The sequence below is a fragment of the Myotis yumanensis genome, unplaced genomic scaffold, assembly GCF_028538775.1.
Source record: "Myotis yumanensis isolate MYYU_CA2020_CCGP unplaced genomic scaffold, mMyoYum1.0.hap1 SCAF_10, whole genome shotgun sequence".
Taxonomy (NCBI): Eukaryota; Metazoa; Chordata; class Mammalia; order Chiroptera; family Vespertilionidae; genus Myotis; species Myotis yumanensis.
In genome coordinates, this window is record NW_027223761.1 from 10,888,273 (window position 1) to 10,960,361 (window position 72,089).

Consider the following 72,089-nt stretch of genomic DNA (forward strand, 5'->3'; position numbering starts at 1 on the left):
TGGCATAATGTTAGAAATAAACTACAATAAAACCAACCCAAAATACTCAAACACTTGGAAGCTGAATAGCATGTTATTAAATATTGATTGGGTTACCGATGACATCAAAGAAGAAATTAAAAACATCCTGGACACTAATGACAATGAAAACACAACAATCCAAAACCTCTGGGACACAATGAAAGCAGTCCTGAGAGGAAAGTTTATAGCTCTACAGGCCTATCTCAAAAAACAAGAAAAAATGGTAGTCAATCATCTAACTCTACAACTCAAAGAATTAGAAAGAGAGCAACAAGAAAACCCCAGAGTGAGCAGAAGGAAGGAGATAATAAAGATTAGAGCAGAAATCAATGAAATAGAGACCAAAAAAACAATACAGAAAATCAATGAAACCAAGAGCTGGTTCTTTGAAAGGATAAACAAGATTGACAAACCCCTAGCCAGGCTCACCAAGAAGCAAAGAGAGAGGTCCCAAATAAACCAAATCAGAAATGATAGAGGCGAAATAACAACAGACCCCACAGAAATACAAATGATTGTTAAACAATACTACGAGCAACTCTACTCCAACAAACTGGACAACCTGGAGGAAATGGACAAATTCCTAGAAAAATACAACATTCCAAAACTCAATCAGGAAGAATCTAAAAACCTCAATAGGCCAATAACTATGGAAGAAATTGAAGCAGTCATCAGAAAGCTTCCAGCAAACAAAAGCCCAGGGCCAGACGGCTTCACAGGGGAGTTCTACCAAACATTCAAGGAAGAACTAAAACCTACCCTCCTCAGACTACTACAAAAAATTCAAGAGGAAGGAACGCTTCCAAGCTCATTCTATGAAGCCAGCATCACCCTAATACCAAAACCAGGTAAAGACATCACAATGAAAGAGAATTACAGGCCAATATCCCTCATGAACATAGATGCCAAAATCCTCAACAAAATCTTAGCAAATCGGATCCAGCAGTACATCAGAAGGATCATACACCATGACCAAGTAGGATTCATCCCAGAGATGCAAGGATGGTACAACATCCGTAAATCAATAAATGTGATACATCACATAAACAAATTGAAAGAAAAAAACCACATGGTCATATCAATTGATGCAGAAAAAGCATTCGACAAAATCCAACACCCATTTTTGATAAAAACTCTCAGAAAGGTGGGAATAGAAGGATCATACCTCAACATAATAAAAGCCATATATGACAGGCCCACAGCCAACATCATACTCAATGGACAAAAACTAACACCATTTCCCCTAAGAACAGGAACAAGACAGGGATGCCCACTCTCACCACTCCTGTTCAACATAGTACTGGAAGTATTAGCCATTGCAATTCGGCAAGAAGAAGGAATAAAAGGCATCCAAATTGGAAAAGAGGAAGTAAAACTGTCCTTATTTGCAGATGACATGATATTATACATACAAAACCCTAGAGACTCCATCAAAAAGCTACTAGACTTAATACATGAATTTGGCAATGTAGCAGGATACAAAATTAACCCCAAGAAATCTGAGGCATTTCTATACACCAATAGTGAACTTTCAGAAAGGGAGATCAGAAAAACAATCCCATTTACCATCGCACCAAAAAAATTAAGATACCTAGGAATAAACTTAACTAAAGAGGTTAAAAACCTCTACTCAGAAAACTACAGGACGTTGAAAAAAGAGATAGAGGAAGACATAAACAGATGGAAGAACATACCATGTTCTTGGATTGGTAGAATCAACATCAGTAAAATGTCCATACTACCCAAAGCAATCTATACATTCAACGCACTTCCCATTAAAATACCAATGGCCTTCTTCACAGATCTAGAACGAACTCTCCAAAAATTCATCTGGAATAAAAAAAGACCCAGAATAGCTGCAACGATCCTGAGAAAGAACAAAGTAGGTGGGATCTCAATGCCAGATATCAAGCTGTATTACAAAGCCACTGTTCTCAAAACTGCCTGGTACTGGCACAAGAACAGGCATATAGATCAGTGGAATAGAATAGAGAGTCCAGAAATTAGCCCGAACCAATATGCTCAATTAATTTTTGACAAAGGAGGCATGAACATACAATGGAGCCAAGATAGTCTCTTCAATAAATGGTGTTGGGAAAATTGGACAGACATATGCAAGAAAATGAAACTAGACCACCAACTTACACCATACACAAGAATAAACTCAAAATGGATAAAGGACTTAAATGTACGACAGGAAACCATAAAAATTCTAGAAGAATACAAAGGCAGCAAAATCTCAGACATATGCCAAAACAATTTCTTCACTGATACAGCTCCTAGGGCAGTTGAAACTAAAGAGAAACTGAACAAATGGGACTACATCAAAATAAAAAGCTTCTGCACAGCAAAAGAAACCATCAACAAAACAACAAGAAAACCCACCTCGTGGGAAAACATATTTGCCAAGGTCATATCTGATAAGGGCTTAATCTCCAAAATTTATAGGGAACTCATACAACTTAACAAAAAGAAGATAAACAATCCAATCAAAAAATGGGCAAAGGATCTAAATAGACACCTTTCAAAAGAGGACATTCAGAAAGCCAAGAGACATATGAAAACATGCTCACAGTCACTAATCATCCGAGAGATGCAAATCAAAACAACAATGAGGTACCATCTCACACCTGTCAGAATGGCCATCATCAACAAATCAACAAACGACAAGTGCTGGAGAGGATGTGGAGAAAAAGGAACACTTGTGCACTGCTGGTGGGAATGCAGACTGGTGCAGCCACTATGGAAGGCAGTATGGAGGTTCCTCAAAAAATTGGAAATGGAACTCCCATTTGACCCTGTGATCCCACTCCTAGGAATATATCCCAAGAAACCAGAAACACCAATCAGAAAGGATATATGCACCCAGATGTTCATAGCAGCACAATTCACCATAGCTAAGATCTGGAAACAGCCTAAGTGCCCATCAGTAGATGAATGGATTAGAAAGCTGTGGTACATCTACACGATGGAATACTATGCTGCTGTTAAAAAGAAGGAACTCCTACCATTTGCAACGGCATGGATGGAACTGGAGAGCATTATGCTAAGTGAAACAAGCCAGTCAATGAAGGAAAAATACCACATGATCTCACTCATTCATGGATAATAAAGACCATTACAAACTTTTGAACAATAATAGATACAGAGGCAGAGCTGCCTCAAACTGATTGTCAAACTGCAGTGGGAAGGCCAGAGAGAGTTGGGGGACAGGAGGGAGGGGAGTAAGAGATCAACCGAAGGACTTGTATGCATGCATATAAGCATAACTAATGGACATAAGACACTGGGGGGTAAGGGAGGGTAGGGGTTTGTCAAGGGGGGGGGGGAAAGGATACTTATGTAATACCCTTTGTAATACTTTAAGAGAAAAATTAAAAAAAAAAAAATTAATTTGAAACAGGCTGTAGTGAAGCTGATTTGTACTATAGGGTGATAAATCGTGTTGCAAGCAAAACATCTCTCTGATCAGAACGAGCTGTGGTGCGTCTTGGTTTTATTTTTGTTTGAGCGATGGACTCAGAGCTCTGCTTTCTTAAAGGGACAAACTGAAGAGTCTGTGCCTCTTTTGGAAATCAGGCTGTTGGCTGCATGATAATTTCTGAGAGCATTTTGCCAATTTCTCCTATTTTCTTTCTTAAAAAAACACACACGACAAAACCATTACCAAGATCTTAAACGGAGACAATGGCAACTACAAAGCTTAGAACCCTGAGAACTTGGAATGACAGAGCTGGATAGAACAATTCCATCAAAATATTTAATGGCTACTCTTTCTTGACAGTAGTATCTCGCTTAATTTTAATTCACTCTTAGTTAAGGAAACGTTGCAGAGAGATTAAATAACCTGACCTAGTTTGAATTGTTGGATAATGGTGAAGCCTGGATTTAAAGCCAGATCTGTTGATCCAGAACTGTGCTCTTCATTGTGCTTAGGATCTTAGGACTTTGGGAAATTCTTGTGTGGTTGGTGGTAAATACCAAATTGCTAACATTAATCTCAGTTTAACAAAATATACCTTCTAAGGTCTATATGATGTTTAGTCTAATCGTGAGTTGTAATGTAGGGATTTAAAGAAGAGATGGCCTCCTGTTTCTTTTGCTCATGGTTATCTTAGCATGACCGTTTGAATTTAGGGTTGATAAAAATTTTAATGCAATGAAAAGTATTATTGATCTCTGTTATGAGGCCATTATTCATTGCTATGGCATTCTTCAAATGTAAGTAAAAGTAAGTATAGAAAATATTTGTTTTTAGGATTTAAAGTACATTGTTTATTTTTAAAAATAAACCCAACACACCCAATCAGCAAATCTCTGAGTATTTTGCTGATAGAAATAAATTAGATAATGTGAATGAGGTAGAGTGCTGTCTTTATACCAATGTCAAATAGACCCATGTATTTATTTTTGTATTTCTCACTTCTTGAAAATCACAGAAAAAGGCATGAATGTGTGTGTATGTGTGTGTGTGCGCGCGCGCTTTCTTATCAGAGAGCCATAGATTGAAAAGAAGTTTCAGTTTCATTTGAAGAAAGCTTTATAGGTGGCCTATAGGTGGCCGGAGGGCATGGAGATACAGGTGTGTGATTAAGTCAGATATTTACTCTATTTTGGAATATATTGAAAAGATGTTTGAACATCTTTTAAAACCTGTGATTGATTTATACATGAGTTACATAATCCTCATTTTTCAGATGGAGAAGCCAAGGCCTATAAGAGTTGATCAATTGTGTTATATATTATCCAGAATATTCCAGAACTATTCCTCTGTCCTAATACTTAATTCATATATGTGTTTAAAAATCCCAGACAACTAAACAGCATTCAGATAGATTTAATTATTATGTTAATTTCATGGCATAACATCACAGATGTAAAATTTATTTAATATAGAAAACTTGGAGCAAACAAAAACCACATAGGAAAACCAAAACACCCGGCCAACCCAGAAATCCTCTCCCTGAGGTAGAAGAGAAAGGAAATAGTGCCTATTATTGAATAGGCATGAAACCAGAATGAGACATGTATCCCAGGCAACCCACTAACACATTACAAAGACAGAGAAGAAACCTCCCACTTTCATATAGCCAAGCAGATATAACCCATTATATAAGCATTCTCAAGGTCACCATTCATAACTGCTCCCCAACTCAGAGGACTCGACAGAACTATTTGCCATACAGTTCTTCCTAAATTCACCTGGTGACGGGGATGACTTTCTGCATTTGCTGAAGTGCCTTTATCCAAAAAAAAAGTAAATGTCTCATGTCTCTAGGACAGGAGGTAGGTTGGCGGTAAGGACCCAGCACACTGATAGGTGGGAGCCCTATCTTTCTGGGTTTCAAAGAGATGGCTCCCTGGTCCCTGTGGAAACATTTCTGGATTATAAAATTGGCAAGAGCCTTATGTTAAACAAAACATTTTAGCTTCCATGGCTGAAAGCCTGTTTTTGTGTGTGTGTGTTTTTTTTTTGTTTGTTTGTTTGTTGGTTAATCCTCACCTGAGGATATTGGAAGGAAGAGAGAGAGAGAGACAGAGAAACATCGATGTGAGAGAGACACAGTGATTGGTTGCCTCCTGCACCCCAACAGGGTTGGGAACCTGCAACCTTGCCCTTGACCAGAATGGAACCTGGGACCCTTCAGTCCACAGGTCGATGCTCTATCCACTGAGCCAAACCGGCTAAGGCTTGAGAGCCTTTTTAAAAGAAAGGATCTATTTGCTAGCAAAGAAGGAAGGCCGGTCTTGGGGCATGAAACCTAAGCCACTAGCAACATGGCTAGGTAGAAGAGATAAGCACGTTCATCCTGCCAGAGTTTTGTGAGTGTTTTTATATATGGAGCAGAGGGGAGAAAGATATAAGCCCTGAACGAATGTACATTAACTCGAGGCAAAGGGGACAGGAGGTGGCGGGAGGCTAGTTCTGGGACAGGTGCAGACTCCAAGGAAGAGGTGTGTGCTCACTTCCATGACTGTGGACAAGTCTGGGAAGTTCATGAGTGAGTAAGAATGGAGGCTCTGAGATTCCAAGGCGCCTGGCTATTCCATTCTCTCGTTAGAATAACAGTGGAAATACCACCTGGAAATGAACCTGAAGTCCCCACGTACACTGAGGCGTGTGAGCAATCCTTTGTCAGAGCTGTTTGCATCTATGAATAGGTCGCCCGCCGTTGTAATTTTAATTTAGAACATCTCAGACTTATTTTCTTGTCACTTTGCTTTTAAAAAGGCTTACATCCTTTTCAAAGAGACAACGAGCTTGTAAGTGACTAATGTTTTTCTAAGGTAAATGCTCAAAGGAAAAAGGGAGTGGCAGGGGTCTCTTTTTATTTATTTTTTTCACCTTAGGGAGAATTATATTTCCCCCTCACCTCTACATTTGTGTTTACCGCCACACCCACAGCGTCGATATCACCTAGGAACCGCAGGGACTTAAATTCTCAGACCCCAGCCCAGACCTACTCAACTAGAAACGCTGGGGATGGGGCCCAGGTCCAGACCAGTTTCCCAGGTGAGGCTGATGATCCCTAAAGCTGGACAGTCTTGTGGGCTGTTGACGGCAGGCCCTGTGCAAGGATCTGGGGAGGAGAAGGATTTCGTGTCACTTGAAGGGTTATTTGCATCTTGCATCAGAGAGGCAGTCACCTGCTCTGCCCGCACACGGTACCCTCAGTTATGCGGCAAGAAATTAAGGTATCTGACGTAAAGATGTTAGATGAACTTTAGTTTAGCCAAGCCGGTCAAATCGGAAAGACTTGCATAATAGGGAGGAACAAAAACAGAAGAATCAGATATACAGGGATGGGCAAAAGCATCAGATGCACAGGGATGGGCAAAAGTAGGTTGATAGTTGTGAGTCATGCTGTGGCATTGAGTTAGTAAAGCTATTGTAACAATCATAACCCGTATGTCTTTTTCCATAGGAGCAACTGTCTAGAAACCACCCCGCTCCCAACATCTATGTTCACTGTTTTAGAGTGCATTCTCTAGTTTACTAGTAATATACAAAGCGTTGCCTGATTTTATAGCAAATCACCAAATACCCAAACTTAAGGAAAGCCATAAAGGAGGCAAGGGGATTGAGACTATTGTACAGTCTTCTCACATGCACGCTTCCCTTTCTTAAGTTCACCTGGCTCTGTCCTGGGACCAGGTCTCTTGTTTATCAGTGCTTCTAAATTTTGGATGAAAATAGGAATCACCTGCAGAAATTTTTAAAGCCAAAATAGCAGGGGAGGCTCTGGTAACAGTGGTCGAGGTGAGAGTGGGAGCTTTTGGGGCCACGAGTTCAGGTGAGCAGCCTGGGAAGTGAGCTCCCCCTTCTCTGCAGGACCCTGGCTGGCCATACACCCCAAACAGCAGAGTTTCAGAGATCTCCTTGGAGTTCTAGGCATGGGGACGGAGGTGGGTTATCTGGAGCCGTTTGGAGCTTTCTCACTTAAGGAGACTGCCCTGCGAAAACAGCTTTTGTGCCTCAGCTTTGACCCATCCCTGAAAGGCAGCCCTACCAGGTCCATCCCTGTGGCCACAGAGACGTGGTGCCACCAGGCTCCCTCTGGAACTCCACTCAGAGCAAAGCTGGTAGACTTGGATTTCTTTTTGACTTTAAAACGTCCACAACTTCCATCATGTATAAGACTGTATTCCAGTGGTCTTCAACCTGTGGGTCGCAAACAACGAAAATACATCCTGCATATCAGATACTTACATGACGATTCATAACAGTGGCAAAATTACAGTTATGAAGTAGCAATGAAAATAATTTTATGGTTGGGGGTCACCACAACATGAACTGTATTAAAGGGTGGCGGCATGAGGAAGGTTGAGAACCACTGCGTGTATTCCCAGAACAATACTTAGGGGATGCGAGAAGCTTCCATTGAAGGAAAGTGCATCACAGCATGGAGCGCCTACTGTTCCCGTGGCCTTCTGTCCCCGTGTGACCTGAAGCCAGGGCCCACCTCTGCCTGTAGGACCTGCTGCAGCTCAAGTCCTGCAAAGAACTTGGAATAGAAAAGCAAGTATGTGCAGCCCCAGGTGGAATGGTCATGGGCAGGTCTCACCTCTTGATACGATCACATCGCAGGGTGGGTTTCAACTGATGCGTGTTGAGGGGGCACAAAAATTCAGTCTATGGTAGGATTCCTTTGCTGGAGAAGGTCACGGAGCAGAAGACTGAAGACAGCCAGGAGAATCTGTGATGATCTGATTTCAGTGGACGTCACTGAGGGCCGACCTCTCCCTCCCGTTGTCTGTCCATCTGGCCATGTGACCCCGTCTGTAAGCAGGTCTCCTGTACTTCCCTCGCTCACTGTTTTTTCTTTATGTAGACATCTAAGCAATCTTTTTTTAAAAAAACCACCAGAACCTATAGAAATTAAGTATAAGATGCGTTGACTCTGACTGTTATACTTTTTCATGCTCTGTTTGGCTTAAAATTAAATGTTGTTGCTAATCTTTAAAACTGCACAAAATGAAAAAGACAGATATACACAAACACATGATCCAGAGGAACTATAGGCAATCTTGAGTTCTGTAATTTTAAGTCTTCTCTCTATGAAAGTTGACTTAAAAAAAATGAACATCTATTCTCCGAAGAGGGCTTCCTGAAGTGAAAGCAGACAGGTAAGCATCACTCGATGTAGGATTTATTTTTCAGTGGACTACATTTCACATATAAGAAGACTGCGCGGGAACAAAACATTTTGCATAATATTTAATTAGTGGCTGGCTGCTTGGTAAAGCGGTAGGTGACCCGTGAAGTAATCAAAATAATGATGGGCACAAATTGCATATGCAAAACTGAGACCCGGTGGGTGTCCTCCACCCTGGGCTTATCCCCAGGGAGCTGCTGGTTCCTGACAATAGGGTTGTCAAGTGTGCAGGTTGCTTGCTTTCTCTCTGCCTCAGTGCTTTTCTTTCCAGCAGCAGAGAGGTTTTAAAAAAATAAAGAACCTCACAATAGCCGAGGAGGTGGGGAAGCCAGGGGTCGGAGAGTGCCTTTTGAACTGCCAACTGGAGCACTTACTGCCTTCACCACACCTGTGTGCAAGTCAGGGCGTACCTGGTATGGCTATTCAACAGTCTCTTACCATTAGATTAAAGATTCCTTAAGGTCGAGACTGTGTCTCACCTCTCTTCTGCTCTTCCTGGAGTACTTTCTCTAACGTAGAGGATGGAGCAGGGACTCAGCAAGGGCTGGAGAATGTAATGGAAGAGCTGTGGTAGTAGCGTGGGGTGATACTTGGAATTATGTTTGTTTTGCATTTCTCTGCATACCTGGTAGGATGGTGAAAAGAGGGAGGCCGAGAGAAAGAATTATTATCCCTGGGCTGATATTTAAATCAGTATTTTTTGATTCTGCAGTGAGATCTTTGTCGAGAGAGGAAAAGCTATCACAAACTCCTTTTATTGTCCCCCATCCCATTGTCAAGGGGAGGCCTCCGTGAATTATGGCCTGAAGATTTTCCAATTATAGAGGCGCTCCCTCCTCTGCCTGGGGCAGGTAGGGCAAGACTTGATGTCCAGAGAATGATAATATGTAGAGGAAATGGAAAATCACGAAATCCATGATCTACTCTTTCTGGCATGGATGTGTGAGGGGGCATTGGGAGAAGAGAAGGAGAAGAAAAGTGAGGAAGGGATGAGACAGTTTTTTTTTTCTTTATTGATTTCAGAGAGAAAGGGAGAGGGAGAGGGAGAGAGACAGAAACATCCATGATGAGAGAGAATCATTGATCAGTTGCCTCCTGCACGCCCCCACCTGGGATCGAGCCCTCAACCCAGGCATATGCCCCTGACTGGAATCGAACCTGGGACCCTTCAGTGCACAGGCCAATGCTCTATCCACTGAGCCAAACCAGCTAGGGTGAGACACAGGTTTTGATCTTTCTTTTGGGCTGAGTCCTGGAGATGGGAAGAGTGTGTGTGTGTGTGTGTGTGTGTGTGTGTGTGTGTAAGTGTGTGTAATGCCAGCAGCAGCAGGTTTGGGATTCTGGATGTAGATTTGCTTCACAGACTGCCTTTGCAGCAATCTGTGGGCAGCTTCATCAAAGGTCACTGGTCAGCACAGCCCGGTTAGGCCGAGAAGGGCCTGGCTTTTCTGAACCTGCCTTAATCCTCAGGTGACTGAAAGGGACCTGGAGGTGCCTCATGCCCCCAGGACTGACCACTGAGTTGTGCAGAGCCTGACTGAGGATCTTGGCAGAAAGGGGTTGCTTCTGTGGGCAGAGGAGTCAGTGTTGCCGAGGACGGCAGGGCAGGGATCGCTGGCCAGGCCTCAGGGGTATGTCCATCTGTACCAGCAGGAACTGAGTCACGCCAGCCACAGATTTTGCAGGCACCAGAAGAATGTCCAGGGCACATGCTCATGCCTCAGAGGTCTCCAGTCCGGAGGTCAGCCCAGCTGGGTCCTCCGTACCAGGTGCCTGTTGACATCTCAGGATTCCAGCCATCTCCTCTCTGCCCTCATGAGGGCATCTTTCCTCGAAGGTGCCATATTAGGAGGAGCAGGGCCAGAGGGACCAGCCTCAGAAACACGGAGCAGTGGGATGTGACACCGAGAAAAACTCAATTACTAGGCTGGACAAACCTTTCATTCCTTTTCTCCAGCTATCACCTGGGTGAAGACCTGTGAGGGAAACTGGATCAATTACAGAGGAATAAAAAGGCTGTTTGTTTTTTTGTACATCTGAGCATAGCGTAAGTGAATATTGATCCTGCTACAGCGTGTGTATGTCTTATGCTTCTTAAAAGTCTTCAGGACTGCACATTTCCCGGATCCTCTGTGCTCTCCAAAGGGAGACCTCTGTTTGTAAAGGCACCGGCAGGAGGCAGTGCCTCCCGAGGTGGAGGGGATGTGGGAGAGAACCTTCCCGGTTGTTTCAGCTGAGCAGAGAGGAGCATGGGAGACGAGCATGACGGGTTGGCCAAAGCTGCTAGCAAGCAGATTCAAGCAAAGAAATGTGCTTATTCTTTTAGAAAACCCCCCTTCTTTGCCTTCACATGGTCAGCCCAACCATCTCATTTTACATTCAGTGCCAACTCATCTGCAGAGATGAGTGGAAAAGCCAGATTGAGTTTAACTTTTTAGACTAGCAACACCAAGGTTGATAGCCATACTATGGGAGTGAAAGAGATTCTCTATCCCCCATGCAAATGAGCTTTCCCAGATAGTAAGTGTGTGTGTGTGTGTGTGTGTGTGTGTGTGTATGGTTTGAAAGCAGCAACTAAGAAAATGCAAAGTTTTGAGAATTAGAAATTTTGAGAATTAGAAATAGCATGGATGGAGGACCTAGCCAAGCCCTGGCATGCAGAGAGTGTCATTCATAATATGGGGGCAACCGTAAAAATATGGGTTAACCAGGTTTTTCTTGGGTGGATGATAAATCTAGCCTTCACTCTTTAACACCAATGACAAGGCAAAGTTGGGTGAGCAGAGCGACCAAGTGACTTTGTCATCAGAGTATTCTGGTTAAAAGCGTGGTGGGCTATCATTTATTATTCTGTGCCGAGACCTTGACATATTTCCATGCAATATCACATCTAGTCCTCTTACCATCCTCATGAAGTCGAGATTCATGTATTGATTCTGTTGATAAGAAAACTGAGGCTCCCAGTGTCCTGTCCAGGTTTCCAGTTGATGGGTGAGAAGCTTTGAATTCAAAGCTGGATCTGATTTAAGACCCATGCTCTTCCTGCAACACCACACTGCCTCCTCTTGGAAGAGGTGAGAAAGTCTCCCGTAAGGATTCAACCATTGCACTTTGGAGAACAGATCTCATCTATAAATTTATAAAATATCTGCTCTCCCTCCAGCATGGTGAGCAACAAGAGAGCTGGGACCGCATGTTTTGTTTATTATCGTCTCAATAACACATGACACATGCATGGCACATAGTACACACCCGTGTTTTTTTACTGGCTTGTGGGAAGCAACTATATGATAGTAGAACCCTGAAGGTACACAAATGCAAGTGTTAGGGATTGTTCTTTGCAGATGAATAAGCTTACTGATATGCCTTTGATTCATTTAGAAAATGAATTATATTTTTTTCTAAAATTACAGATGGTTTGTAAGAGTCTATGATATTCATACCAACTAAAAACTCATACATGATTCATTAGCAGCGGTTCTCAACCTGTGGGTCGCAACCCCTTTGGCGGTCGAATGACCCTTTACAGGGGTCGCCTAAGACCATCCTGCATATCAGATATTTACATTACGATTCATAACAGTAGCAACATTACACTTATGAAGTAGCAACGAAAATAATTTTATGGTTGGGTCACAACATGAGGAACTGTATTTAAAGGGCCAGAAGGTTGAGAACCACTGCATTAAGGGGTCAGACATGTCAAAGAATGGGCAGGCCAATTGATGGAGTGATCACTGTTAGGGTTTTCTGAATCCCCATCCTCCTCCCCTTATTTTTTTTTTTCTATACAGACCTGGGTAAGATTTGGTTTCTAAATGTTGGATGTGGGCTTTGTGAAATTTGGAGGGTCAGGACAGGAATGGGACTATGATTTCAGCTTGGAGGCACCTATACAGCCAGCAGCTGAGATTCAGGAATGGCATGGAAATGGACTGGCTGCAGTCATATACGGGCTACAGTATGAACAAGAAAGGAACAGGATGGGGAGAGAACGAACTATAGTGAATGAGAGGTGAAAATGGAGTCCCTAAGGGTAACCTGATACCCCAGTGGCTGCTGCACTGCGCTGTGTGGAAACAGGCTTCCTTCCAGCTGACTTCGAAGCTGAAAACGCGAAGGTTAAACATGTGGAGAGGCCTGGGAGGTAGTGCATCTATTTTAATGGGGGTGGATGTTGTCTCTGTCTCAGACATTTCCCTCTGGGAACCACACGGGGGCAATGTTGCATCACTCCTTGCGAAACCTCAACCCACAGCTGGTCTCCCGGTAAATTCAACTGCTAAGCAATAAATTGGGAGATGCAGGATGGTGCTGGTTTAACCAGCGAACCTTATCCTTGTATTTGGTACCACTGATTATATTTTCCATGATAAAATATAGCATACTCCAGGAAAAGTAATACACGTTCCCCCCTTGTTAGCACACTTGTGTAATTCAAGGAAATAACCACGGGAAGAGTCTGAATTTGTGTTTTAGGGTCACTTTCCCCCAAGATCAGACTAATTCATTTTTTATTAACTTTATTCCATCCAGCCAACACCTGCATGAGAAGAACATTTAGTGTAAGAAAGCAACCCTTCTGCAAAAGATGCTACACGCAGCTTGGGTGGGGTTATAAGTTGGATGGGGCGGGGTCTTAGGTAATCACCAGGGCGGAGCAAACAGAAATGGCTGCCAGTCAGCCCTGCGACTGGGAGGCCCCAGCATAGGAGCAATGAACCCTGCCAGCACCTCCGTCTGGGAGAAAGCCACCTCCTGAGTTCCTGCTCCGATGCCAGATAATCCAGTTCCTCTTCGTATGTGTCTGTGTTCCCCAGAGCCTCGCCCTGGTGCTGGAGTTCAGAGGAAGCAGGACCTTGTAAGTTCAGTTCGTTGTATCTGCCTCTTAAGAGGAGCAGCTGGGTCTCCAGCAGCCTCTGTGTCACTGAGCCCCAATCCGCACTGGTTTTTACAGCCCATAGCTCTCACTGCCTGTAGGGACTTCTTGACCCTGGGATGGGGGTCTGGTATGGGGCTGGGACCCCTTGCTCCTTTGGGCAGCCTCCTGATTAAAAAAGCAGCCCACGTGGGTGCTGGATCAGCCCGTTCTGCGCCTCCACGTCTCCTACCAGTCTCAGTGTGCTTTCTTCTTTACTTCTCTAGTTGTAGGACTTCCATTCAGCCAGCTTTCCAGGTTCTGGATGATGGTTGTTCTGTGTTTTAGTTGTAATTTTGATGTGGTTGGGGGAGGCGGCGAGTACAGGCATTTACCTATGCACGCCATCTTCCTGTTAGTCGAGGAAACCACTTTTTCATATAAGCATCTCCATGAAAAAATCCTGCTCAAAGTCACAAAATGTCCCTAAACAAATGATATTGTTGCGGATCTTTTTCCTCTTTGTTAGAAAACAATCTCTGAGGACATGTTTGGGGTTGAATTCTTTCAGCAGATTCTTGAGTCCTCTGATTGCCAACTGTGTTTGGGGAAAAGAGTCTAAAATGAATATTGCAGTGTGATCAAGGCCTCCTGGTTTGGAGCCTTGAGAAGTCTGATGGACTTAGATTAAATATTGAACTTTGACTTAGATTAAATATTGAACTTTTGACCATTTTTAAATGAGGCTATAGGCGTTAGAACTATTAGATCTAGAAAAGGCTCAGGTGTAAATGATTTGCTTCGATGGAGAGGGTTAAGGGAGAGCAGGCCACTAGATTAGTGGTTCTCAGATCACCTGGAGGACTTGTTTAACTAGTGCTGGGCCCCAGCACCAGAGTTTCTGATTCAGTAGGTCTGGAGGAGGGCCTGAGAACTTGCATTTCCAACCAGTTCCCAGGTATAGTGCATGCTGTTGGTCCAAGGACCACACTTGCAGAACCTCTACTCAAGATCTAGTTCTCTGAAAGAATGAGCTACTAGTGGGTAATTCTCATTTAGATGCTTTGCATAAAATGTTGAGAAACATTGACTCAATGAAATGAATAGCTTGATGAGGATCTAAGTTTGTGAGCTCATATGCAGGCCCCATATTTTAGAAGCTGTGTGAATGAGGGCCCTGGCGTAACCTCCTAGACCTCATTTTGTCATCTTTAAAATAGGGTTTTTACTCAGATATCAAGATTTAAATCCTGGATCTGCTAATTGCTCTGGGACCTCGTGCAAATTACTTAGCCACTCTGAGTCCGATTCCTCATGGGTTAAAAAGAGAGTTCTTCATTCCAGAGTTGTTTTGGAAGTAAAACATTTACTATTAAGGATTTTCTGTTTTTATTTTTTCCCCCTTTTATTTGTTCCTTCCTTGGTTGATTTATGTACCTGAAAGCACTTCAAGAAATATGAAACATCGTAGACATGTTAATACTTTACAGAGAAATTGCTTTGGGAGAAGCCTTCCTGGAGCCCTTAGTGCAGCGGTTCTCAACCTGTGGGTCGCGACCCCTTTGGCGGTCAAACGACCCTTTCACAGGGGTCGCCTAAGACCATCCTGCATATCAGATATTTACATTACGATTCATAACAGTAGCAACATTACAGTTATGAAGTAGCAACGAAAATAATTTTATGGTTGGGTCACAACATGAGGAACTGTATTTAAAGGGCCAGAAGGTTGAGAACCACTGCCTTAGAGGCTTGTTTTCATTGACCAGCCTACTTAGTTCAGATATATTGGCTCCGTTCTTTCCATAATCTCACGTTTGTTTAATTGCAATCACTGGACAAACCAAAAGTTTGCATAATATAGCTCAGGTTGCAGGAGGAAGTGCTGATGATTCCTGGAATCTTCTCCAGATTGGGTTGCTCAACTCTGCTTCTCTCTTTCACCTCCCATTTTAGAAGATATGAATAAAGACTCAAGAATTGGGTGACTAAATGCAGCTTGGCTTAGGCAGTGGTTGTTAGTGTACCATTGTCCACGGGCTACAGAGATTGGGCTTTATCAGTTTACTTAGAATTGATCAGAGTTAAAGTAAAGGATACTCACTAAGTCAGTTCACGAGATTGATGGATAAACTAAAATAATGCCGGCCTTATTATTTACAATCAGAGAGAACTCCTGCCTCTGCCTGGATGGCCCCCTTTCCAGGCATTGAGCTAAATTATTACTCAGTAAATGGTTGAGTAAGGATTTAAAGCTAAAGGATGCAAATAGTTTCGAGGGGTTTTTCTTTTGGGTCAGAGTGAGGCCCCAGTGCGTCAACATCACTGATTATGTTTCAGAAAAGAAACATGGACTTTTTGCTTCCTCCTATTCAGGGTTGATTGGTTTGACTTGCCTGTAGGTGGACACGTTTATTTCCAAGTTGTTTGGGGGGGATGCTTCGCTTTCCCCCAGCTACTGCCTAAAAAGCCAATTATTTTTGTTATTTAAAATATTCTTAAGAATCATTGTGTGCAAACCCAGTTAGGGGGATGAGATACAGAGTCTGCTTTTCTATTCCCAACACCCTCTAGATTGTTGGCCCATGTTGGAAACAACTTGAGTGTCTAATTTCATATAACACAGTGCTGCATCATTACTCTTAAGTTTCTATGAATTATTTCAATGAAATTGAGGCTTTTGTCCAGATACACTTGTTAGGAGTTGTTCTCACCTTGGAGCTCATAGCTGTAAGAAGTCTCTCTCCTAGTTTCTGGCGTCCTCTCTATTTCCCAAGAGAGAAGACTGTTCATTCCTTTACTAACTTGTCCAGTGAAAAAAAATATCTTACCACTTTGGGAATGATCATATTCAACCTATGCATCCCAAATAGACATATTGAGGTCATCAGGACACTCCTGCAGAAACTTGCCCACCTGAGCAGATGTTTTATAAATTAAATCAGTAGTTGTTCAGGGAGAGATACAACACATACAGTAGATGCACCTCTTAGCAAGCAAGCCTGGTGTGGAAAAGCAGGCATTTATGCAAAACAGTCAAGACAGTCTCACCGTTCAAGATGAGCTCACCAGTCCTCTCCTGGAATTATCATAATTTGATTTATCAAAAATTATTTACCCAGAGCTTGTCAGGGACTTGTACATTCTATAAAGTGGCGCGCTGAGTCGGAATTCATGCTGCCTCATGCCTGGGATACTAGTGATGCAAAATCAGAGGCAGAAAATTTCAGTAACTCAATTCTGCAGAATAGGATGCTAGCTATAGTCAGAGTCCTCAACCTCTGATTTCCATGCAGTTGCCCATGATTCTATCAATGCTGAGTAGGAAGTAAAAACATGAAACAGGTGAGGTTTGCTTGCTTGGACCTTTACTCCTCTTTTGCCTTATCCACCCCCCCCCCCCTTTTGCTGATGGTCTGGCCCCAACTACCAGGTCACTGCCTCCAGGTACTCTCTCTTAATTCTCTATAAATACCAGTGCCTAAGAAAGATACCTAAATTCATTAACCTTATCTAAGTCATAAATGATTGACCATGGTTTGATATGTAATTTACCCTATATGGTATTTGAACTTTAACAGGAAATAAATCTCAAAGGAATACAGGTCATGTTTGGGAGAGTGGTGGTGGGGTCAGGGGTGTGCTTCTTGGGTCCCAAGAAAGCATATTCCATTAAATCAGACTTTCTAGGCTTGAATTCTCTGTGCTTGTTTCTAACTGAGCAACTGATATAAATAACATAATGGTTACTACCACTGCTTTGAGATCAAGCATGCATTAAGTGGTGGGGTTGTTTTATAGTAATTAAGTGGTAAATCCTCTCTGAGGTTGGTATGTGTTTTGAAGACTTTTGTAGTTGATTAGCAACGGCGTGAAGCTGAGAATTTAATCAACCACCGAAGTTGTGGGGTTCAAGTTAATAGGAACATCACATTTGCTTTTCTGTATTAAAGAAAGGAAGAAGGGAAGGGAGGGGAAGGAAGGACAAGGAAGGCCAGAAAGAAGAAAAGAAGATTCCTATTTATTGACATGGAGCACTGGGCTTTTTCAGTTTCATTGCAGGTTGGAGAAATTAGTCCTTACATTTCTCAGTCCCACTGCCAGGCTATGCTGCAAGCTGACTTCATGCAAGGGCCTCAGTTCAGCTGGGGAATGGGTGATGCTGACGTGTAGGCCAAGGGCAGAATTTCCTTTAAAGGTAGAGCCAGTTGGCTTTGTACCTCACTCAACCATACTGTAGTCATTGGTTCCTCAGGAACAAGGATGTAAGAATGTGGAGGTACCCATATAACCCATTCCAATGTTGGGAAGCATATCCAAGGTTAAGTCTGTTGATAGGATTGTAGTCCTCATCTTTGCATGTAAAGAATAGCACCCCCTTCTTCCTCACTCATTTACTCACTCATCAAATGTTTGTTATAGCTCAGACTCTTTTCTGGGCTTGGGCTGAGGAAAGTACTGGAATTGATAAAACATGATTCCTGATCTCAAAGAGCTTAGAGTAAAGCGGAAGAGAAAACTCCATACTGTTTTCCGTAGTGGCTGCACCAATTTACATTACCACCAATAGTGCGCCATCATTCCCTTTCCCCTTCAGCCAACACTGCTACTACTACTACTACTACTTCTTCTTCTTCTTCTTCTTCTTCTTCTTCTTCTTCTTCGTCTCTCTCTCTCTCTCTCTCTCTCTCTCTCTCTCTCTTTCTCATAAAGGGCATCCTAACAGGTATGAAGTGATATCTCATTGTGATTTTGATTTGCACTTTTCTGATGATTAGTGATGTTGAGTACCTATTCATATATCTGTTGAACATTATTGTGTCTTCTTTGAAGAAATGTCACTTCAGGTCCTTTGCCCATTTTTTTTTTTTAATTGGACTATTTTTTTTTTTTGGCTGTTGAGTCGAAGTTCCTTGTCTTTTTCATGTCAATCATACATCAATAAGGTGATTTTATATAAGTGGGGAGAGCTTAGAACACTGGTAGTGAGAATACTTTGTCATATATATTGTATAAAGTGAGTTCTGGGTGGGACCTGGTGGGAGAAGTTTGCTTGGCTGCTGACAGGATGCAACAAAAGATGGCAGGAGAGCAGAGTGCCCTGGAAGAGAGAGGAATTGTTTAAATAAAGGTTTTGTATTAAGTGTTCTAGATTCTTTTCCCATCTCTAAACTCCTACAACATTTGGATTTGGAACGATGCTACTTAGCATTGAATTACAACTTCTGCTGGAGTGAGCAGTGGAAATACAAAGGCGAATAAGACAGGGCTCTTGTTCTCATGGAACCTACAGTCTCTTAGGACACTAAGATAAGTAAACAAGCGAGTGAAACTGACAGTGTGGCATCCAACACCCAGCTATGTGTAGGAAGACAGAGGGCTGACATAGCATGGGAGGATGTGTTCAGGACATTGCTTTATAAGGGTCTGATATGGTTAGAGTTGGAGTTTAGAAAGATCACAGTGGGCTGGAGGATGGGATGGGGTGAAGCCAGCCTGGAGTTGGAAAACCAGTGAGAAAGCAAATGCTCCATTGAGTAGGCAGCTGAGTTTGAGTGGCAAGCCTGACTCTATGGCATTGTAGGAAGGAACTGTGCCCTTTGGAAGGAATTGTGCTCTGGAAGTCTTGCCAAGTCCTAGTTTTGCCTCAGCTAACAACTGCATTATTTAACCTCAGCTTTGCCTTTGGTCATTTAGAAGACCTCAGAAGTTCTGTTTTCTTGTCACTGTTGTTGGTAACCAGAACCTTGGCAATAAGGGCTGTGAGAAGACGGAATAGGACGGGGAGAGGGATGGCTGGAAGACAAGACCCAGAGAGTGAGTGAGTTGTGGATGGGTGCCGATGGGGGAAGTTCCCATGAGGCTCCCAGATGCTTGGGTGCTGGGGAGGATGCAGGAAAAGGAGACCGGGGAGCAGAATGCTCTGAATAGGGAACAGAGAGGAAAGTCCCTACATTTTATCACAGACCAATAGTAATAGCAATAAATTATATAGCTCTAAACATTTTAGGTATATTAACTCATTTGATGAGCATAACCACTCTATGAGGAAAGTGAAGTTCAGAGAGGGTAATAACTTGTCTAAGGTAGAGCTAGTAAGTAGTAGAGCTGGGCTTTGAACCTAGGCAGCCTGGCTCCCGGATCCGTGTGCTTATCACTGAGCTGTCTCCCAAAGTATTGGTAAGAGAGGACATGAGTTTATAAAACCCTGGATTATGTCTTTTTCTTTATCCCAGCAATTCTAAAGCGAGTCATTCCAATTCAATGTTTAGTTTAAAATAGAGAAAGAGAGGGAAGGACATTGTTCTCGTGTCTGTGAACTCCAGGTGACAGCAAATGAATGAGGAGGGCAATTACCCAGGAGCCAGAGGCTTCTGGGATGCCTACCGTGCTGGCTGGACCATTGGGAGATGAACTGACTGCTCCCGAGGGCCTGCTGTCTTGTTAGAGCTTAAAGGTGATGTTATTGAACCTGTGTCTTTCCTCATCAGCCTGCCCCTGGAAACGGTGGGCAGTGGAAGCCAAGACGAGCAAGGAGATCAGAGGCAACTGAGACCTAAGCAAGCCGCGGACCTGGAAGATGAAAAGGTGAGTCTTGTTTGAAATTGTATCTCCTGGGGCCACTTCCATGTCTGAGCTTTCGGACAGAATTGTGGAGCACACACTTCTCTTTATTTTTAAAAGCTAAGACATTGATTGTTCTGGAGGCAAGAGGCTCACCTTAGCTGTGAACTAATGCTTCAGTCGAATGTAGAGGTCAGGGTCTCCCTGGCTTTCTAACCCCTGGGCAATGTTTTATAGCAATTCCCTGCACAACAAGTTGCTATAGTTACCTATTGTCTATGCTTCAAGGGGAGACATATCTAGGCAGGCTAGTTAGCATGAGAGAAATAGGTGCTGAGGCCTGACCAAAAAAGAAAAAAAAAAAAAGGAATGGGACAAGTAGATAAATATTTTCATTCACATAGCAACAAGTTTTAGAGCATTAACCCAATTCAGAGGCTGGGCAACGTGTATCTGTCTGCACTCTCCTTTTCTTAGGGGAATCAGCCAGGCTGACAGGGCAAGCCCGGACAGCCATATTTAATATAGGTGGTCACATCGTCATGGCGAAAACTAGTTGGACCATGGTGACCCATGCTGGGACACCTGATTCTCTTCCCTGGAAATTGGTACTGCCTTAGAGTTTCTTCTTTCTTTGGATGATGGTGTTGTTTATTGTTATTATTAGCTCATACTGGCATATATGAGTCCTGTTACTTATCACTAAAAACTTTTGCTTTGCTTTAATATAGGTTATCCCCAATAACCCCATTATGGGCTGAATTGTGTCCCTTCCCCCAATTCATGTGTTGAAGTCCTAACAGCACCTCAGAATGTGACTGTATTTGAATATAGGGTATTCAAGAAGTAATTAGATAAAAATGAGATCTTTAGGATGGGCCCTAATCCAACATGACTAATCCAGTAAGAGGAGATTAGGACGCAAACACACATACACAGAGGAGACACAGGGAGAAGGGGCCATCCAGAGCCAAAGAGGGAGCTCCTCAAGAGAAACTGAACTTTCTAATATTTGGATCCTGAACTTCTAGCCTGCAGAACTGTGCGGAAATAAACTCTTGCTGTTTACGACACCCCGTCTGTGGTATTTTGTGTTGGCACCCCTAACAGACTAACCAACGCTCTCCAAGATATGAGGCCATAATTCCTCCTCCCTCTGCCCCTGACAAAGAAAACTCAATATGGAGTAACTGCTGGTTCTTTTCTTAATGACAACAGCAAAGGGATCTTTCACCTCCACTAAGATGTAAGCCAATATCTGGCATTCAGGGACCCGGAAGGAGTACAGCTCTAGAGAAATTCGTCTTCTTAATGTCCCTGTTTGGCTTCCATTAAAAGTGTTCAGCTTCATGTCTTCTCAAGGAAAGGTGCCTCTGCTAAGCTTTAATTTTATGTGGGAAAATGATTCTCCCCCCACTAATTGGAATGAATGGGAACTCGTTCTTCCATTCATTTAAACTTAGGCGAAAACAAAAGGAGTCCTTTTACAGGAAGTAAAAGGGCTTACAGATTCTTCCCATTGCCCTTGAGGTCTGAGGTTAGTGTATGAAAAGGCTTTTCCATCAATTACCATCAGATTAGAGAATTATGTAGAGAAAAATGTCCAGGTCTTGCTTTTAATCAGGACAAGGTGTTTAGGGAAATGCTGCTAAGATTAAAAATAAAAGTTGAGACGAGAGGTGAGGGCCAAGAGTGACTAGAAAAAGAAAAAGATGTTGATTTAATTGAGCTAGAGTGGCGTTTAAAAGGTCACTGAGCAGAAACAAGATGCAAAGAAAGGAGGACAGTTTGTAGATTCAGGTAACACAATATATGACACTAGAAACAGGCTCAGAAAGAATCCTGGCATTTGAATTTGTGCCCCCAGGCAGTTTAGAAGGAAGGAGAGGAGAGGGACTTTGGGCCATTTTGTGACACTCCTGTTTCTGTAGAAGAGCATTAGTTAGAACAAACCTGGCAAAGAAGTTTCAACTCGTATGCAGCTCTGACTATTCGCTACACTAGCTCCCTGGAGGATTGCGTTGAGATAGATTCTGAGGTTGCACTCAGACTCAGTAGGAGAGGCTATCAATAAGGGATGATCAGCGCCTACCATCCATGAAACCCAAAGTCACAGACATGAAACCCAAAAGTCACAGACAAATGGGATCTGTGATAGGTTTTGTTTGGCCCAGGTGGTCTTCTCTAAAAACTAAAAGCTAGGCATTTAAAAGTACAATTTTTTTAAAAATTAAATTTTCAGCTCCTTTTAAGAAATTGTAACATCCAGCCACACTGGTTATCACTGCCTGACGATAGCATGGAGCTAGGGAGTGGCTCATTTCAAGCCTGGCCTCTGGACATTGGAGCCTTTGACCCCAAGTTATTTCCCCTTCTCTGGACTCAGGGATCTTGTGGCTATATAGATTGAGGTAGTGTCCAGTCCATGATGTTGCAAGACAGAAAAGGCAGAAACTTCAAGACCATTCCAGGCTGAGAGAGGATGGAGGACGCGTCAAAAGGGGCAAAGGCAGGGAGGGGGTCTTTAGTGTGAGAACAAGAGCTCATTCCACAGCGTCTGGTCTCTGAAATAAGCAGGGAATGCAGTCTCTTCTGGAGGGGGTGGCAGCCTGAAGTTCTCTGAGGATGGAGCTATGGCCTGTAAAGGCTGAATTCTGAAGAAGTACTTGCTCTACTTAAGGATACTCTGTGCATCATTTTTCATGGGTTGAAAAGTGAGACATTTCACCAAACGACCACTTGATCTTTTTATTTTTTTTAAAATGGAATCAGCCTTATAGACTAAACCACTCTCCCAAACTCAAGAGGCACATGACCAACTGTCTACTTGCCATCCTTTTGTATCAAAGAGACTTCAAACATAAGTGTCAAAAATGAAGCTCATTTCTCCAAAATCGGCCCTTTGTGGTGCCTTTATCTCCCAGAATAATACTTCTCTCCACCAGCTATGAACCAGGGCCCGCTTCCTCAGCCCTTCTCCAATCATTACAAAGCTCTAGTAATTTGGCCTGTAAATACCTGTTGACTCCACCCTCCTCTCTTGGACTCTATTGTTCTCAGAGTCCTCACTTCTATCCCTTTTTGCCAAAACAACAGCCAAGACCTCGTAAGTGGTCTCTCACACCTCTCTCACCCCACTCCACCACTTCAAAGCCATAGCATCTTTACAAAATCTCAAATGCTCATGTTTTCTCTCTGATTCGAATAGCCCAATGCTTCTATTGTTCTCAAGACACAAGCCCGCATTCCTTTGCACACACTTGCATCTTCACAGAGGCTTGGTTTTTGCTCTTTACAAGCCTTACATAGCTGTCACCTGCCCTCGTCCTTAGCAAATCAATCTTCATAGGACAGCAAATCACTTCAGCTCCCAGCCCAAGGCAGGCCTGGGGACGTGTTTCGTAAGAGGAAAAAATAGAGACAAATTATTTTGCTTTGCTTTGGGTGATACTTAATTTTTAATTTCCTCTGTCAGTCCTTGCTGTGGTAGCAGCGGTCAAATCCAGAGTTTCCCTGCCACTTCCATGTCAGCAGCCCACCTTTACTGACAAGCTATGGAAGAGGAATTGGTTTGCATGCAGGAGCGGAAGAGTGACAAAGTGGCTCAGAGCCCATTGGAGAGTCAGGTCTAGAAGCACATTTTGGAAACATCTGTTTTTGGCCATCTCTGTAAGTCTTCTCATCTTCAGCGGATCAGCTGGGCGCTCAGACCCTGAACCCTGATGACTAGAAGTGAGCAGTAGTCTATGGAGGTGCTCTGGCCAATATGGTAGTCACTCCCTATAGATGGCTGTTTAAATCTATTAAAATTAAATGGCACAAACTATTTATTTCCTCAATTGCAGTAGGCATATTTCAAAAGTCGAAAATGCACATATAGCCATAAATATGGCTGTTGTATTAGATAGTGACTATATGGTCATCACTGCAGAAAATCTTATGGGACAACTTCCTGCAGACAGGCCCTCCACTTGACATAGATGATGTGCCTATAGTGACACATTTTCTTTCCATTGACAATAATCAATCTGCTATTTTAAGTGAGAGTTGTCATTTTGTTTTCAGTAAAACCTTAAGGGGGGAAAGTGAATCCATGTAGCCTGCTGGGGAGAAAATAGGTCCAATGGTAAAAACATGGAAGGCAGTTGAATTTGGAGAGAAAACCCCCTCTAAGTGTCCTGGGGGGAAGAGTGATGGAGGATGGTTTATTCCCAGCATGTCATGCTGGCTCCCATGTGGACACAGGATTATCATGTGATCTGTGTCCAGCGGAAGGCCCAGTCTAAGATGCTTTTCTTTATTATTATTATTTTTAGTGCTTTGCCTTTTATTATCCTGCATCCTTGTAAAAGAAAACAGGTATTTGACATAAAGTGGGTAATGACTTGTGCAGAATTTACTATATTTACTATAAACCAGAGAGTGTAAGCCACTGCTCAATTCTCCATTTTGACTCATTTATTAACATGTGACTGTCTGGTCTTCACCAATGAGATATCAGAGAAACATGTAAATTATGAGAGAATTATCTCAGATAGGCCCTCTTCACTTTTCCAGAGGCTCGGGCTGATCCGTTCAGGAGAAAAATGAGCCAGTTCTTACACTGGGAATAGGACAATTAAATGCAAGAGATGCAGGACCTTCAAAAAATTCCAGCCTCTGTCAGAGCACCTCCATTCCTTTTCTGAAGTATCTTTTGCTTGTAAATTACCTTTGTGTCCACATGCTAATCTTGTTGCCCGGCCTTTTGTTTTCCTTCTGAGGCTGTGGGGAAGGGAGCAGTTCTATTTTGGTGCTTGGTGTAGGCAGGTGATTAGATAAAACTTCACACTTCAGCTGAATGTTTGCTATTGTCCTCCTAAGGAATAGTGATGAGAACAGTAACAGCCAATGTTTATCAAGGATTTGCTCTGCAGCAGGCTTTGAGCGGAGGGCTGCGCTTGCTTGGTTTCATTTGGCATTAGAGGAAATATCCGAGGTGATGTCCAGGGAGGTCAAAAGTGCAGGTCTCCGTCCTGGCCTTCCCATTGACTAGCTATGCCTCAGTTTCCTAATTAAGAGTAGTTCATAGGCCGAGACCGGTTTGGCTCAGTGGATAGAGCGTTGGCCTGCGGACTGAAGGGTCCCAGGTTCGATTCCGGTCAAGGGCGTGTGCCTGGGTTGCGGGCACATCCCCAGTAGGAGATGTGCGGGAGGCGGCTGATCGATGTTTCTCTCTCATCGATGTTTCTAACTCTCTATCTCTCTCCCTTACTCTCTGTGAAGAATCAATAAAATATATTTAAAAATAAAAAAGAGTAGTTCATAGTATTCACTTCACTTGTTACAGGATGAAGTGAAATATGGAAACCACTTAGAATAGTGTTTGCCTATATAAGAAACAATACTTATTCTTACCATCAGTCTCCCTATTTCTACTGATGAGAAAACATGGGTTTAAGAAAGCTTAAGGAGCTTAAGTAATGTTCCCAAGGCTAAATATTTAGCAAATGGAGGAGCTGGGGCTGGAACCCTTGCCATTCTTATGCCAACATCCAAATGACTCCTTGCTAACGCATTTGACTATTTCCAGGCTATGGCAATGTGTTATCAAGTAAGACAATGTATGTGTATGTAGTTTAAATATTCGTCATGGTGAGATTATCATCCTCATCTTCAATGAAAAGGACTATATGCTAACTTTGTCTCAGATTGATAATACCAGCCCTCCCCCCCTAGTAAGTACATTCTCTTTAGCTGCTGAGAAAAGGATGCTATTGTCTGTTACTTTTAGCAGAAGTGCTGGAGGGTTTCCAGTTTGTACTAAAAGAACACATTTGGGGAGTCATCCTAAGAGCAGGAATCCAGCCTTTGTAGGAGGGAAGGTACCAATTAGGATTTCAGGATAACAAAGAATCCTAGGTACTGGCTGGCAGTTATTCTTGACAAAGATTTTTTTGAAGCCTATGGTGTCAGAAACTGAATTCGGCACCATGTATACAAGGATAATAATTTAGACACAGTCTCTACCCTGAAGGGGCACAAAATTTAGTGGAAGAGGAAGATCCATAAGCAAATATTTAGAGAATTTGGCTTTATAGAAGTGATACTTTCATTTAGGCATGGATGTGTGAGTAGGAGTTTTCTGAGGAGAGTGGAAAAGGCATTTTATTTATTTTTTAAATATATTTTATTGATTTTTTACAGAGAGGAAGGGAGAGAGAGAGAGATAGTTAGAAACATCGACAGGAGAGAAATATTGATCAGCTGCCTCCTGCACATCTCCCACTGGGGATGTGCCCGCAACCCAGGTACATGCCCTTGACCGGAATCGAACCTGGGACCTTTTAGTCCGCAGGCCGACGCTCTATCCACTGAGCCAAACTGGTTTTGGCAAAAAGGCATTTTAAATGGAAGAAGGAGAAAGAACAAACCAAAGAGGCCTAAAGGAATATTTCTTGACTAATTTATCAGCTGTTTGGAATGCTAGGGCTTAGGACAGACACACAGGAGCAAGTTTCTAGAGCTGAACTTGGGCAGGTAGGCTGTGTTGAGAATCATGCTGAGAAATTTGGACTCTATTCCAGATGCTAGGAACTACTGAAGGCATTTCACAAAAGGGTGACTGGATTAGCCTTGTGTTTTAGAAAGGGAAGTTGGCACCTGTATGGAGGGCAGGTGGAGGAATTGTGAGTCAGAGAGAATAGTTAATGGAAGATTCTGGATAATCCAAGTGAGAGTGCCAAGGGTCTGAATGCTAAGGGAGAGGATGGATGGAAGAGACATTTTAGAGAAAAAATGGGCAGGACTTAGTGACGAACAATAAAGATTAAAAGGGCCCTAACCGGTTTGGCTCAGCGGATAGAGCATCGGCCTGCGGACTCAAGGGTCCCAGGTTCGATTCCGGTCAAGGGCATGTGCCTTGGTTGTGGGCACATCACCAGTGGGGAGTGTACAGGAGGCAGCTGGTCGATGTTTCTCTCTTATCGATGTTTCTAACTCTCTATCCCTCTCCCTTCCTCTCTGTAAAAAATCAATAAAATATATTTTAAAAAATAAAGATGAAAAGGGAAGAGCTCAAGTTCATTTACTCAGCGCTTACTCTGTACCCGCACTATGCTATGCACTAGAGAAACAGAGCAGTCATGCAATGGTTTCTGTGTTTAAGTAGCTGGAAGGGGAGGCAAGAATGATAATAAATACAGACCATGCAATGCCATGCGTGCCGTGATAGGTTTGTGTACAGAAGCAGTACACAGGAGGCTGCCAAGAATGACTCTAAGTTTTCTAGCTCCAGCGACTCGGTGGATGCTCATGTATCTTTGAATGAGAGGAAGAATGGAGAGGAGCAGGTTTCTGGAGGTCTTTGCGTATTGGGTTTTATGTTAGGAGGAATTTGGGACTTAAGATTTTCTAGCAGCAGTCAGCTCCAGTCAAGCTCATCCTGGATTTGCAAGAGTTACAGAAAAAGGGGGGAAAAACAACAGCATGAAACAAAACAAAACACCCAGCAATCTTTTAAAAACCCTGCTGCCATGATGTTTCTCCTTTAAAATTTTATTTATTTTTGGTATGACTATACCTAGAGAGAGCCTCTTAATTGCCTCTTTACCTCCCACAGTCCTGACTTGGCTTAAAAAAATTCTTCCTGCACTAATTCCAAGGGCTCTGTCTATTCACCCTGAAAACTTCTGGTTCAATTATTTTTAAATTTTTTTGGCTAATCCTTACCTGAGGATATATTTCCATGGATTTTTAGAGAGAGTGGAAGGGAGGGGAAGAGACAGAGAAAGTGAAACATAGATGTGAAAGAGACATATCGATTACTTGCCTCCTGTACCCCAATCTCGCTGAAGATAGAGCCTGCAACTGAGGGACGTGCCTTTGACCGGGATTGAACTGGTGATCCTTCAGTCTTCAGGCCAATGCTCTAAAATGCTCTAACCACTGAGCAAACCAGGTAGGGCTGGTTCAATTATTTTTTTAAAAAAAGAATAGAAATAGCACCGAGCTAAACTTGTTTATATTTTGCAGCAAGGGGATGATATGCTAAGACAGTCGCACTATCAGCATTGCCCTCTGAAGGTCAGAGGACCTATTGCTTTAGAGTGACCTTACCTAACATGGGTTCAAAAGTGCTTTATGGGAGGGTGGAGCTTTTGGCAAACATTTCACAGTCTGCAAAGATTAATGAAAGAGCCAAGAGTACAGACATTAACTTAAGCAACTATATGGAAAGCAAGGTTTACAAAAGGTAGCACTGAGTATGTCCAACGAACGTAGACTATTTTAAACTCTGCATTTGTCTTTTTTTAAATAGAAAAAGGAGCTCCTCTTCTAAGGAGCTCAAAGAATTTTGCCAATGCTATCCCAGTTTCAACAGTCATTTGGAGCCTCTAATATGCTCGTTCACTAGAGAACAATTACAACTCTGATGTTAGGAATCAAGGATGACATATGATTATAGGTTTCCCGTGCATTAGGGGGAGAGGAGTTTGATGCATCACTGTGCTCAGGAGGAAAGACTATAACTCAGAAATGAGCATAAACAGATTCAGGGCATCGCTCTACGTGAGCATAAAGAGAAGCATCTGAGGCCAGCTGTGTTAGCACGAACGGTGGTTCCCCGACTTTTGATTTTGCTGAACAAGAGCACCGGGGTTTTGAGGACAAAACCTATCATTTACTAGTCCTCTAATTTATGAAAGGACGTTCTGCCACCCAAGTGTAGGAGGGCATTGTGGCAATGACTGCCATGCATACAACAAAAGTCACAGCCGGGCTACGGTTCCCAGCCTTTGTGGTGGAAGTGAGTTTCAACCTGCTCCTGGCCCTTAAAAACTTCCCACAATCCTCCTCTTTCTGAATTCCCCATGTGTGGGACAGATGCTAAGGATTCTGCCGAGGGCCCGAGGCCTAGGGATGGCTGAGTCACAGGTGACAGGAGCCCGGGTGCCCAAACAGCCACTGCTGACCCACAATATTCTCACTGGATCCCCAGTGAGCAGGTGCAGAGCTGACACCCTGACCTCTGAGGAGGGGGCACGGGACAGCCTGCTGTGCCCATATCTCTGGGAACTTGATGAGACTCATTCTGGAAAAGAGGAAACAAATAAACTGGAAAGTGAAACCAGCTGCTAGAATCAATTGCTGCTGCCAAGTAAGAAACTGGTGCTCAGGTGACATTGACAGGTGTCGCAAAACAAGGCAACCTACAAAAACACAAACAGCCCAGCCGGCATGAGCATCTACCTATGAACCAGGAGGTCACGGTTCGATTCCTGGTCAGGGCACATGCCCGGGTTGTGGGCTTGGTCCCCAGTGTGGGGCATGCAGGAGGCAGCCAATCCACGATTCTCTCTCATCATTGATGTTTCTATCTCTCTCTCCCTCTCCCTTCCTCTCTGAAATCAATAAAAATATATTAAAGAACACAAACAAACCTAAAATAAACCCAGGAAGGACCTCATTCCATACCCATCCTCCAGCCTTGCACTCTCCTTCTAGCACCTCCTACTGGCAGAAACAGCTTAATGTGGTTTGCTGAATGCCAGCCGAAATCCTAAGGATGAGCATGGAAAGGTGGGTTTTGAGAAGAGAGACAAGAGCTTAATTACCACCATAGTAAGAAGTATACTCTTATTGTATTAAACAACCAGGATATTGGGTATTTGTTACTGTCACTAGTCGACAGATCTCCAAACTAAATTTAAATTGAACAAACGGAATTTCATGAAAACCCACTATATTTTTTTTTCTTATTTCATATGTGATCTGATGAAAATTCACCTGCTGGTACTTTTCACGGGGAGGCCTGTGGACACTGCTGGTGCAGATAATGCCACCCTTCCTCCAAGTATTTGTTTGTGTTCTCAGATGTTCACATCTGTCGGTGTCGGAGAAGAAGGAAGAATTTGGCTGTGGGCAGGGACCAGGGGAGAGTAGAAGATGAAGTGGTGGTTTAATGTCAGTTTTCTTGGGGAATCCTCGGATTGGGTTTAATTCCTCTGGTTAGAGGAGTAGGAGTGAAAGCTGAGCTGCCTTGTGAGAAAACTGGTCAATGGAGTCTGGTCAGCAGCTGACAGAACTGTTCAAGAGAAACTAGATCCAAGAAAAGCTGTCATGGGGTCCAGGTGACAAAGTGGGGCATAGAGAGGGGGAGGAGTTTATATTCTGTGCGCTTCTTCCTGGGCCTTGGCGATGCTCGGGCAGCGCAAGAATGGAGGGCTGTGAGGACGTCCCAAGCAGGCACATGAGCTGGCCTCTCTGGCTTCATCTCTTCCCCTCCACCCCCTCTTCCACTGTCCCAACTCTCCTGGTCTCCTACGTGTTGCTGGGATGGGACCGCTCTCATCTCAGGACCCTTGTACTTGCAATTTCCTTGGCCTGGGATGCTCTGACCTCAGTTTCTACCAGCTCATTCCTTACTCCCACCAGGTCTCTGTTCAGACGTCATTTTATTAGCAAGTTCTTCTCTTATCGCTCTGTCTCACCTTCCACAAAATAGACACAAAACCCTGTCATCATAGCACTTATATTCTAGTGTGGAGATACATTCCATAATAAAGTGAACAAAGAGGTATATAATGTGTCAGATGCCTCAGTCAGGAGGCCCCAGGCAGACTGTCCCAACCATCTCCAGTTATTGGAACCATCCAGTAGCCATTTCACGTCTGGTGTGCACAAAGTCTGGTGTGCAAAATTGTGAGCTTCATAATACGATGGCTGTCTTACTGCTTAGTTTGTGCGGTATGTTATGGAGCAATAGGTAGTTAATCAATGCTGAACGTCACAAATGCAACATTGAAGCAGAGAACACGCACAGACACAGACATCTTGGGCACTGGCTGCTGCAAAATTATTCTCTCCTTTCATGGTGAAGGCTGGAGGTGAGTGCCTCTTCCGGCCTCAGATCTTAGTCTGTGGACGAACTCTATGGAAAGCGCTGATTTGGATTCTTATATAAAACTGCTGGTCTCCTGGTGGCTGGTAGTGCAATTTGCTACAGTGGCCACCCTCCAATGGCGCTGCGGGTCATTACTGCAGGCTGCTTATTCAGCCATCCCTCAACCCATGGTTCCGTGCCACGGAATGTACCTAACTCTGCTCCCTGATCTGCTTTTCCAGAGGTACCTGCCCTTCTCTCTTCCCACTAATTATTTTTTCTGCCCAGAGTTACTTTTTTTTTGCATTGCTGGGTCCAAAGAGCCTTTGAACCTTTATTCCTCCAAACTCTCCTTCCTGTTATGTTGCAGAAAAGCAGAATAATAGTGAGATTCAGGGTACAGGCCCTGGAGCTAGACTGCCTGAGTTTGAAGTCTGCTTCTGCCTCTTACAGTATGACCTTGCACTCTCTGCGCTGCTGTTTCCTCAACTACAAAGTGAGGGAAATGGTAGTGCCTGCCTCGTCTGGTCGGCGTGAGGATAAAAGGAGTCATTCATGTATAACGCACAGGACAGTGCCTGGCAGGTAGCAAGTGTCCAATAAGTGTTGTCGACCTTTATTATTCATAACATGCACCTTGCGGGATGGTAAGAGTCTGCCAATTTGTGGGTCTGCTCACTGGCTTCTAATTTCCTGCAGAACAGATAGTGTCTTGAGTATTAGCGCCTATGGCCTCCCTAATGCCCTGCACCCAGTGTGACACATATTAGCACTCAGTAACTGCTTTTTGAATGAGTGAATGCCACAAAAACAATTGAAAGACTCTGCCTATCAGTGGCAGGTCAATAATAGTAATATAAGAGAAGGCCAGCAGAAGTTGGCCAATAGCTTGATGTTGTAGAATGTACTCTATATAAGTCCAAGAATCACAAGGACAGAATGTTGATTGGGAAGATAGGTGTAAAACAACCACATTCTTATGTATGTTTCCCACGTGGTTTACTGTGATTGCTGTGTGCTTAAGGTGCTTGAACATGTAAAACAGTAATGATCAGGTTCCTGAAGAAGTTGGGATGTGGCCGGCTTGAACCTGAAACCCCTTAATTATTCATGGAGAGACTGCATAAAGGAATTGAGAACTACTTATTTATACATAAGACCCACCTTGTTGAAGAAAGGATTTAAAGTGGCCTTCAGAGAATCACATAATAATTTGATAAGATAAGTAAAACTGAAGAAAAGGAATCAAGCCCTAAGTAAAATATAGGTTAAAATGCTAGGTGAACCTGGGAGTGAGGTTTGTTACCGAAATGCTTGCAATCCCATACGTTTTTCCAGAGGTTGATTACAAATATGAAGCTGAACTTTCTACCGGTTTTTATGTGAAAACCATAGAATAACCAATTATAGGAGGGGTCACACTTTGGAATAGGAATGCTAACAGCTAGCATTTGTCAAGTGCTTACTTGGTGCCAGCTGCGGCTCTAGGTGCTTTGAGTGTATCAACTCCTAATCCTCACATTCATCCTTGGAGGTAGGTCCTTGGCCCAGGTCATGCAGTTGGTACACCATTTCCAAACCAGGCACCTTAGCTCCATACTTAAAAAAAAAACAACCTACCAGTTGTTTAAAACAACTGGCTCTCATATCAAGAACCTGGAGGACACTTTTTCTTGTTAGTTCCTGAATTTTCCTGCGAATGTCATCTGGCAAGTATAAAAGACAACCCTGCTCCCCCTCCCCCCCAATCAGAAAAGGAAATTGAGTGCTAGCTGGTCTAAGGCAGTTCTCAAACTTGACCTCAGCCTCAGCTGGTCACTTGTTAGAAATGCAAACAGATGTTCTAAGGGTGGAGTCAGCAGCCTGCATTTGAACAAGTCTTCTAGGAACTTCTGAACTCACATTTGAGAACTGCTCTAAAGGAAAAGATGTTTCTATTGCAAAAGGAGACAACTGTCGCCTCATGACCTTGGCAAGGAGCTTTGGCAGGTAGAATGGCTCATGAAATCATGGTGTCAGCCTCAGAGGGATTGGGCTCCTGTACTCACTCCCCTAGAAAACTAGGAGACATTATACAATCCAGTGTCTATATTTCTGACTAACCCCTCAGGCCATCGGGAAAGAATGCAGTCACAACAATACTGCTGTCTCACATGAATTAGCAACACACAATTTGACAAAGTGCTTTCCTTATATTTTCTCATGAGATTCTCACACCACCAATGTGAACTAGAGCCTTTTATATTGAGAAGGTTTAACAGGTGAAGATTTAGAGGCTCAGGAAGTTTGATTTGCTCAAGGTCATACGTTGATACACCTCAGAACCAGAACTTGAGTCTTCTCTCTTCTACCTTTGGTGATTTCTCAACACTTCTTTCCTCCTCCAGCAATGCTCACTGTCTTTCACCTGGATTATTGCAATGGCTTCCTTGTTTCTCTTCCTTCATTCTTATCCCTCTCCAATCTGTTATTATTAAGTCATTCACTTAACCTTTTTTTTGAACACCTGCTATATGCCAGGTACTGTTCTCAGTGATGAATTATGGTAGTGATCAAAGTCACAGAGCAGTGATCAAAGCACTCACAGACCTGGCATAGCAGCAATAGGGATCTCTTACAATTTTAATACAGAACATGTTTCTTTTATGTTTAAAATCATTTAAAGGCTTTCGACTGTACTTAGAACATAGTTCAAATACCTTGTCATGGCCAACAAGGCCTTTGATCAATCCCTGTCCCCTCACCAGTCTAATCTTCAGCTCTCCACCTTGCTCGCCATATTCCTTCTACACTCATTGAATCTCAGCTCCTTGAACATCCCAAGAACTTTCCCAACTCTAGATCTTTAAACATCCCTTTCCAGTGCCTGAAACGCTCTTCTCCTTGGTTCTGGTATGTCAAAATCCTTTTTATCCTTTGGGTCTCAAACTAAATAGCACCTATTCAGAGAGGTCTTTTCCATCTTTCTTAGTGCTTTTGAGGTGATATAGCAAAATGCTACAGATTGAGTAGCTTACAGACAGAGAGTTATTTTTCATAATTCTGGAGGCTGGAAGTGCCATTATGGTCCAGAGAGGGTCCTCTTTCTGGTTCATAGCTGATGCCTATGTTCTGACCTGTTGTAATTATCAGAGATCATTGTGAGTTTTTGTTTTATAGGAATTATTAATCCCATGCTTGAGGGCTCTATCCTCATGACCTAATTATTTGCCAAAGGCCCCATCTCCTAACACCATCACAGGGGGCATTAGAATTTCAACACATGAATTTTAGGAAGATACAAATATTCAGACAAAACCACCGGTCACCATGTAATATCCAAGATGGACTCTTCACTTGTGTTATCACCTGGCTGGGATGGCTGAATAACCAGAGCTCATGGGATTCTTTCTCCCCAGGGCCTCTGAACACACCTAGTTTGAGCTTCTTTACAGCATGGCAGTCTCAGAATGATTGGATCCATTGCATGTCAACTGCCTTCCCCTAGAGCAGTGATGGCGAACCTATGACACGTGTGTCAGAGGTGACATGTGAGCTCATTTTTTTGGTTGATTTGTCTTTATTAAATGGCATTTAAATATATAAAATAAATATCAAAAATATAAATCTTTGTTTCACTATGTTTTAAAATATCAAAAAATTTCTGTATGTGACACAGCACCAGAGTTAAGTTAGGGTATTTCAAAATGCTGACACGCCAAGCTCAAAAGGTTCGCCATCATTGCCCTAGAGCAAGCATTCCAAGACAGGATTCTGCTACCTCTTTAAACCTGGATGAAGCATTACTTAGCCATATTCTACTAGTCTACACACTCTGAGAACCTGGCAAGATTCAAGGACTAGTGACAGAGACATCTCCCCTCAGAGGGTTGGGGCAATACCACAGAATTTGTGGACAAGCTTATTCCATCATAGAGCACTTTCTATAGCCTCTATTGGCACACTGTTTTTGTCTCACCATGACATTTAAACTGAATTGGAACTGTCCAATTTTAGCCAACATTGTAACCCTAGAGGCCAGTACAGTACCTTCAATAATTCTTTGTTAAATGAATGAGTGAATTAAAAAGATTTGCTCTATATTTTGGATAATCCCAAGAAATCTGAGAAACAGGAAACAAGACATGAAGCTCCAGGAGCGGCCATGTCTGTCTTGTTCACTGTTGCTTCCTCTACAGGCAACACAGTTCCTGGTACATATTTTAGGTGCTCAACAGGTATTTGTTGAATGAACGAGTGAATGCATGCATGCATATATGTATGAGCCTAGTTCCACTACCCTTTCAATGGCACCAAAGGTGATTGTATGGGAACCTCAGAACATTTTTTTATTTTATTTTTATTTTTTGTTAAGCCTCACCCAAGGATTTTTTTCCATTCATTTTTTAGGGAGAGTGGGAGAGAGAGGGAAAGAGAGAGAAACATCGATGTGAAAGAAACACATTGATTGGTTGCCTCCTGCACCAGCTCTGACCTGGGCCTGGGCTGGGAAGGAGCCTGCAACCAAAGTATGTGCCCTTGTGTCGAGTAACACTCCCTCCACGTTCTGTGTGGAGTAGGGTTCGGTATCTGAAAGTGGAGCCGCACAACAAATGAAAGAAAAAGACACGAGATAATTTTGCAATATTGGGGGACCAGGCGGGCAAGTCCCGAAGGACTTCCTCCTCTGTGCTTAGGTCTCACCAAACTTTTATTGATCTGGGATGCACTCATAGCATAGCCCTTAGGCAGGTGACCCCATTAACAGGCAGACTAGCCCATCAGCAAGGATTTACATAATAATAAATGGGAATTAAGGGAATTTAGGTGGGGATGCTTCAGCTATTATTACCTAAATTAACTGGGTGGTTCCTAGATTAACTGGGTGGTGCAGTTCTGATCTTTGCTAGGACTTCAAAGGTTACTAGCTTTTGGGGATCTCTGTTTAAACTCAGCTAGTGAAGACAATGAATGGACTCCGGCACCCTTGACCGTAACCAAACCCAGGACCCTTTGTCCGCAGGCCGATGTTCTATTCATTGAGCCAAACTGGCTAGAGCAGGACATTTTTTTCTGTACCAGCTGCAAAGCCACCTCCATCTCTGTCCTTCTTGGTCCTCTTAAACCTGTGGCCTCAGGGAACTAGATAGAGTCACATTCCCCATATCATATACTGTTATGCCCAGATTTCAAGATTCCCAAGAAACCATATCAGGGAGCCAGCCAATCTGATGCAAAAGCATAAGAATCTGTATTTCAAGCTAGCTCGGCTCCCGTCCACCAGACTCACCGACACAACGGCAAACCAAGTGGCTGAGAGAGTGAACCCCGCCTAGAGTCCGGTTATATAGGGGGGGTTGGAGTAAGGGGAGGAGAAAGGACTGTGCTTTGCCGATTGGCCAGGCGCAAGCCGGGTCTTGTTCTATGGCGCGCACTTCCCTTGATTGTCATTGGTTAGTTTAAAATCCCGGGCGTGGCCAGCAGAGGCCTGGGCTTCCGGGAAGAAGGCCACACGTGGCCCCAACATGGAGGATACAGGCAAGATGGAGGGCATAGCCCTCGCCCTTTCAATACCACACTTCACACTTGTATTCTCAGATTCTTCAAGTAGGAGTAGGAGAGGGACACGGTGAGTTTTAAAATTCAATCAGCTCAGAAAAAAGCTGACTTCAAAGCTAAAAGTTCTCTTGGCTGTAATATTTAGGCTTTTGAAGCCTTTCAGCCTTTTCACGTAGGGTGTTTCAGCCTTTTTACATTGGAAAATAAGAAATTGGAAAAGGCCTTGGATAGGAATGCAGAGAAAGCCATAAGTGCGTGAAGCTCTTTTCTCTGTGCCCAGGGGAAATACAAAGGGGGGCTTTGTGAACATTTGTAGGAGTTACTGGGACACTCAGGATGAGGGCCACTTCCTGTAATGGAATTTTGCTTTTCAGCTCCCTAAGATAGTTTCTTTTTACTCTGGTGAGTTTACTTTGCGTGCTTTGAATCCAGGGGTTGATCAATTGACCCGGACAATTGATTGTCAAATAAGGGAGTCCTTTGAATTTGTATCTTTGATTTAAACTTTCTGAGCATTAGATCTTTATATCAGACTGCCTACCACAGATCTCTCTTGGACGTCCCAGTTATTTCAAACTGCACTTGCTTCAATTAGAATTTTTCTCTTCTCCCAGAAATGAGTCCTTTTTTTGATAGATCCTAGGCACCACTCTCCAGTCAGTCACTGAGCAGAAGCATAGAGAGAGAAGAGAGAGGAAGAGAAACATTGATGGCTGCCTCCTGCACACCCTCTACTGGGGATCGAACCCACAACTCCTGCATGTGCCCTTACAGGAAATCCACACTCCACCAACTGAACCACACAGGCCAGGGCTATTTTTACTTTTTAAATATGACTATAAAAACAGTCTAAGTTAGATACATGGCTCACATGATATTTCTACAGAAAAGTACTGGCAGTCTGTCCTAGGATGCCCATTGCCTCTTTACCACACAGAGCCTGTTGTATGTGAGACCCCACCGCCTTAAGGGGTCAGCCTAATGCATCAGCCATTGGCTTCTGATCCCATATAATTAGACCGGATTGAACAACCAGCGTTGAGAACCAATTTTATAATATTTGGTTCCTTGTGTGGTCCCTGATGTGGGCTCTAACTCTATGGATGTGAATAAAACATCAGAAAAACTCCACCAACCCTGCCAGAAACTTCATGCTGGACCGACCAAATGTTCTCACCTAGGGATTTAGAATCGGGCCTTGCTAGTAAAAAGTTGTAGGAGATGGAACTGCAAGGTAATGTATTGGGGATAACCTCCTGGTGACTCAAAGCCTTCCTTGGGAGAACAGGAGCCTTGCAGAGGACACCAGTTTGCAGAGTGGAGAGTGGGTCCATGTGCAGGGCTCAACACTGTGAAGAAACAGTGGGACCAGCTGCACCTCCCACGTGGAGTTCTGTGAGATTCCCTCATGTTGTTGCCACAAATCTCTCTTGGTTTGACGTAGTTTGAGTAGATTTCTGTTTCATAAAGCTAATGATTTTTAATCACACCTGCACACCCACACCCCACCATTGGGGAACAAGCAAAATATTTGTAAAAATTTTAAAAAGCATAAAAATACACACAGTGAAATTAGAGAAATGAGCATGTATATGAAGGTGGAGAGAAAATAGAAGGATGGACTAGAAAACAGCTCCTCAGGGTGTTGTCTGGGGATTATTGGGGGCCCTGAAGACCTTTTCAAAGGGTTCCCTATAAAGTCAAAGTTATTTTCCTAGTATTACTAAGACATTATTTGCTTCCCTTGTTCTCATTCTCTCATGAGTGTCTGGTGGAATTTTCTGGAGACAGTAAAACGTGTGATATAGCAAGATTAAACACAAAAGCAAATATGAGAGCCCAGCTTTTTCTTTCTTCTGTTAAAGAGATTTATAAAAATGCCAATGTCACTTTTCTCACCATTCCTTTTAGAGTCTGTAAAATAAAATTATTTTGTTATAAGACTATATTACTTATGAAAACATGTAAAGAGTTTATTAACTATTCTAACACTTCTCCATTTTAATTGCTCATATGTTAAACATCAATAGATATAACCCATGTATACCAAAGCTTTTTGCGTTCCTCCATAATCTTTAAGGGTATAAGTGGCGCTCAGCAGAAAATAACAAGATAAGTCAGCAAAGAGTTCGGGAGGGAGACTGAGCTTAGAGATGCTTTGAGATTTTATTTTCTGTTCATGATACCTAGTCTCAAACAGCAGCCGAACAAAGGTGTGATGACAGTGATTCTCAGCCTTGATTGACATCCAAATCAACTTAGGGGACTAAATGGAAATATATGGTAGATCCCCAGGTGTTTCTTTGCAGGACATGCAAAGTGGAGCAGAGAAAACACATCAGTTAAGGCCAAAGCCATTGACATTCATTATCACGTTTAAAGCCAATGGGGTGCCATCCCCAGCCTGGCTGTGGACCTTTTCCTGGCAGCTCAGTGGGTGGGTGGCCTGGGCTGTGTGAGAGGCTGGCTGGTTAGGTCAGAGGGAGTTGCATGCACCCCGGTGGCCCGTGCTCTCCCGCTGACCCCCGGACGGCCTGCCAAGGCCACCACTCGAGTTGATGGTGTGGGTTCATTCACAGGTTCTCAAGGGCACATCCTGAAGCCCAGGAATCCCCCTGAGTTGAGAATTGGAAAAGATGAGATGCTGTAAACATGAGCTGGTCCCTGTGCTTCATTTCTACAGTTTTAGCTCTTTAAAAAATGTCCCCAGGGCTGAAGGTGGCTTTTGAAGCAGAGGCTAGCTGTATTTCAAGGGGGGGGCGGGAGGGGGGGGAGGAGGGGCGGGGCTGGACTTTGTCATATGAATAGCAAACCAGCAGAGGATTTTCGTGTGTGTGTGTGTGTGTGTGTGTGTGTGTGTATGTGTGTGTTCTTGCTACCTTATAGGAAGGGAGACCCCGAGACCCCTCCTCACTGCAATACCCTGCAAACACATACTGATTGCTTCTGAGGATTTAAAGATTGCTGTTTACCTCCGCCCACTCTGCACACAGGGAGCCTAGGGAGGGTTGATGTGGAATTTTCTTTTTATTTTTTCTCATTCTGGGGTGATACATTGAGGTGGATTATGGGCTTATTTTGGTTCTCCGGAATGTTTTCCCTTCATTCATGTTCTTCTGGAAATAGATACTGCTCTCTTAGACACAGGGGTACACTATGATACAGGCCTGTCCATTCATAATATCCTACCCATTCATAATATCCTGTCCTTGGGAACCAGGTCACCATGCAGTACAACTCTAGTAACTCCCAATGCCATCACTGACACAGACTTTGATGTGAATGCTGCCCCCTGGGGTTGTCTGACAGGCCAGGCTTGATCTAGCATCTCAAGGCTCTGCTTTTTTCATTCTTTGTTTCTCAGCTCTAATTCTGCAGCATTGACTCTCATGTATCAAAAATATCTGACGGCACATAATGGGGCCACCTGCTCCACATCCAAGTCCTACAGGGAAGAAAGGGACCATATCTCCACATCTGTGGAAAATTCCAGGGGTTTCTTCTGACTCTGCTGCTCAGGTCTTATTTGTCCTTGAACCAATCACCAAGAGAGGGGCATATGCCAACCTCGGAAGCCAGTGAAAACCTACTTCTAGAGCTGGGGCTGAGGCCAATGCCACACATCACATGGGGAAGATGGTGAGAAGGTGTGGTTCCTAAGGGAAAGCCAGAGCTCTGTTATCAGGAAGCAGAGGGAAATGAGTGTGTCCATTCAACTTTCTCTGAGTTGGTGGCAGGATTAAACGTGATAATGAATGTCAAGCATCTAGCACAGTGCTTGGCACATAGGATGTGCCCAATTAATATTAGCTTAGTATTTTAGTTACTAAATACACCTTTCAAGTATCTGTGTATATGAAAGTGACTAATGAAAGATTGAAAGATAAGTGAATTTATTTCTCTATTGACTGGCACTGGGGTATGCAGTTTATCTATACCTGTCTATCTATCTATCTATCTATCTATCTATCTATCTATCTATCCATCTATCTATCTATCGTCTATCTACCTATCTACCTATCTTTCTACAGTATACACATATCACCTCCAATGATATGTGTATAGTGTAGAATAAGTAGAAACTCCAGGTAAGCAAAGTGAGTACCCACGATAGCATTCCTGGAGATGAGTTCAGAATGGCCTTTTGTGACAGGAAACTGCGACCCTCAGTGGGACAAGGACTTGCCAGAAGTTCACGTGGTGCCAGGTTGGGCACCAGACCCCAGGCCCTTGGCCCCCGCCCAGCTGTCTTTCCCCTTGATTATCTTGCTCTCCTTACCTGGCCTGCCTTTCCCAGGTGCCTCTGTGGAGCTGGACTTGGCAGCCAAGCTGATGGTGATATACAGCCCTGGGAATCCCCGAGAGGGTACTCTGGAGCCACTCTGAACACGCAGGTTAAAGGGAGCAGCTGCATCTGGAAGTCTGTGGACGCTTCTATCCGAGGAAGTGCTGTCTGCCACTCTGTCCCTGTGTGCATCCTTTTCCCTGCCTCCAACCTGTCATAATACAGGAAGCTGCCAATTTGAAAGGCCACTTCCAGCTGTTCTGGCCTAGGCGTACTTTACAGCGACTCCCTCCCGCTCCCACAAGTGGGTCCCCACTGCAAGATTGCTCCCTGCTGGCAACAGGGCACACAACAGCCAGGTTTATGTCAGAAAGCTGAAGTCAGTTATTGCCAACAACAGTAATAATGGTGCCGGGAACATGACCTAGTTTATTGCTCAGCACCTAGTCTGAGTTGATAAATTCTTTCTGAGAGACTGACGGGTCATGTAGGCACCTGAAAGGAAACATAGCGGTAGGACTGTGGTGGGCACAACTCCAGGGGCACAGAAAGAGAGGGGGGTAGGGATGGAGAGAAAGAGGGAGGGAGGGAGGGAGAGAGAGAGAGAGAGAGAGAGAGAGAGAGAGAGAGAGAAATGCAACTGCCCTAACTGGTTTGGCTTGTGGATAGAGCATTGGCCTGCAGACTGAAGGGTCCCAGGTTTGATTCCGATCAAGGGCATGAACCTTGGTTGCGGGCACATCCCCAGTAGGGGGTATGCAGGAGGCAGCTGATCGATGTTTCTCTCTCATCAATGTTTCTAACTCTATCCCTCTCCCTTCCTCTCTGTAAAAAATCAATAAAATATATATTTTAAAAAAATGCTACCATTTATTGACAGTCACTTGAGTACGCATTTTAAACACATTTCTCTAACCTTCTCTGCAACTATGCAAAATAAATATTATTACTCCTGTTCCAGTGCTGAGAAAACCAGAGCCCAGAGAAGCTGAGTAACTCACCCAAGGCCGCACAGCTAGTACATGGAGAAGCCCAGTTCAGATCCAGTTTTGTCCGGTTTCAGAGCCCAAGCCATTTACACATTGTGCTGCATCGCCTTTGTCACATTGCTCGTGTTGAGCTGGTGTCTCCAGGGTCTCTTTCATGAAGCGGCTATAAAATGATTTCACACACGTACTAACTAGCAGTGGGCTGAAATTCTCATTTGGATTAGTTATGAAAAATGGAGCGTTCCTAAGACAGGGGCCTGGAGCTGCCCAGGGAAGGGTGTGTGCGTGTGCCTGTGTGTGAATCTTAATTGTGCCTACTGTCGTTGCAGCCTACATCCGAGATAATATCTTATTAATTGTGGCCCTACATCTCTGCTGGCAGCCCCGTGTAATCCTGAGGCAGTAGGCTAGAAAGTGACTAATGAGAATAATTTCCTGATCGATGGGGCTGTTCTTTCCGGATTTAAAAGGGCCTTGTTAAAATGACAGAGTCTCATTTTCACACTGTATCTCCAATATCTGGATGTGAAAACCCGAACAAAAGAAAACATTGCAGAAACTTGGAGAACGGCCGCTGGAGCCGGGCATTCTGTTCTGCCCCGGCATGCTGAGCCGGCTGAGCCGGCAAAGCTCCAGGCCGCAGCTGCTTGCCAAGTCCTGTTGACCAGATGTGACTCAGGGCGGTTGTTCTGAAGGGTCTCGCCCGCCCTTCTCTTTTGCCCTCATCGGTTGCTTGCACACGTCTCTGTCTCTGATAAGTCACCACTTAGTAATGACGCTTCTAGCATATGCCTGGCATTGTGTATCTCTCTCCTCTTTGCTAATATCTGAGCTCAGCCTTGGTCCTCACAGGGGAGTGGACAGGGCAGTGATGGGCATGGAAGTGGTGACCTTTGGAAAGTAATTTGAGGCACTGATCATGCCCTTCTGTCTTCAAACATTTTTTTTTCTTCATCAGACATTATACCCATTTACCTTGGCCATTTACTGTGTGTGTGTCTGTGTGTGTTTTAAACTCTGAAGAACTTTAATAATTGAGGTCTCTTAAAAAATTAAAATAATCCTGAGAGGACAAAACCCAAAGAGACCATCAGTCATAACTCTTTTAAGAGCTCCCTAAGCGCACAGGCCCTCGGGTCTGGGCTGGAGGTCCGGTGTCCGGCACTGAGGAAGGCACGTGCAGGCATCAGGAGGGGAGGAGAGCAGAGAGAACAGCACAAGACACAGTGTCTGTATCTCGGTTTTGCAGAGAGGTGGCCGTTTTCCCTGCCAGCAGTTGGAGGAAAGGTCCAGGAAGGGCTAGGGATCCTGTGCTACGGACCCTTTTTTGAGTATCTGGCAAAACAGTCCTTTTATCAGGAAAGGGCAATGTTTCTTGGCAAAGAGGGTCACCATTTTAGCCCTGTTAGAATAGCATTTGGAAAATGCCAACTGATAGCATCCTAGACATTCCCTCCGTCTGTGTGAATGGAGCCCATACAGGCTGGGCTGACTACCAACCTGGTGCAACAGGCGGGGAAGGATCCCTCCTACAGGGCACCTGAGGGTTCAATGAAGTGAAGGAGATGTGCTGCTCTAGAAGAGTGTCATTGCGATCTGACCAGCCAGGAGATCCTTGACCTGATCTCATTCTTGGTGCCTCAGAAATGCTTGCTGCCCAGTAGGAGTTCAGTAAAGGTTTTCAGAATGCATCGAACAGATGATAGACTGGGAGGAATACAGTTATAGAGTGGAGTTCTATGTAGTTTTCAAGGGTCAAGGTTTAAGGGTAGCATCTCTTCTTTGTGGCAATCATTGGTCAAAATATTATTCTTGTAAAATAAATTCTATAAGATTCTTAAATATGCATATGGTTATTAGGGCATTCCATCCATTCTTTTATCCGTACTGCTCATCCATACTGCTAGGCACCCATGTGTTCATCTGTCCATCTTTTCATTCTTCCTTCCCCAAAATATTTATTGAGTGTTTGCTCTTTGCCAAGTTAGCTTTTAGAAGCTGCAGCTAGAATTTTTTTCTGAATAAGCAGCTTCTTAGAGCCAAGTAAACTGTTTTGCCGCTGGGTTGACAGTATGTGTGTGAGACCCACCCATCCTTTCAACATATACTGCTTGAGCACCTATTATGTGGCAGGTATGATGCCAGCTGATGGGGATACAATGGTGAGCAAACCTAGACATGTCTCTGTCCTTAGGTAGCTTATAGTCTATCAACAGAAGAATGAAATAATAACTCCAACATAAAATTGCAACTGTGATAAGTGCCATAAAGTTCAAGTTCATGGGGCTGTTGAAAAGGACATTAGGGAAACTGACCTAGCCTGAGAGCTTAAATGCAGTTTCTATGAGAAAGGGCTCAATGAGTTGAAATAGGAAGGGATAGAAGGGGCTAAGGGTATGTGTTCCAAGCTTGGGGAATAGCATGTGCCAAGGCGGGAGTATATTTGTTTTTATGGCTGTTGTAAAAGATTGCCACAAACTTAGTGGTTTAAAACAATGCAAATGGATTACCTTATAGTTCTGGAAAGAAGAGAAGTCCGAAGTGGGTCTCAAAGGGCTAATAGCAAGGTGTCACAGGGCTGCTTTCCTCCTGGAGGCTCTAGTGCGGAATTCATTCCTCATCTTTTCCAACTCCCAAGGCTGTCTGCATGTCTTCCCTCATGGCCCCTTTCTTCTTTTTAAAAAAATATGTTTTATTGATTTTTCACAGAGAGGAAGGGAGAGGGATAGAGAGTTAGAAACATCGATGAGAGAGAGACATCGATCAGGTGCCTCCTGCACACTCCCTACTGGGGATGTGCTCACAACCCAGGTACATGCACTTGATGGGAATCGAACCTGGGACCCTTGAGTCCACAGGCCGATGCTCTATCCACTGAGCCAGACCACTTAGGGCATGGCCCCATTCTTGCATCACTCCATCTCTCCTTCTGTTATCACATACTAGAAGCCCAGCAAGCGAAATTGCACAGCCCTGCCCACCCATGCGCACCCCGCCCACCCGCCCACCGCCCCGCTGTGCTTGTAACCCCGCCCCGCCCACCTGTGCGTGCGTGCCTTGCTGCGCTTGCAGCCTCCTGGTGACCGGTCTTTGGTCATTAAGGCGTTAGGACCACTGGGTTTTTATTATATAGATTGCCAAACCTTCTCTGATTCTGTTCCTCCCGCACCCCTGGTAATTACAGTTGGGCCCATCTGGATAATCTAGGAAAATCTCTCCTCTCAAGGTCCTTAACTTAATTACATCTACAAAGTACCTTTTGACATGGAAGGCAACATGTTCACAGATTTCAGGGATGAGGATGTGGATGTCCTTGGAGGGAGGTTGTTCTATAAGGAAGTATCTTGATTCTTAGAGTGACGGGGAGAAGCACCTGGCTGGAGTGACAGGGACCAGGGGAGGTGTAACTGGAGTTTTATGCAGTGGAACAAATAAGGCGTTTGTCAAGTTTGTAACTGTCCTCTGTCCTTGGTCATCTTTCTCCACTTGGGGAATTTCCCACACCATGCACTTTACCTCCTAAAGTGGACACTGGAACACCCTTTCCCCCTATTTACTAGCAGCTGGGACACAGCCGTGTTCTAAGCTCCAACAATCAGACACCAACCAGTGTGATTTCTTTTCAGAAGAGAGTAAGGCTAGGTAGTGGCTGCCATGTGGAATCCATTCTCTGGTGGGCATGGTGGCAGAGGCATGGATTTCAGGAACATCTTTGGTGGAGGTTCTGGCGTCCAGAGCTCGACAAGGGTGGGGTGGACTGGGCAGTCCGTGTGAGGGATGAGGTCAGGGAGGGCTTTGCGGGAAGAGACTGGGTGAGGTTGGCTGCTGGCTGTGGAGCCCTCTGACTGTCTCTCCCACAAGTTCTTTGAGTTATGTTTATTCCCCAATACATTTATTTTAGTCCAGTCATCGTGGGTCTGTCCTAAAGTATTCTGACTGCCCCACAAAGCCCGGTCCTGCAAGTCCTGCAAGGACATCCACATCCTCATCCCTGAAATCTGTGAACATGTTGCCTTCCATGTCAAAAGGTACTTTGTAGATGTAATTAAGTTAAGGACCTTAACTTAGGAGGTCCTGCAAGTCCTGGGAAGGACTTGGATCTTTACCCTAAAAATAATAGGAAGCGATGTAAATGTTTTAAGTAGATGCTTTGGGGAAGAGTGACATATTGGAATCTACTCAAGTGCATTCAGGTCACCCTAATATATTCTAGGATGCAAACATATCTTACAGGCATGGTGAGGCAAAGATGGCCCACATTTTCTGTGCCATGTTGGTAAGTTGCGGTTGATGGGGGTGTTTGTTCTGATAGAAAAGAAGCACAGAAACAGTTCTGGAGTTACATGGGGGAAGTGAATGTGTTTATATCAGTGATTCCCAGCATTTTTAACACTGTTTGAACATCATTTAGCACAGCATATGTAATGGTGATTATATTCCTACAGCTTGTTGGAGAAATGAGGAAGACTGCTCACAACGGAGGCAACTGGCCTGGGGTCTCCAACTTGCCCTAAGCTCCAACCAGTGTGGAGGGGCTCAACATCTGGAAGCAGCTGTAAGTTACCTGTAACACCCAGTGTGCCCTGAGGCTCTGGGTTAGAGGGTCGGGGATGGATTTGAATCCTCTGACTGCTGCCTCCTTGTTTGTACTGCTCCTCTCTCCCATTGCTTCCTAGTCTCAGTCCATCTGCCTGTGGTCTTATTGCTGCTACACCGACTGTCTCTGTTCTAAATGCCATGTGCTGCTTTTGATTTGTCAAGTGTCTGAGGTCTCATGGGCTATATTTGGAGTGGTCCACGCTGACCCAGTTATTTGTTAGTGTACTGACTGTAGAAGCTGTGACATGTCGCTGCTGCCTCTACTAGTGCTATTGGTAGGGAAGTTCCTGTTTATGAAAGATAACGGTTCAGTCATCTTTCAATTAAACTTAATAAGAAAAATGGACCTTTGAATTCCACTTGAAGGAAAGGCCATCTGAAACTGGAGAGGCGTTAGAGGCTCCGGGAAACAGTTGGCTTGAACAAGGTCATGGATTAATTAGAATTGGGCTTAATTAAAGCTCTGTGGGCATCTGGACAACTTTGCCAACAAAGGAGATGATGTGGGTATCTCTGAACGGCCTCTTGCTCTGCTGAGCACTCATCCTCTGGTTTGGGCCTCAGTTCCAGTTGCTGTGAGAGACTCCTGTGCCTGAAAGCTTTTCCAAATCAATTATTTAGGCTTCTCTATGGCTAGTTAGTTTGGTTAGGGAGCTATTCCAATGAAGCGAAGGCTTAATCCCTATGTGGGCCCTTAGTTTTAGTCTGTTCTGCAGCCCCTATGAAATATTTCCTTATGTGGGGTGAGATCACACTTCCTGGGCATGAATTGGGTATAGGCTGTGAGGTGAGTACTCATGTCCCAACCAGCTACGGTTGGCCCTCCCTGTTCACGGGATTCACATCTGTGGTTTTGACCAACTGCGGATTGAAAATATTCAGAAAAAAATTTCAGAAAGTTCCAAATGCAAAAGTTGAATTTGCCATGTGCTGAGCACTATACTGAATCTGTAGGAGTGAAGTAAGGTGTAGGCACACCCTGCTGTAGCCTATATGCAAATATAGGTTGTATGCAAATACTATGCCATTTTATGAGAGACTTGAGCACCTGCAGATTTGGAACCTGTGGGGCCTTCCTGGAGCCAATCCCCCCGAGTATACCCAGGGATGACAGTATCTCCTTTCTTATAGTTGATTCAGGCCTGGCTCCATGTACTGTTTGCATTACAGAGTTGCTCAGCTAGTGTGTAACTGTAGGTAACTGGGGGCTAGAGTTGTGAATAAATGAGAACACCATCAGGGCACACTTATGGGACAGGCAGCCATGCTCATCCTTTTCTTTCTCAGACCCTGTTCTACACCTGGCTGCCATTTGCAAAGTAGCTGATGAACTAATTCCTACTAAGGCAGCAATGACCAGCTGTGGCTTAAAGCATGACCCATATGAGAAATGCTTATATTTTTGACAAAGGCCATGCATTCTTTAAAAACCAGTGATTTTTCAAACCATCATGTAGCAGTATTTAGGATTGGGTAACCAACCATCTGGTTTGTATGGAGCTGAGGGCGTTCCCCGGATGTGGGGCTGTTAGTACTAAACCCTGGGACATCCTGGGCAGACTCTAAACCCAGTCCGCCCAGGACATTTTTAAAGAATTTTTAGGAAAAGTATGCGAGGCAGGAGGACCAGGCTTGGACGGCAGTGCCAGTGGAGGCTGAGCACAGTGATCTCAGGGTCCCTCCTTCCCTTCAACCAGAACAGCAACACTTTTTATGTGTTTCATGTGTTTCATATTTGGAAGTTGTGGATGATATTTCCCTTGAAAGGCACTGAAAAACCTTGCACTCCAAGGAAGGGCAAAACGAGTCTTGGAGGAAGAAGAGCAGGGGCAGACGTTAGGGGGCAGAGGTGTTCTGAGTTCCCCCTTTTTCTCCAAGAAGGCAGCGCTACTTCGCTGACATGAAAAGCTGAGCTTGGCTGGACTCACAGCAGAGACAGGAGGGGTTACCGTGTGTGGAGAATCAAAGGGAAGAGGCTGCTTTGGGGGCCAGATAATATTTGGCATGATCATTTGTGCGTGTCTCTGTATTTCCCCCTTGCATACCTCCTCACTTTCCCTAGGGGTAAATTTCCTTAACCTCAGGAGGGGTTGTGTCATGGTGGATCACCAAAGCTGCCTATGATGTACTTTTTGTCCAGGCTTTTGTTTTTACAAGTCTCATTTCATTGATGCAATTATGTTAATTATCTTTGAATACTATGGATGGGAGTAGAGGGGAGATTTATGCAAATGTTAGGGAACCAAAGGCTAAAGGACTTTGAACATCAAGGATCTAAAGAGATGATAAAACCTTAGAAGACAATAGTTCTTTCTGGGCGCATATGAACTGGAATCCAAGTTATATCTATGTACATTTATAGTCTCATAATCTTATATGTATACATTTATAATCTCATCGTATATATGTATATCTTGATATATGTATTTTAATATTTCGAATGCAGTGTGAAAGGATGACCCTGCCTTCCTCTGGAGACCGTTAGGAGAGTTGCTAGTTTTCCTAGTCACCATAAACGCCCAGTCTCCCATGGCATCCATCGTCACCATGACCTTTAATTCTGACTCGCGCTGTGCGCTTCCCTGGCCTTCAGCCCCTCGCTTTTGTTATGACTTTGGAACCCTTTGGTCATTATTAGCCAATGCCTCACCATCTTCAACATCTTCTCTGAGTGCTGTCATTTTACTGTAAAAAGAAAAAGCTGCCCCTGACGATATCGCTTGCTCTGCAAAGCTCTCATGTGAACCTTATATCTCTCATAAATCAGAGCCTGCAGGCAGAGAGTGTACCCTTCATCTTTCCTTCTGCTGTTTCCAAACGATTTCTTCTCTATCCCAAAAAGAAAGTCTCCTCCTTCTAGTTTTAAAATAATGGAATAGGGAAGCATTTCACTACCCACTCTTGCACTTAAGAATAAGAAACAGAAAATCAAATTCCATCTGAAAGAACCTGAGAAGACATTTATAACTCCGAATCATAATATTTGAGGAAGGATGTCAAAAACAGTAAAAGTCAGATAGTGGCTCTTCCTCCCAGAGAGGATGTCGGTGGCCGCTGATCTCCAACCAGGCTCACAGAACAGACATTCAAAGTCAGTAACATACCCTTAAGGACAAAGCTTTGTTGTTTTAGTTAAGATTAAGTTCAAGTGCACCTAACTGAATATCCAAAAAAGCAACTAGATGTTTGTTTCTCTTTCATGTAAGAGAAGTCTTGAGGATTTGCCTCGAGAGCTGGTGTCATGGCTCCACTGTTATCAAGAAATCAGTTTTTGTTTGTTTGTTTGTTTGACCCACCATCCTGGTGTGTGGCTTTCATCTTTCTGACAATTCCTTGATCCAAGGGTTGGCTGGAGCATCAACCATGACATATACTTTCCAGTCGGTAGTAGGTAGTAGAACCAAAGCTTTCTCCAGCTTCCCCTCTTCTTTTTTTAAAAAAAATATTTTATTGATTTTTTTACAGAGAGGAAGGGAGGGGGATAGTTAGAAACATCGATGAGAGAGAAACATTGATCAGCTGCCTCCTGCACACTCCCCACTGGGTATGTGCCTGCAACCAAGGTACATGCCCTTGACCGGAATCAAACCTGGGACTCTTGAGTCCGCAGGCCGATGCTCTATCCACTGAGCCAAACCGGCCAGGGCCCCCCTCTTCTTTTTATAGAGACTTTGAGGGGAAGCAGAATGGGCCACCCCAGAATGGGCCACTTTGGTTTATGCATTATTTTGAGCTGAAGTCAATCAGAGCTCAGCAGCCTCAGGAAGAGCTCTTTACCTCCCCGGTAACTTCCTACAATAATTGAGATGGGGGGGCCTGTACCAGGAAGAGAGCTATTACCAGAGATAATCGTTCATATCAGAAAGACTCATCTGCTTGGCAGGGCAAATATTTGTTTATCGGCCATCTGTTCTTCTCATCTTCCTTGAATTGTCCTGCATTTGAAGCCCCAGACCCCCACCCCTTCTCCTGTTTAGGCCAGCAAAGTGTTGCCTTGCCCAGACGGAAATGTCCCCTTGCCATAGGTGGTATATGAGGCTCAACTGCCCGACTGTTGGGAGTCTCATCTTTTTAGGGGGCTTCTGTACGTACAAAATTTGTTTTTCTCCTGTTACTCTGTCTAAGTCAATGTAATGATGAGACCAGACAAAGACCCTAGGAGGGATGATGGGAAAGTTTTCTCTGACTGTACACTTTCCAGAATTCCCTTCCTGTGATAGCCACAGAACCTAATTATAGTCACATCTAGGAAAAGCAATCTTTTAGCAATTTACATCGCTACCTCCAATAATATGTTCAGATAAAAGAGCAAAAGAGAATGCATGTTAGTAGCCAGGAGTGGTCTTGGTCTTATTCTTGTTTGGAACAGGGAGAATAATGAGGACTAGTTACAGGCACTTTGCTAGGCCGAGCTGGTAAAGAGGATGGAGGGCAGGACTGAATGAGAAATTGCACAGATGAGGCACAATGGCCGGAAACAAACTGCAGATGAGAAAGAGAATCTACATTGTGAAAAGACAGATGGCTATGGTCCCTGATGGCTGGGGGGAAGAAAAATCTAAAAAAATTAATTCCACTCACAGAGAGGTTTCTTTCTAGTTTGGTGAGTTCCTTACATGTTTTCTGCAAGTATTTAATAGAGTGAGAACTTATCTCACTCATGAGTAGCAATGAAAAAGGAATGACCCATGGGATCTAAAAGAAAAGATGTTTTGATTTTATTTTGTGTTGGGCGGTGGAGTTATACTCAGAGACTGATTCTGTCTTTGCCAACAATTTATTCAGCACAGGTTTGCTGTGGGAATTATAATAATTTCACAAGCCAATAGCATACAGGATAATATCATTTGATAAGCCAAATAAAGAAATAACAGACTCCAAACAAATGATGGATTAAGCACACTATTGTTCCAGGCAAGGGGAGGTGAAAGGAATAAAGTTCACATTTAGAGGTGTACCTTTATATGAGTTTGGCTTCTCAGGAGAGACGGCTTAATTAACCATGAGCCTACTTCCAGCTGCCAGTGCAAAAATGAAAGTCCCTTGTTGCTATAGCATGTTGCTAGGGAACAAAGACGCTGGTATTGGTGGACAGGCCAGGCTGCTCTGAGGGTCATCACTCCAGGGACCACTGCCCCGTTTAGCGCCACTGCCAACCAAAGAGTTGCCTTGGCCATGTCAGAAGCAAATGTCTCAAGATATTTGGAAATCTGTTTAGGCCAGCAAAGTGTTGCCTTGCCCAGACGGAAACTCTCAAATAGTCCCCACAAACTTTCCATATTTATGGTCTAAATGTCCCCTTGCCATAGTTGTTTATCCATGTGTTCTTATTTTTTTAAATTTTTTTATAATATACTAGAGGCCCGGTGCATGAAATTCATGCATGGGTAGGGTCCTTAGGCCTGGCCAGTGATCAGGGCTGATTGGGCCTTCCGGCTGCTGGGCCTTCCTTCTGGCTGCTGGCTGGGGCATCCCTTCCCTGGTTGCTGGCTGCTGGCTGGGGCCTTCCTTCATTCTGTTCCGCCCCCTGGTGGTCAGCACATATCATAGGGCGTGATCAAACTCCTGGTCTCCTGTTCAAATTCCCGAGGGGACACTTTGCATATTAGCCTTTTATATGTATATATTTTTATTCACTTCAGAAAGAAAGGGAGAGGGAGGGAGAGATAGAAACATCAATGATGAGAGAGAATCATTGATCGGCTGCCTCCTGCATCCTCGCACTGGGGACCGAGCCTGCAATTGGGCATGTGCGGGAATCGAACCCTGACCTCCTGGCTCATTGGTCAATGCTCACCCACTGAGCCGCGCCGCCAGGCCAGGTGTTCTTATTGATAAGCCCCCAGGAGGCCCCTTAGCTGCTGATGCTTATCAAAGACAACAGATGAGATGATGATGCATTGACACAACTTACTTCATATCATGGGCAACTTTAGTTCTAAAAGTAACTTTTTTTCTTTGTCATAACCAAATGGATTAAAACAACTTCACTTAAGTCATAAACTAGTGGATTTGAAATCCTATTAAACCAATACCAGGTACATGTCAGGAGGAAAACTGTTGGCAGATAAAGAATATTCAGAAAATTATTGCCTTTGAGAAGTTAAAACTATGATCAAACACCTCACTATTCATGAAAATTAATGAAGTAATTGCTTCTAGAAAATAAGGATCTAGAAAGAGACGCTGTATGAGCTTTGCCAACAAAAGAACGGAATGCAGCACTTAAGGGAGAGACACTGGTGAGAATAAGGAACAGGGAAATGAAATGTAAATTCACATAAACATTTTCTTAAAAAGTTAAGACAAAAATAACAGATGTAGAAGATTGACACAGTCAGTCATACCCATAATTGGTGTTAATGAGGAAGGTAACCTCAATACAGAAACTGAACTGATACTTAAGGATGTAATTTAATACGGAAACTGAGCTGATATTTAAGGAAGTAATTTAAGAAAACATTTCAGAAACAAAAGAAAACTTGAATGTATAGGTAAAAAGGTCACATCATAGCCTAGAAAAAAACAGCCTTGTTAAGTGAGAGAAAGCAAGGCATAGACCAGTGGTTCTCAACCTTCTGGCCCTTTAAATACAGTTCCTCATGGTGTGACCCAACCATAAAATTATTTTCGTTGCTACTTCATAACTGTAATGTTGCTACTGCTATGAATCGTAATGTAAATATCTGAAATGCAGGATGGTCTTAGGCGACCCCTGTGAAAGGGTCGTTCGACCGCTAAAGGGGTCGCGACCCACAGGTTGAGAACCGCTGGCATAGACTCTTATGAAAGAGGCTGCACTTCATGCAAATACAAGAATACTTTTCTATGCACTGAACCTTCCTGAAATTATCTCAAAAAGCTGGCAACAGTGCTTGCCTCTGGGAAGAAGGAGTGTTTTTTTTGTGTGTGTGTGTGTTTTTCCCCCTCAACAGAGACTGCTGGCTATTTAGCAAACATTCATTTCCTGTTCTGTCTCAGAATACAGAATCCCACTTTACCATGATATTTTGATATTTGCCACCTCTCTTTTAGCTTGTGGTTGTCCTCCAGGGAGGTCCCCCTCCCATGGGAATTGTATCAACATGTGGGCACATTTTGTCACAGCTCAGGCCTGGGTAAGGGTGTGTTCCCCTGGCATTTGGTGGGATGCTAGGAGAAATGCCCCTAAACACCCTACAGCGTGCAGGATGGCCAAAGAGTTATCTGGCCCAAATGCCAATAATGCTGAGGTTGGGAAACCATGGCTTAAGTAATAGACGATGGGATGTAAATAGAAGTAATGTGTGGACCTTCTGGTATTTATTTGCAAGTACTTTTTCTTTTCTTAAAATAAAGGTGATATATTGTCCTTCCTCTTTCCTCTGTCTTGGTGTTTAGAATGTGGATGTGATGTCTGAGACAGAGCAGCCACCTTGGACCATGAGGACAAGGATCACATCCTAAGGATAATGGAGTGAAAAGCTGATATATTTCTTCCTTCTTTCATTACTTATTCATTTACCAAATATTTATTTGATGTCTACTGTGTCTGGAGTGTGGTGAATAAGGGGAGGAGCAGGAGGAGGCTGAGTTGGAGAGGTGATGGGGGCTTTGTGGGCAACTGTAGGGGAAACCACTAGAGGATTTCAAGCAGCAGAGTGGCACAATCTGACTTAATATTTTTTGAATGTCGGATAATATGTATGTAGTTTTAGCAGACTTGATATTTTATCACGCTGATTTTTTTTGCATCTCTGAGCATCACCATAGTTTCTTACTGATGTTTGAACTGCCTTAGGATGGGACTGTTCTCTCCTTGGCATGTCACATGAAGTCATGTCCAATTGGCAGAAAATAATGACCAACATTGGACTTGTTTAATTTATTAATTTCTTCCTTAAGTGCATTTTTGTCCTGTTTAAAAGATTTTGTTCACCTCAGGGTTGTGAGGATATTGTTTTTTGTTTTCTTTTAAAATATATATTATCTTTCACATTAACATTTATAATCTGTCTGTAATTGACATTTTTATGGTGTGAGTTATGAATCTAACTTCACTTTTTCCTTCATGGATACCCAAGTAACCTAACATCATTTACAGAAAAGATCAACCCTACTGCATTTTGATGTCATCTTTGTCATACATTGAGTGATTGTAGTCATGGGGTCTGTTTCTATATTCAGTTCCAGTATTCTATTTTCACGCTTGTACCTATACCACACTGTTAATTACTGCAGCCTTATAATGTCTTGACGTGATGTGTTAATATCTGGTAGTATATGTTTTCCAATTGTGTTCTTCCTTGTTGTCATTATCTTGGCTATTTTTGGCCTTTTGTTATCTATGTAAATTTAAAGATTAGATCACACATTTTCTAAAAATGTAGCTGCTGATATTTAGGTTTTAGGAAAGATTATTTTAAATTTACAGATCAATTTGTGGAGAATTGCCAGATTGATGATATTGAGTCATACAGTCCCTCGATTTACTTAGGGGTTTATTAAATCTCTCTTAATAGTATTAGGTAGTTTTCTGTGTAGAAGTGTTGCACATCTAAGGTCAATCTATTGTCAGATACAGTCTTTGCCATTTGGGTCTTTTTATATTATTGTAAATAGTATCTATTTGAGAATCTCATTTTCTTCCCCCTGGTCCGATCTCTAGCCCAGAGCCTGAAATCTCAGAGGGTGAGGATTCATTTGTCCTTTCCTTATATTGTGGCAAAAGGAAAGGGTGAAGGAGAGGGAGAGACAGAAAGCAAATTACCCAGCAGGATAAAATCTAGAGTCATTTGGAAAATGGACTGAAATAATGCTCATTTGAGGGCACTTGAAATATCTCCATGGTGACTACCATTTGCAAAGTTCCAGACGTGATGGGTGCCTGTGATATTGTGACCATGTCATTTCATGTGGAGCTGGTTAGCTCTGCTAAGAGGACAAAGCAATCTCCTAGAACAACCTCTTAAGTGGTGACCTGCTCTGTAAGTTGTGTTTTTTTTGTGTGTGGCTTGATTTTTACTGCTTTTGATTTTCCTTTCTGCTTGAGTTCGTCTATAAACTCCCTATGATCAGATTTTATACCTCTCAGTGATCATTTCAGCTTCAGAGACGAATGCTTTTGACTCTCAGCCCAAACCGAGACTTTTTTCTCGTTCACTTTTATCTTTTACTGATAACCTTTACAGGGCAGGAGGCTTCATCCTTTTTTCTCTTTGTCTTGTCCAGCCAGTTAATTATTCCTAAGTTGTCAGCTAAGAATGGCAATATATATTGGCCTGGTTCTCTGAATATAAATATAACCTCAAATATCAGGGTTTGTGCCTTATTGTTCCTGGGCCAGACTGTCTGTGCAAATATTGCCCAACAGTGAATAATCAGGTAGATAATGCCATTTCTTAAAAGACTTGAGCAAAGACACTATGTAGGCAGTGGTGTGATGAATAGTTGCCCTTGATGCTGAATCAGTTCTTGTTTTTGCTCATGAGCATAGTGGATACATTAAATTTTGTCTCCCAGCAGCTACTCACCCTCCATCTTAAAGAGGACTTTGTTTCCCTTCTAGGTAACCACTTCTTCATCACTATTAATCTATTTGCATTGGATGGAGTTGATTGCAGCCCTGGCTCCCAGGGCAGTTTGGCCACCAGGCATCTATATTCTCTTCCTAGCGACTGCTTTAGAGATGGGCATGCTGCCTTGTCAGAGGCAATAGTTCACACGGAGGCGTTTATGGGGATGTTGGTAGAGAAGCACTCTCTCCTTTGTATTGGATTTAATCTTAGAGATTTTGTTGTGGAAAAGAAGAGGGCTGCCGTGACCAAGTGCAGCTTGGGATGAAGTCAATGTGTGGGAGAGCAGCGCCGGGAGAGGGTGAGATACCATGCTGGTGACCTTCTCTGGGTCTCTGAAGTTGAGATGCCTTACATTTAAGTTTTGTGAGCCAGTGCATTTCGCTTACTGCTTAAACCAGTTCAAGGCTTTTGTGACTTGTGTTTATGTGTGTGTATCTGTCTGTGTCATAAAAATATTTCTGATACAATGGCACTGAAATGAAAAGTAGAGGCTTAGCCATACGAACTTTGTGTAGGATTCTTTTATACAAAGGAATACTGACTTGATTCTTGTCCATATTATTCTGATATATGAAGGCTGCTGAAAATGGAACTCAATGGTTTCTTTAAGTGAAATGTGGCAGGCAGGCTTTCTACAAGTACCTCCTTTTCCCAGCTTCCTGGTTTCTGTTGCCTTGCTGAGGCTGGACCTCACAGATAGACCAAAGGTCTTGTGCCAGTGTGAACAGATGCAACAGTCTCCACTGCGGGCAGCAAAAGGTGTGACAGAATGAACTGTGCTCTTGTTCTATTTTCCAGTGGAATAGAATGTGACCTCGAACAAGTCCCTGGATCAGGGTGGGTCTGCTTTCCTTGTCAGAAATATGAGGCGAATAACCCCTGTCCTGTCTCTAGGTTGTTGTGACACTCAAATGAGATTAATGTAGAACATTTTCTAATAAGGGTCTATTAAAATTTAATTTGTTGATGACTGATGAAGTTGACCATACAAGGAAAATTCAAGAATGACTTTAAACATGTCTATATTTCTAAGTCCCAGAGCAAAAGGAACATTTATTTTAGTAAACACTTGAACTGTTGACTTATATTTCAAAATCTAGGTATTAGTATATTTTTCCAAAGGAAGACTTAATTCACTGGTTTTGCTTCACTGGTATTTGGCAAACAAGAGTGGGTTCACAATCTTTAGGTACACTAAAGGTGGCTTTTTAAAAAATCAAATTTATGGCATATTTGAATAAAAAAAATTAAAGAACTCATGATAGGTTTTAGTTGCCTCCTCAGCATTCATACCCTATGACAGTTGAATCCCATTTTTGCCTCAGACATCTCATCCACAGCCCAGGAGGGACTCTGATTTCTAAGATGATAAATACATAGAGTTACTATGATGACAGTTACTAGTCCAAGGGTGGAGGGATGTTCTGAGCTGGCCTAATCAGAGGGAGAGGCTTGTCTTTAGCTCCTGCTGGCTGTTGACAGGGACATATACAGATCCAACAGTCACTGGCAGCCACGTTGCAGTGATGAGGGAAAGCAGCCCTTAGAGGAAGCTGACATTGAGAAGAATGGTGGGGGGAACCTCGGTTATTATGGCATCACTATGTTTCTGGGCATCCAGTTGTAGGCTTTCTGGTATTTCTTTATTATTTAAGCCTGTCTGACTCTGCATTTTCCGTTAGTTGTAGCCAAAGATATTCTCAATGATCCCATATATTTTTAGAGGCTTCTGGGAACCCTTAAGATGGAATTACAGCAAAAACTATGTGTTAGGGTATCATTTTTCCATATTTGTTAGTCTGCAGTCAAACTTCTTAGGAAGACCAGAATAGAGATGTTAGTAATCACTTGGATTCAGAATTCAATCAATGGCATATTACTATAGTAATATTTTTAACATACGTGTGTTCCATACAATATTTGACCTGTACTTATGCTAAAATTATTTATTGTTCATATACAATTCAAAATTCTGTGGCTAAATCAAATACTGAAGTATTTTTAAATTTATAAAAGCAATTGTGAAAATGAAACTATAGGCTAAAAGGGGTAAATTTTGTTCCCTGCTAGCTTGTTCCTGAATGTAATTACTGGTCAAATGCACATTAGGATTACCTAAATTTAAAGATATTTTCTTAGAATAAGGTGATAATTAAGATACATTTATAAAGTGAATCTTTATTCTGAGACTTTTAGGTCCTGGGTGAAGGAGATATTTTCACAAGGTCTCACATGCCACACTACATACATAACTTCTTTCTATATCTTCAGGTAAAGTTGGCCCAGAGCTTAGAGTAATTATTGTTTTATTTCTTTCCAGACAAATGTGAGTCTGAGCTAAATTGCTTGGTGTATGTTGAAGGGATAAGTCAGTAAATTCAAGGTCAGTCAAAAGTGCAAAGGGAATGAGTAGAGCTGCAAAGAGGAGACAGAATTAAGAGTCAGGACATAGAAAGGTAGACAGAGACATTTTAGGGAATGCAGTGGGGAAGATTCTGGGTCATTGCTGAAAATCTGGCCAAAGCAACTAGTTGAGGACAACACTTAGTCTTATTCATCTTCACAGTATCAGACTTCAGTGCAATTTTATTTCTTGGAGCTAAATTTTCTCATAGGTAAAATAAAGAAGCAGAACAGCATAATCTCTAAGGAAAACATCTACCTTCAGAGGTTCTATATAATTGTAGGTGAGGCATGTGGTAACTGTCACTTATCTTTTCATCATATTGACGAACAATAATGGAAATTATTGATATTATAAAAGAACCACACTAGTTAGTTTTTATCTTTTTCCCACAGCTGTTTTAGCAGCACCCAGAGTATTGTTTCACATAGAGTAGGTGTCTAATCAATGATCAGAGATTGCAATAGTGATTTACTTAGTATTGAGCACCTTTGGTGACTTTGCATACATTATCTCATTTACTCATCACAAAAACTCCAAAAGACAATCCTTATCTTACCCACTGTAGAGAGCATGAAACTCAGACTAAGTGTGGCTCATGAAACTGCCTATTTTCACAGCTAACAACTGCAGGACCAGGACTCAGGTTCAGTTTGGACTCTGAAAGTTGTGCTCTTTCCACAGAGTCATGCAGCCTATTTGTAACATCTTAACTCCCTGATAATCTCCAAACCAAGGTTTAGCTGACTTCCTCATGAGGTTTCATATCTGGTGCATTTATAAAAATGAGATGATAGTGGGGAGAAGAGACGATGACATAATTAATAATAATCCTCATCAAAAGGGTCCCATCATAGTGCAAAAAGATCTACTTGAAAAAAGCAAGGTGAGCCCTACATAAAGATAACAAAGCTTTAATTTAGCTCAACAGCTATAAAATCTCCTCAATGTTATTATCGTACAAGCAATAACTCAGGTTCTGCCACAAAAAGATAAATCCCATATTTCTTCAGCATGCAAGAAGGGGCCAAGCAGGCAATTGTTGATGTCCTTATGAGCAAGCTAACAGCATCGATACCCTCCCCTTTCCTTTTTTTATCTCCTTGCTGTTACTGGCAAGTCCAATCAGAATGATATGCCATGGATATTGTTTTATTTCTTTCCATTTTATGATACTGTTGTGATCACATAATTTATGGTTCTCTTTGTGTCTGTCATGCAAGCTGGCATAATTTAGCTGCTCCATCACTTTTATTAATCTAAATAAATTGAATTTTGCTGCTAGTTCTCTAATGATTTGTCCACCATGGAATGCTTTAGGAAGAAAAGGAATTAATTTTAAAAGTTTTGCTTTTTTGACATGGCACCTAGAACATATAAAATTATATTTGTGTTGGACATCACTAGCCTGGATCCTGCATCAGAAGGAGCCCTGGGGCCCACCATCCCCAATAGACCACACACTGTTTCTTAAAGGTGCAAAAGCCCTGATGTCTCTGCCTCTGTGCCTTACTCATGCTCGTCCATGTCAGCTGCTCAGATTGCCCTCTTACCCACACGCTGAAATCCTGTCTCTCCTTAAGGCCCAGCTCAAATATGATCACCTCTGAGAATATTTTTAGTGCTCTTTCTTAGACTTTCCTTGGCACTTTATTGGTGGTTTCCAGTTTGGAACAACTGCTTTAGGGCTAACAACCTCCTGCCCCCTGGCATCCATGCTGACACTGTCCCCTCCTTTGTCCATGGCAAACCTTGCTAATCTGTCACAGCACTCTCCTATTGAATGGGATCCTGTCCAGAGAATCCCCAGAACAGCATTTGAGGCAGCAACCACCAGAGGATCAGAATAGAGACGTGGTTTGGAACGTTGAAGTGTGTTAATAGGCTGTATGCCCCTGAGGTGTTATATTAACCAAGTGAAGATTTCCTGTTCCAGCAGAATTCTCAGGGAGGGACCCAGCATCATGGCTCTCCAGGGAGGATAGCTGTGAGGGATCATATATTTGCATAACATCTTTCTTCTGGTAGCCTAATTTGCAGCGGGAGCAGCCGTTAGGCTGACTGGGATGAGCGGTGCTGCCACAGCAGACCTGTCCCCGCCGGCCATGCTCCCCACCAGTGCACGAATCCATGCACCAGGCCTCTAGTTGTTTTATAAGAGCAGTGCCAGTTTCTGCATCTTTCCTTAGGTGTTTCCACCAGTCTGCTGATAAAATAAAATGTAGGTAACCTGACTCCTTCAGAGCAAATTGGTTGCTGACGAATCAGGCCAAGGACTGTTTTAGAATGTTGGTAACGATTGGATATCTAATGATGAGATGAGACTCGTGGGTTGTACAAACATAGAAATAATTCTGGCTGAAGGGGAGACTGTCCATTCCTGTCAGGTCTGTGATGAAGCAAAGCACAGACATTCCATGAATATCTCTTTCTGTCCCTTTGATGTGAAGGTTGTCTAAGTGATGGGAAGGGTTAAAATTGGGAGAAGACCGGAGAAGAAAAGTTTTCCTAAAATGACCTTTTTAAAAAAAATATGTTTTTATTGATTTCAGAGAGGAAGGGAGAGGGAGATAGAAACATCAATGATGAAAGAGAATGAATCATTGATCAGCTGCCTCCTGCACGCCCCACACTGGGGATCGAGCCTACAACCTGGGCATGTGCCCTGACCGGAATTGAACTGTGACCTCCTGGTTCATAGGTTGACACTCAACCACTGAAGCACGTTGGCCAGGCCCAAAGTGTCCTTTTCATAGTCAGATTTGGGCACTACTTATCTCTTCTTGTAGAGTGATCATTTAACATAGTTTTCTAATTTTGGGGGGGGGGGGGGCTAACCATTCACTGTTACCCTTTTGGGACTTTAAGATGCGATAGTTACTGGATAGCGGTACCCGTAACAGAAATGTATTTGCAACTCTGTTATAATTCTTATTCATGTCCATCTCTCCTATAATATAGGAAACTCATGAGGGCAAAGGCTGTTTGAAGGCATTTACAGGTGTTTTATTTTGCTAGTGTGTGTGAGGTTTTTCGATGAGTGACTGATAAAGACAAAGAAATGCTAGGTGCTCTGGCTGAACACCCTGGAGACCCTCCATGCAGATAACAACATGACACAGTTTGATTTGAAGGAATTTGAAATCTAGTTGGTGCAGTGAGACAAGCCCAAGACATATTATAAAACAATGAAATAACAGGGTGCGGTGACACCCTGGGTGTACAAGGAAACAGCTGTGTTGCCAAATACATTACACAGACGCTGAATGCAGAGTTTGATCTTCCTGGAGGAAAATAGAGATTTTAATATGAGTATGCCCTTCTTCAGATGTTTGTGCCAAAGGACACATCACAAGTGAAACAATGCCACATTAATAAATTACAGCCCCTGGCCAGCATCAATGTCAGAACGATCAAATTTCCATATATTGATTATTTAAAACCCAGCGAGAGAGTGTTGCCTTTGGACTTAAGGAGTTTTTGGAGAATAATAGGAAGAGAGGAGAGTCTCTTCTAATCAGAGATGATTTTTTTTTTTTTTTGGCAGGTGGATAAGAGGAGAAGCCAGGCTAGCAACAGGAATTAGATATAAAACTGCTCCTTGTTCAACTTTTAGGCCTCCCCTTGGCCTCATCAGAACAAAAGGGCTTTTACCATGCTTTCTTTAGAAATAATTCTGGCCAAAGGGAAGACTGTCCATTTGTGTCATGTCTGTGATGAAGCAGAGCTGAGGCCTTCCCATAATGGACAAGATCTGGGATGCCAGGGGAGGGAAGGAAGCTGAGCTCTTTGGCGATATATGTGCCCTCATGTGAATGTTTCCCAGCCATTGTAGCTGAACTGATAGGGGCAGTGCCAAGACTTGTATAAGAAAACCCAGTCACTAATCTATGGGGGCACCCATGGGACAGATCAAATTCAAGATAAAGTAAGTCTTTGCATTTCAGTTCTGTTGAAAACTGGTGTAAAATTGGCATGAGAAAGTGGCTCTTTGATGGTGAGGGAAGTCCATAAATGCTATCTCTCATGAGCTGGCCCTTTTTGTCATTCTGCCTTTTTTTGCTTGTTTTTTCCTTTTAATTTAAGTTTAATTTTTCTCAGCACTGAACCTGAGTTGAAACATAACCGAACATGGAAGTTACAAACACTCCCAATGATAGATGAGAACATCTGGGATCCCAGCCAGATGTTGTCCTCTAGGTTTCCTGAATCATAGATAAGCCATGAAATTCTGAGGGGCCTCCTGGAGCAACAACTGGATGTGGGTTCAGGTTCTTGTTTGCATGAACCACATCATTTTTCTCTACTGCAGAATTAGCCTCCATAAAAGCTATCATTTATTGAGCATTTACTAAGTACTAAGCACAGCATGCTAAACACTTTAACTTGATTCATCTCCAAAATAACCCCCTTAGCTAGATCCAGTCATCACTGAAATTTTTAGAGTCCAGGAGCTGAGACTTAGCAAACTAAGTGCTTTGCTCAAGATCTTGAGCAGCAGAGCCATGACTTAACCCAGGTGGTCCGACTCCAAAATCCCTGATCTCCACCACTGCATTCCACTGTTTCTACTAAAGAATTTCTCAGCTGCCTTTCCACAATAAGTGTCAGTGATTCTGTGAGCATTAAGTTCATCAAGTTGACCCTTGAACGACATGGATTTGAACTGCATGTGCCCATTTATATGCGTATTTTTTTCAATAAATACTGTACATTTATTTTCTCTTAAGATTTTTTTTAAACAACATTTTCTTTTCTCTAGCTTACTTTGTTGTAGGAATGAAGTAGATAGTATGTATAACATACAAAATATGTGTTAATCCACTGTTTACGTTACTGGTAAAACTTCCTTCCAGTCAACAGTAGTCTATTAATAAAGATTTGGGGGCATCAAAAGTTACTTGTGAATTTTCAACTGCATGAGGGATTGGTGCTCCTAACCCCTATGTTGTTCAAAGATCAACGATAGTATATCATCTGTCTTCGGAGCTGTGAGTTTTGAGGGAAGGTTTTGTCTAATTTGGTTCTCTCGTATTAGACTCCTTTGACTTGTTCTAATTTGGTGTAGCAGAAGAAGGCATATAGTGCTACTAATATTAATATTTGTGTGTGTTTCAAATGAAAACACACTTTTGCCCATAGAATTTTCCACTTAATGTAAATTTCCATTTTCTTTAGGCAGACTGTTGAGTTAGGACATGGGCAGGGTGAACATTGCTGTTTTCATTTTCCAGGGGATTAGAGAGTGAAGACATTGGCTGAGCTTACTCGCCCAGTAGTGTTGGAGCTGGACCACAATCCTCCTTTTCTAATATACTTTGTTATTTGGGGTTGCTAGAAAAAGCCATTTGTCTTCATTGATCATGTCTTATAACACAAGGTAAGAGCTTGGAAAAAGCCCCTGCTGTGATTTCTTAGTGAATACTAGAAAATCCTTTTCCCTTAGTTTCTCAAATGCATTTGAGAATGTCTGTACTAGTATATACTTGTAGCACAGAATTCTGTAAAACTTAACCAGAACAGGTATCCTCTGAAACTTCAGCGTTACTCCACTTCACTATAATGAAAGACTCACATTAGTGCTTGTGTTCACTAACCTAAAGAATTCCACAGAGGATTTTCGCTTTATGAAAAAAGGCAAAAAGTGAAGACAGCCTTTAGCATTTGTTTTGCAGCGAGCCCAGACATTATAGAGGCAGTGAGTACCCGGAGCAGAGAGAGTGGCATTGCGTTTACTACATATTAGTGTTATTTATATATGTGTTATTTAGTATGAGTTGGTAGGTTATTCTGGGGGTCTGAGAAGACTCAAAAATTTTTTCATATACACTAACAGTAATGGCTTCTTCATTTTCTGCCATTTTGGCTTATGAAAGGTTTCATAGGGACGCTCTACTTTTGGATAGAGGCGAGGACGGGGAAGGGGGACCCGTGTCTGCCAGGTGCTGGGCCCAGGATGGGAGGTACACATACAGAACCGGGAAAGCAAAAGAGCTGCATCACAAGGGAATCACAAGGGAGTGCCCGCACGATTTTCCCTTGTTGTTCTATAGTGACACCGGGTCTCTAGCCGGGCACTTGGGCTTGGTGGGGTCTGCACACAGCAGTCTCCTTTCCCCAGTCACAAGGAGAAACCAGGTTATCAAATAGCAGAGCAGCTGATCCCTGGACAGAAGTTCTGACGGATGGACTTGGTGGTCCAGGCAGCCTTGTTGCCGTTTTGTGACTCATTTGTGCTCTCCTTCCACCGAGGTGGCTGGACGCTAATTGATCCTTTCTGTCAGCCCCTGGCTCTGTAGTTTTTGGAGGTGGACACTTGTTCTCTCTGGATCATCTCTGAGCCTGCCAGCGCCTGCCGATGCTCATGCTAGATGTCTCCTCCGCTGGCAAGCAGTCACTTCATCCATCTAAAAGAGCAGGGACTGCGGAGCCCCCCAAGGAGCTGATCTGACAGTGTCTGTTAGCCGCTGCCAAGGTTCACACTGTAGTCTGGCCATGCAGATGGGTGAGGGCGATTCTAACCCAACTCTGATAGTACTCAAGAGGACGGTGATGAACTTCTCCCCTGTCATTTCCACCTCTGCCCCCACCCGGCGTGTCCTGGAAGCCTTGAAGTCAGAGTGTCTGATTGATTTTTGGCAGCAACTTGGGGAAGTGGTGGTGTTCTGAATTAGATGCAGCTGGTGAATCTAACTTGGCCTTGAGCTCTGATAGTCTGATCTCCACCATTTTTCTTCTCTTTCCTAGACCCAGGAGGCAGCTCGTTGTTGACTAAAAACTACTGGCATCTTGCATCTTGCATCTCGATTTATGCCAGAGGCAGGGAGCAAGTGACATTTCTCTTTCCGGGTGGATAAACCTTGTGTTTGACAGAGAACCTGTGTTTGCCAAAGCTTTAGACATGAAAATGAATGCTAATGTACTTTCACCAGCCTTGAAGGCAAGGACAACTTATCTCATCCAGAAAGTTTCCATGATGCCAGCAGTTCCACTCATATCTTCCTTAAACATAATCAATAGAGGCACCTTATAAAGTAGGTGATTATTGCTAATGGGTCCTTTGTTCTGACATAATAACTTTATACTTGCCAAAGCACTGTGACATTTGATTCTCAAATGTTTTAAAGTTATATACAGTTGTTAAATATTTAAATATTCTTTTTTCAAAAATATGTTTTTATTGATTTTAGAGAGGAAGGGAGAGAGAGAGAGAGAGAGAGAGAGAGATATCAATGATGAGAGAGATTCATCAGTTGGCTGCTTCCTGCATGCCCTCTGCATTCGGAGATCAAGCCCACACCCTGGACATGTGCCCTGATTGGGAATCAAACCGATGACCTCCTGGTTCATGGGTTGACCCTCAACCACTGAGCACACCGGCTGGGCTACCGTTGTTAAATATTCTTTTCTTACCCTCAAAGCCAAAAACACTTCTCTGCCTCCACTGAGGTAGTCCCTTCTCCCTGAAAAGTCCTCGAAATGAACAGTCAAGAAAACAAACTGGTCTTTTCCAAAAAGTGGCTTATGTGTCCCCTGCAGAGTTTTAGCGACGCCTTTAGATCTCAGCGTTGGTTGGCTCTCCTTGTTTTTTTTTTTCTTCTTTTCCCTTTTGGTTCTGTCACATCCTGCCTATGTTATCATTCACCTACCAAGATTTAGGCTTGCGTTCACCTCTGCTCCCCCAATTCCTAGAAACTCTTGATACTTGAGTAATAACTGTGTTAGTTCTCCCCCAATCTACTCCATAATAGTAAATACAAGCAAACAACAACAATGAAAACAAGAGGTCCAGTAGCAATGAGAGACTGCAGCCTCCCTCAAAAAATATCCTCAGGTAAGAAATGAACAAAAACCTTTTATTTTTTCCTCTGAACAAAACTGCTCTTCCTTTTAAAGTTCTTGAGATACTATTAAACCAGATGAGTACGCTCAATGAGAAATGGCAGTCATGCCCAGGACAAGACATAATCAGAAGCACGGGGAATTAAAGTGAGTGGTTTCTCAATTGCATAAGACCGATAATTTGTGCTGTCAGGAAAGTATGCCCCCCCCCCCCCCACCCCGCTCTGCTGAAAGCAGACAGAATGTCAAACACAAGTTGTAATTGGGCTATGTGAGTTACATACAGATTAATCCATTATTAGTCTAAGTGAGAATCTTGATTCAGCAAGATGGTATTTATCATCCAATTGCCTTGCTCACATAATCCAAGTGGCTTTGTAACTTTAATTGTATTGCATGTTCTCGAAATATTGCTCATGATTACACCCTGTTTGAAATAATTAGGTGGTAATTAGCATTACAAGTTTCTTTTAAAAATACTATCATTACAGAGGTTGCTAAATGAATTACCTGGCACTGGGGACTAGGTTTTCTTGGCATGAATACCTGTTTCCACAGAAGGGGCAGTGATGTTCAAAGGCATTCTTAGAGCGAGCCTGTATTAGTTTGAAATCATTGCTATAACAGATTACCACAAATTTTGTGACTTGAAACAAAACAAATTTATTATCTCACAGTTACTGGAGGCAGAAGTCTGGCAGACCTCACTAGGTCTCTGTTAAGACATCCCACCGGCCAAAATCAAGGTGTCGGCAGGCCTGCATTCCTTTCTGGAGGTGCTAAGAGATCATCTGCTTCTTTGCTCATTCATGTAGTTGGCAGAATTCAGTTCCTTACTATTGTAGGACTGAGCTCCCTGTTACTTCATGGCTGTCAGCCGAATTCATTGCCAGCTTTTAGAGGCCACCTGCGTGCCTTGGTTCATGCCTCCTCCATCTCCACACTACCAATGGCAGATGGAATTCTTCTCATGCTTCCAGTATCTCCTGCCTTTTCTTCTGTGGCATCTCTTTCACTTAAGCTGAGAAGAATTCTCCTATTTTATGGACTCTTGTGATTAGATTGAGCCCACCTGGATAATCCAGGATAATCTCCGTTTCAATCTCTTTTCTTTTCTTTTCTTTTCTTTTCTTTTCTTTTCTTTTCTTTTCTTTTCTTTTCTTTTCTTTTCTTTTCTCTTCTCTTCTCTTCTTTTCTTTTCTTTTCTTTTCTTTTTTCTTTTCTTTTCTTTTCTTTTCTTTTCTTTTTTTCTCTTCTCTTCTCTTCTCTTCTCTTCTCTTCTCTTCTCTTCTCTTCTCTTCTCTTCTCTTCCCTTCCCTTCCCTTCCCTTCCCTTCCCTTCCCTTCCCTTCCCTTCCCTTCCCTTCCCCTCCCCTCCCCTCCCCTCCTCTCCCCTCCCCTCCCCTCTTTTCTTTTCCTTTCTTTTCTTTTCTTTTCTTTTCTTTCCTTTTCTTTTCTTTTCTTTTCTTTTCTTTTCTTTTCTTTTCTTTTCTTTTCTTTTCTTTTCTTTTCTTTTCTTTTCTTTTTTCTTTTCCTCACCTGAACATATTTTTCTAGGGAGAGTGGGAGAGAGAGGAAAGACAGAGAGAAACATTGATGTGAGAGAAATACATCGATTGGTTGCCTCCTGCACAAACCCCACCCTGGGCCCGGGCTGGGGAGGAGCCTGCAACCAAGGTACCTGCCCTTGACAGGAATCAAATCTGGGACTCTTTGGTCTGCAGGCCGATACTCTATCCACTGAACCAAACTGGTTAGGGAACCTGCTTCAATTTTTTTAACCATAATCACATCTGCAATGTTTCTTTTGTCTTGGGAGGTAATGTGCTCAGGCTCCAGGGATTAAGGCATGGACTTTTGATGTGGGGGGGACATTATCAGTATCTCATGGAGCCTGAGCCACATATGTGTTTCAACCGGCATATTGTTTCTTCTCAGAAATGGTAGTAGTAAAGTAGTCATTTCTCTTTCTTTGGGGTATTGAATGACTCCATCAGATAAAGAACAACAACTGAATAATGTTTTGCTGTTTAGGATATATCAAGATGCCAAAATAGGCAGAGAAAAGAAAATTTCTGTTAAGTAACTTGCTGATATTTTTGGGAAGAGGTATATAATAATGTGCCGTTAATTTTTAAAATATTGGCTTGTATAGTGAGTGAACATTTATTTATTGAAGAAATGTCTGTTTTATTTTGTGTTGTCCATGTGAAAACAAGGATGATGTCTATCAATCCACACAGCCAGGAAGGGGATCTAGCATGGGGTGGCTCAGTAGCTACTTGATACATAGATACGTATTGAGTGAAGTACTTATCTTAGCAGCTACTATGACAGCATGTGGGAGTGCTTGAGAGTTAAGCAGTGAAATAGGCAGACATGGTCCCTGACTGTCTAATCTTAAATGGCCATTAAACAAATAATTATAGAAATAATTAATTATAATGGGGCTAAAACAGAAAATCTTAAAAGAAGAACACGTGTACTTTAATTTTTTTTTGTTTTAACTTAAAGTATACAATTGTGCAATAATATTTTGAGGTAGGCTCAAGACATTTTCTTAGAATAGGGTTGACTGAATAAACTTTTACATCTTCTTTCTTATCTAAATCACACCCAAAATGCATATTCTATGATTTCAGTTTTTGTTTCTCTTAAATTGAGTAAAGACCAAAGATCAGGGTTGGAAAACTATGGCCTGAGCCAAATCTAGCTTACAGTTTATTTTCATATAACCCCAAACTAAGAATGGTTGCTACAGTTTTTAAATGGTCAAATAAAAAAGTTAAATATTTTGTGACGTAAAATGATATGAAATTAAAATTTCAGTGTATAAATCACCTTTCATTGGGACATAGCCGCTCTCAGGCATTTAGTCTATGATGGCTTTCATGCTGTGATGATGACGCTGAATAGCTGTGACAGAGAACCTCTGACCTGCAAAGCCGAAAGCATTTACTATCTGACGCTTTAGAGAGAAAGTTTTCTGACTACCCTCAAGATACTTGAGAAGCAAATTGAGTGCAGAAACCTAGTAGATTCCTCCCCCAATCATTTCCTTGGTTGGGTATGTATTCAGGGAGGCTTGGCCATGGGGGATCAAAGGGAGGCTGGTGATGAGGGCTTCTGCCTTAAGATTTGATCCAAATCGTATACAAAATTTGCATATGATCATTAAAACCATGAGTTTGTAGATGTCATGTTGGTATCCCTCATGCCAGGTAACTTGCATCTAGAATTTTGAATTTTTGGCATTATTAGTAGGGGGAACTCTCTCATGTTGCTGCTGCATCTCAAATCTCGAACTTAAGAGACTTTCTTGCCAGATTTCTCAGGACTCTGATTTGACTTTCACAAAAACTCTGTCTGCCACTTAATACCAAAGTGAAACCGCTTACGCCTCTCTGTTTAGAATTCAGTCAATAATTACAGTTGTTCTCAGTGCTTTCCTTGGATACACTATTCCTCTTGTAATCTCTTAGTTAACCAGAGAGTAGACATAATCTCTCCTTATAATTTTTTAATATGCTCAGTCATCTACCTCTGTCTCCTTAAAGGAGTGGTTCTCAACCTTGGCTGCACATTAGAATCACCTGGGAATCTTTTTAAAATCCTGATTTCTGGGCCTCATCCTCCGGAAATTCTGTTTCTTTGTTATGGGGTGGGGCCACAACATTAGTAACAAAGAAACAGAATTTCCGGAGGATGAGGCCCAGAAATCAGGATTTTAAAAAGATTCCCAGGTGATTCTAATGTGCAGCCGAGGTTGAGAACCACTGCCTTAAACCAATATTCATTCTCCTGATTATTAATTTTAATTTGCTGAAATGAGGCCAATCATTGCAACGTGTAACAGAGAATTGAAAAGTAGCATCTCAGTCAAGTACAGATGTTTAAAATAGCATGCATGCGGATTTGGTATCCCTTTCCGTTTAGAAACTCTGTCTTTTCATATTTCAATAGTTCCTTTAGCCACGATCATCATCACTTCAGTGAACAACAGTCCCATTTTTATGTTATAAGGCCCTAGGGTTCCAGAGGCAAGGCAACGTCTATCCATCTTTTCTAATTTGCTTCAGTAGATGTAAAATGAAAAAAGCAAGCATTAAGGAGGATTTCTTCTTTCTTTTCAGTTTCCCTCTCTAGAGCCAGGTTCAAATGGAATACAGCCATTAAGAGGTTATCTAGTGTAACACGCTCCAGCCCAAGGCAGAGCAGAAGGCTCTATTCCTCTGTGAGTTGTTTATGAAGTAGCTCATGGCTGACAATCAGTGAACTAAATCCTTCAACAAGCAGAGATTTACAAGGACTTGTCTACAGAGACGAAGTGTTTCTACAGAGGTGAGCAGAGCTGGGACCCGGGATTAGCAACCCCTGCACAGAAATACAGCTCGCGGCTTCGGGATTCCACAATAGGGAGCTTTCAATAGCCACTCTGTGTAAATATGTCTCTGGAATGAGTTCTAAATACTCACCGTGTGCTACGTACAGGATTCATATTTCTTCCAGGATCCATGGACAGGTTAAACAGGTGTCATCCAGACGCACATCGCAACTATGGGGCTCATTTTCTGGATATCTTGAGAAGCTACAGTGGTTAAACCACTGCTCTGCCACTAAGGAAGGAGCTACCCAATTTAAGTTTCCACCTCAGTCTTTCTTTGGCCCTCATCTCTGTGTTGTCCTTTGTGATAGGTGTCTCTTGGCACATTTGTTAGCTATTAGCGGTGGTGGTAAGAGTAAGTGCATGCTGTGTGCTCCTGGATATTAACTGTGGTCTGAATGTTTCTGTTCTCCCCAAATCATATGTTGAAAGGCTAATAGCCAATGTAATGGTATCAGGAGGTGGGTCTTTGGAAGGTGCTTAGGTCACGAGAGTGGAACCCTCATGAATGGGATTAGCGTTCTTATAAAAGAGACCCCACAGAGCTCCCCAGCCCCTTCTGCCCCATGAGGACACAGCAAGAAGTCTGTCACCAGGAGGAGGGCTTTCATCTGGCCAGGCTGGTACTTTGCTCTTGAACTCCCAGCCTCTAGAACTGTGAGCGATACATTTCTGTTGTCTATAAGCCACCCGGTCTGTGATATCTTGTTATAGCAACCTGTGTGGACTAAGACAACATTCAATTATACAACCTTGTTTTGACATGATGCCTAATATAGTTTGGTTAGGTACCAGTGACAGAATTGATGTTCAGAGATAAATTGTACCAGGGAGGTAAATGCCTAGAATAACACACCTTGAGAGATATGCAACATCATCCAGGTCATCTCTGATATTTTATAGATGAAAAAACTAAGGCTTACAAGAGGGTGAATGACTTGTCCATGGGAATACATTTAACTTTCTGTGTCTCATTGTCCCCATCTGCTATTGGAGACAATAAGGGTGCTGTTTCATGAAGCTGGCTGGTTTATTGAGTGAGCAAATACACGTGAACCACTTAGAACAGTGGTCGGCAAACCATGGCTCTTTCACAAAATACCACGTGCAGGCACGCATGTACAGTGCAATTGAAACTTCGTGGCCCATGAGCAGAAGTCGGTGTTCGGTCTGGGTGAGTCTATTTTGAAGAAGTGGCGTTAGAAGAAGTGGGGATGGGAGAGTTGGAAGGGGTTGACCTGAGCGAAGGTACCTCAATCAGATTGAGGACGTTTTTAGCAAAGGCCAGCTTAGGAGTACCCTAATTAAGTTAATAACAATGTACCTACCTATATAGTTTAAGTTTAAAAAATTTGGCTCTCAAAAGAAATTTCAATCATTGTACTGTTGATATTTGGCTCTGTTGACTAATGAGTTTGCTGACCACTGACTTAGAACAATACCTGAGACATGTAAATACTCATGAAATGTTAGCTGGTGCTACCATTACTACCACTATCACGGCTCCTCTACTTCTCCTATTGGAACA